Below are 56,431 nucleotides of genomic sequence, written 5' to 3' on the forward strand. Positions count from 1 at the left end.
GCATTGCATTCCAGCCTGGGCAACAGAGCAAGACCCCCATCTCAAAAAAAAAAAAAAGTTGTGGATGATGGAATATTTATTCTTTCTCTTTACCCCATCCAAGATGGCTTTGGTGTTGAAGAACTGGAAAACAGTTATCTTTAACACAATTCCAAGACAGAACTCAGAGGCCCAATACAGTGCAAAGTTCTAGAAAGATAGCTGAAGGCTGGTCATCTCTTCCCGCTGCACCTGGCTCATCCTACTAGGAGGTCTTGTCCCGGCTCTGTCCTACCTTGGGGCAGCCTGGGGATGCTACCAAACTTCAGTGGGCCTTAGCTTCCTTATCTACAAAGCAGAGATAGGTCCAGGGTCTCTTATCTGGAGCCAAGGAGGTCAGATATGTTCAGAGTCAGATGCAAATATCCCACAAAGCATCTTACCCAGTGGGCTTTGGGCAGCGCCCCTTCATTAAACATTTGAAGATTCTGCAGTGGGATGAAGGCATCCATAGTCTCAGGATAGTTCAAGCCACATTGTTCTGTCAAATTTGTGTGTGCCAACTTTAGGGAAAAACTAAGTTTTCAGATTTTTTGCATTTCAGGGATTTTGGAGAAGTGATTGTGAACCTGTAGTTTCTCACATGATTAATAAAAAGGTTGGTAGAACAGACACAGTGTTCATTGCAACTACCATTATTACAAGTATAATCTTCCTTCCATCCTCTTGGGAAGAGGAGGGAAGGAGGAGACTAGAAAAGGGATTACTCATTTTCCTTGAGGCAGAAACTGGGGATAGGGAGGAGTGGTATCAAACGGTAACAAAGAGAGCCTGGGGTTTCCCAAGATCTTGTGTGAGACCCAAGGCTTGGAGGCATGGGAACTTCCAAAGAATCGGAGTTGAGGTCTGAGCACATGTCTTAGGTGCCACCATCATGGCTCACAACTCAAGGCAGCAGGCAATGGGCAAAGACTCACAAGGCAAGCTCCCAGAGAATACAAGCTAGTCCTCAATAAAATGAAAAAAAAAAATTCCAAAATAGAGAGCATGCCAGGTTCCTAATGCTCTTTGTCATCAACTTCACTTCTGCTTTGTAATTTTAAGTAGGAAAGATGGAAACTTTGGCAAGCAAGGGATGTCCTTGCAGAGTGGCTGATTTTCTTCCTTCTCAGCCTTAGGTGCCCCCAAGCAACAAGAGGCAGAGTGTTTTCCCTTTGGCAAAATCCTTTCCTGTTGGGCAACAACAACAGAAATCAAAAATAAAAATCAGCCACAGTGCCTGGGGGATTTCATCAGCCCTGAGATTATGGGTCAGAAGTCAAAGCCAACTTCCAGGAAGACTGAGTCCCCTCCCCAAGGTCTCTCTCTTAGCCCCCACAAACCCATCCTAAAACTCCCTAGGAGCTCACATCTACACAAGGTGTCTGGGTCAAAACCCCTAAAGGCTTCCTGAATATTCCCAAATCATCCCATATTCTTAGTCAAGGGTAGATCCTAGAATGGGAAGAAATATTTCCTGGAACCCCTGGCAGGGAAGGCAGCACGTTCTGTGCCCTCCCCGATTTGGTAATTCTTTGTCTCTCGCTGGGCCTGTCACCACCACTCGCTGGGTCTGTTTACTTATTGCTGGAAAAAGCAACGTGACCTCAGTTAAAGTCTGCAAGACACTCGTTTCCAGATAAGCACAGCATGTCATTAGCAGCACTGTGATTTTTCCCACCGCGGCCCTAACATCCCGCCTTTCCCAGCTATTTTGGGTCGGGCTGCCCAGTCATCCCACAAGGGCAGAGATTGGTATTGCAAACTTTGAATTCTGTTCCCAAGGGTAGCGACCGGCCGGCTCCGATGGTGACGTCCCACTGCCAAGGGGTGGGAGTGGGGAGAGTCTCCACAGAGCTTCGGAGAAGCTGCTAAGATGGAAAAGTGGAAACTTGGCAGACAGATCCAGCCTCCCTGGCCACTGGCCCATGCTCATGGCTCCTGGATGGCGCTGCCACGTTCTGAGCAGCTTGGGACAGGTGGAGATCAGGACTGGCAGCTGCAAGGACACACCAGGTGAATAGGTTTCTTTATGGTCCTCACACCTGCAGAAAACCAGGAGGGTAAGGGCGTTCCCTCTTCCAGGAAGCCATGCCTTTCCACAGAAGTCTCCCCTGAGGCCATGTACACGTGTGCCTTGCAACTGTATCAAGCCATTTAATGTCCCTATGCCTCAGTTTCCTCACCTCTGAATATTTACTCTCCTGTTTTGGCAATGAATGCTTTCAGTTACATGGAGACAGGCATATACTGATCGACTAGGCAATATTTTACTTGATAAATAAGATGGGAGGGCCCCCTGGTGGACTCCCCAGTTCCAAGCACTTAACTATGAAATGAGTGAGTAAATGCGTGTCAACATATGAATGAATGATTCAATAAAGAATGTCTTGTCCTTTATGCAGAGCCACAGAAACTAAAGAGAATTTCCAAAAGGAGTCTATGGTGAAGTCTCTGATGATGCAAAGAAGACAAGGAGAATGAAAATCCAGTGAAAGCCTGGTTGTATTTGTTGACCTTAAGAAAAGTGATTTGATGGCACAGCCTCTCTGGAAGGGAGGGTGTGTTCGCTCACAGAATGCAAATACCCTTTGACCCAGTAATCTTTCTTCTAGGAGTTTCTCCTACAGATAAACTTAGAAGGGTGCTCAAATAAGTAAGTTCAAGGGTATCCTCTGAAGCATTGCTGTAGTATAAAAAAAGCACAGATGTCCTCAAAGGACATCATTAGGGGCCTGGTAAAATAAATTCCACACAGTGGAACACCGTGTAGCTCTTTAGAGAATAAACAGCTCTCTATATGTGATCTGGAACAATCTCCAAGCTATATTGTGAAGTGAAAATTACAAACCCTTACTGAAAAGCATTAAAGAAAATCCAAAGAAATGGAAAAGCAAAGCGTGGTCTTAGATAGAAGACTCAATATCATTAAAAAAAAAAAAAAACTCAGTTCTCGCTCAATTAAGCTATAGATTCCAAGCAATTCCATTCAAAATCCCAGAAGGTTGAAGGTGGGTGAGGTAGGAGGGGACTTGTCCTACATCATAGGAAGGCTTATTATAAAGACATAATAATGAAGATACTGGTATTGGAACAGACGTGATCAAGTATATTAGTTCAACATGATAGAAGGCCCACCCGACAAAGACCCATGTGTGTATGAAAACTTGATCTATGACAAAATTGGCATTGCACGTATATCAATGGGGATGGGATGGATCAATTCCTAAAAACACACAAAGATGATGGGGAATCCACAGAAAAAGAAACGTAAACGGCCAAAAAGTGTAAGAGAAGACATACAACCTCACAGTAATCAGGCAAGGAGAAGACACTGATTACCATCAGATTGGCAAAATTAAGCCATCTGATGACGTCTGTGGAGCTGTTACTGGAAAGGGTCCCGAACCAGACCCCAAGAGAGGGTTCTTAGATCTTGAGCAAAAAGAATTTGGGATAAGTCCGCAGAGTAAAATACAAGCAAGTTTATCAAGAGAGTAAAGGAGGCCGGACGCAGTGGCTCACGCCTGTAATGCCAACACTTCGGAAGGCCGAGACAGGCGGACCACCTGAGATCAGTTCAAGACCACCCTGGCCAACATGGTGAACCCCCATCTCTACTAAAAATATAATTACCCCTATTTACCCCTATTCCTGCCTCACCTCCCAGGAATACAGCCCAGCAGGTCTCAGCCTTATTTTACCCAGCCCCTATTCAAGTAGCATGCCTGTAATCCCAGCTACTCAGAAGGCTGTGGCATGAGAATCACTTGAACATGGGAGATGGCGGTTGCAGAGAGCCAAGATTGCGCCATTGCACTCCAACCTGGGCAATAGAGCAACACTGTGCCAAAAAAAAAAAAGAAAGAAAGAAAAGAAAAGAAAAATGGCTATTCCATAGGCAGAGCACCCCCAAAGGCTGCTGGTTGGCTATTTTTATGGTTATGTCTTGATCATATGCTAAACAAGGGGTGGATTATTCATGAGCTTTCTGGGAAAGGGACAAGAATTTCTTGTAATTGAGGGTTTCTCCCCATCATAGGCCATACAGGGTAACTTCCAGACGTTCCCATGGCCTTTGTAAACTGCCATGGTGCTGGTGGGAATGTTTTTTTAGCATGCTAATGTATTATAATTAGCATATAATGAGCAGTTGGGACAACTAGAGGTCACTTTTGTCGCCATCTTGGTTTTGGCAGGTTTTGGCCAGCCTTTATACTGCATCCTGTTATATGAGCAGGGTCATTGTGGCCTGTATCTTGTGACCTCCTATCTCATCTCAGATCCCAGGAGGTTAAAATGCCTTAACCTCCCAGGAATGTGGCCCAGCAGGTCTCAGCATCATTTTACCCAGCCCCTATTCAAGTTAAAGTTGCTCTGCTTCCAATGCCTCTGACGTATTTCCCCCCTCCTTTTTATAAGAGGACCATTAATCCTAAGGGTTGTAGAGGTAGGAAGATTCCCCTTCTGCAGCTTCTTCAGGCTAAATAGGGGTAATGATATTCTCATCTAACTATTAAGGTCTTTTGTATTCAGGGTAGAGAGGAACTCAGAAAGCATCAGCATAGTGACGGCCATTCATAACTCTGAGTTCCAACAAAAGGTGATATCTGGAAGACTGGCAAATGTTCAATTTAAGAAAATGGTGAGTAAGCTTATTCTGCATTCCTGCACAACGAGTACAACAGGAATATATTCCACGATAGTAAAGCAAAATAAGTAAAATTATCTGATATGGTTTGCATCTGTGTCCCCACCAAATCTCATGTCCGATTATAGTCCCCAAAATTGGAGGTAGGGCCTGATGGGAGGTGACTGGATCACGGGGGCAGTTTCTCATGAATGGTTTGGCCCCATCCCCCTTGGTCATGATACTGGATGAGTTCTCGTGAGATCTGGTTGTTTAAAAGTGTATGGTACCTCCTCGCTCTCTCTCTTCCTCCTGCTCCTGTCATGTAAGAGGCCTCTCCCCCTTTGCCTTAAGCCATGACTAAAAGCTCCCTGAGGCCTCCCCAGAAGCAGATGCTGCCATGCTTCCTGTACAGCCAGCAGAACTGTGAGCCATTAAATCTTGTTGCTTTATAAATTACCCAGTCTTGGGTATTTCTCTATAGCAGTGTGAGAATGGATTAATACTTTATCCCAAATAAATTAAATAAGGCATTCCATCAACTGGGCAACTGTCGGAACTAAGCTGATACAGGGTTGCTAACAGATTCCAATATGTGCCCTAAATTAGAATACTGATCCAGATATTTCTTATGTTACCCATCCCTATTATTTGTTCTGAGCCATGGCCAGAGATCACTGGTTGGTTCACAGAAATAAGCAGGGTCAGTCTAGACTGCAGAAAAAAAAAAAACAATGGATGAGACTAGAATCTAATAACAGGTGTACCATAGTTTTTGAAACATAATTTTTCTCTCTCCAGTCCCCATTTTTATTAAAAACAAATAATGGTAGGACTTATTTGTTTGAAAAATAAGCCTTAGTCTTATTATACTTGGCATGATCATTTGCATGAAGTGCAGCAAGAATAATTATTCACCATATAGGCTCTTTTTACAAAAAATTGGCTTTGATGGAATCTTGTTCCATAAGGAATCTTATATTTGACTTTTTAAAGCCTTGCCCAGCCATGGGTTTATGCCTTCAAATACCTGTATGAGTTAGGTAAATTTCTCTCCTCTCAAAGTCCCAATATAACTTAGGGCTCCTGAACCTGTCACAAAGTGACATTCTTTACTTACCACATGGCAGGAACCCTGTACAGGGACTGCATAGACAAGGTATAAAGCCAGTTTTTCCAAGGGCCTTTTATTAGCTCTATAAGTCAACTTTGATTCCTTAAGGCAGTTTTTTTTTTATATTTGAAAGCACGCCATTCCATTCAAAGCCTTAGTAAAAACCAATTTCTCCAATTGTGTCCTGTTACAAAAGAAAACAGATCCTTACTGCACTTATGCAAATAACTATTAATATATAGCCATAAGTTAAGAATACTCACAAATAGTTTTCAATTTTTGGAGAAATCAGGTAGAGAGAAAGAAATATGCTCCAAATTTTGTTTACAGGAGTGTATTTTACTCAACTGTTAAAAGCTGGAAAGAGCTCAAAAGAAAAGTTTGGCCGGGCACGGTGGCTCACGCCTGTAATCCCAGCACTTTGGGAGGCCAAGGCGGGCAGATCAAGAGGTAAGGAGCTCAAGACCATCCTCACTAACACGGTGAAACCCTGTCTCTACTAAAAATACAAAAAATTAGCCAGGTGTGGTGGCGGGCTCCTGTAGTCCCAGCTACTTGGGAGGCTGAGGCAGGAGAATGGCATGAACCCGGGAGGCGGAGCTTGCAATGAGCCGAGATCGCGCCACTGCACTCCAGCCTGGGTGACAGAGCGAGACTCCATCTCAAAATAAAAAAAATAAAAAATAAAAAAGTTGCTCGACTTGGAAAACAAAACAGAAAGGAACAGCAATATTTTATGCAAAAAGTCGTAAAAAGATTATTTCAGTCTTTCATTAGTCTATACAATTAATTTCTGTTTTGCTCAATATTTAAGAACACATTAGCTTTCCAAAAGAGTCTTGGAAGCTTTTTTTTCCTCTCTATTTTAATGGTACACTCTCCAAAGTTATCAGACACTCACATTTAAGAGTAATTGTCAGCATCCTATAGCTGGTTATAAACCTTCTTTTGAAGAGGATTAAAACAAGACAATAATTGTCTCTGAATGACAAAAAAGTCTTAGGATAGCCACAGTCAAAGATGCAATTGACAAGGAAATTTCGTTACTTCTGTAGCATACAATTTTATGTAACAATTATAATTATTACTGATAACATACACTAAGTCACCAATAACATACACTAGGTCATTATAGGAATTTCCCATAATTTTAGAATGCATACCAATAATATATTTATACAAATATGGTCTAAAGAAAGCCAAACACCATTTCATACTTCATAATGCTTCCTGTATGATTTTAATATACCAAATAAGCCAAATAAGTCTCTTTTGGACTTTAGGGTTTTTACCATCTAAAAGGATTAATCAGGTCAGAAAAAGACATATTTAGAATCTGATTTTGGAAAGTTCGTCAAATATCAAAAGTTTAAAACACTTGATATTATAAAATAAAATTCCAGGTCACTGTAAGTCATTTATTTAGCCAAAATGTTAACTCAACAATTTAAAAAAGGCAAAAAGCTTTACTCATTGATAGAGGGAAGATTTAGCTCTTCAAACAATCTGTCTCTTTTCTTTCCCTTCTTTCTCCTGTAGTTTATTTAAAAGGTAAACAAAAATCTTTCATTATCTTTTAATATTACATGAAAATCTTGTTCAAGAGAGAAAGCCAAATTTCATCTTTGCATGAGTGTACTATTGATGTCAAATTCAATTCCTAGTAAAACTTTACAGACAAATTTTCCTAACTTCAATCATTTAGACCATAATGTAAGATTTTCATAAAGCTTTTATAACCCTTTACAATTTTTTTTGTTAAAGAGTAGACCAATGCTCTAAGAAAACCCTGTTGTGCTTTTATTCCAATGTTCAATTTATGGAAAAACCGAATAATACTCCTTTAACTTTAGCCAATATGTTAACACAGAGAATTGCTTTTACAAGATTAGACTTTCACAAACCTTCCACGACTTGCTTAGACCTTCCGCTTTCTCCTATGTAAGAACAACTCTTTAAACTTCCAAACCAGGCAAAAACAGCCTGCCTTCCCATGCCTTCTTATAATCTTTTACCAAACACACATTATACTTTCCTTACACACTGTGCATGTAAAAGTGTTCCTCCAGTAACCTCAGTTACATATGGTACAATGTTAACTCTTAGCAACTTTTATTTTTGGTGAAAAATTTGGTAAGTGATTTTATTTGTGTACCAGGTGTAGAGCTTGGGGCACCAGACAAATGTGCAGATAAGGTCTGACTCCTTCCAGCATAGCTAGGGGCATGGCTAACTCCATATGTTCCCAGGCCTTACATAGACGCTAATGGCTCCAAAGAAGGTAAATTGAACAATTATCAAAAGTCAGAGAAGTAGTTTAGTAAACCTAGTATCTGACCTGCCTAATTTAGACCAAATGTCTAAATTTCAAAGACATTTTTATTTTACCAATAATCTTTAAAACTGCCTTGCTTTTCCAAAGATGACTAAAGTCATGTGAACAAAAAGGCATTAACATTTTAATTTTTCTGGTGAAATATTTTATTTAAGTGCTTATTTTTATTTAAGCCAATTAAATAGAGCTCTTTTATATATTTTGGTTGTAAAACATGACTCACAGGGATGGTACAGACCAAGAGAAAATACCCCTACATGGTCACAAGTCAAGCTCCCAAGGACATAAAACAAGACGAGGGGGAATCCTCATCCAGTTTTTGTTTCAGTGACCTGAAGCAAAGTTGTCAACTGACCAGTTTGCTGGGCCAGCTTGAATAGTGGGCTTACAGGGGTCCTAGGGCCATGTTCTATCCTATGATACCCCTTTTATGACAGAATGACACAGAAAGCCAAATTCATAGCACAAAGTACACCAGATTCATCACAGCCTAAGACTAGCCTCACAAATCCTTTTTCCCATTCATCAAAACCTTGCAGAGGAGACAGTGATTTTTACCATTCACTCAACTGGTTTGCATAGAGAGAGAGAGACCAGAGGCCTGACTGGTAAGAAATTCTTACCCTTTTGCCAGCATGCCAGGTGTCTGGGATCCCTTTCCCTAAGCAGCCCTCATGACCCTGCTCACAGCACCATAACTGTGGGGGCCAAGCCACATCGCAAAGGATGTAGAAAGGATTTCATCGCAAAGGATTTCATCCCAAAGGATTTCATGGAATCATAGGAAAAGCCTCTCAATTCTGCAAGATGCTACACAACAAGTTGCATGGAGGAATCAAATCAACATTTTCCATTCTGGCCAGAACAAAGTGCACTTGACAAAACACAGACACTAGCCACCCCCCTCAGCACCCAATATCGACCTGGCAAGGCTCAAAACTTCCCCCATTGGCCCCTGTAGTGTTTAATCCATTCAAAGTGGGGGTGGAATGACTGCCAACCAGGAGTTTCAACAGGTGGTTTTTGGGCAAGATGGAAGAGTAGATCATTACCCAGAGTGACAGAGAGACAGAGAAGACAGACAAGGGAAAGGCGAGAACGAGAGAGAGGAAAGGGAAGGGAGAAGAGTGTTGCGTGTGGCGGGTTGCAGAGGTGAGGAGCTCACAGAAGCCAGAGAAAGACCCATCCATCACAGTGACACTGAATCAAAAGTTCAGACAGCTGCTTGTCAAGAAGGGATCTTTTCCAGCAGTCCCATCAGCTCTCAAGTTTTCCCCTTTGGGGGGAGGAAAAAAAGCTCCCCAGGTCCCATGATCCTGCACATGCCTAATCCTGTCACCCACAGCCATCAGCAAAGAGGGCATGGCAAATTAATCCAAATAGAATGGTGGTTAACATCCTGCAGTGCTGAATCCATTTTTAATCAAGAGGGCTCTTACTAAGAGTGGCCTCTAACCTTCTGAAGTTGAGCCTTGAACCCAAGTTTGAACAAGCATTCTTGTTCTTTACGAAGAGGGGCCTCTAACTCCCTGTGTCTTAGGAGGGACTCTAACTCTCCTAATTTGGGCCCCTGACCCAATTCCATCCATTACCCTGGATAAAATACCCCACCATGTACCCAAAGTTGGTCAACTGGTGCTGAAGTCTATTTCCTTTGGGTCAGAGGTCTCTCCAGTGTTGTCCCTTCATGGTTTCTCAGCAAGATGTTATCAGAAAGGGGTTCCAGTCCAGGCCCCAAGAGAGGGTTCTTGGATTCTCCACAAGAAAGAATCTGGGGCAAGTCCGCAGAGTACAGTGAAAGCAAGTTTATGAAGAAAGTAAAGCAATAAAAGAATGGCTACTCCATGGGCACAGCAGCCACAAGGGCTGCTGGTTGGCTATTTTTATGGTTATTTCTTGCTCATATGATAAACAAGGGGTGGATTATTCATGAGTTTTCTGGGAAAGGGGAGGGGATTTCCTTGGAACTGAGGGTTCTTCCCCGTTAGACCATCTAGGGTAACTTCCTGACGTTGCCATGGCATTTGTAAACCATCATGGTGCTGGTGGGAGTGTCTTTCAGCATGCTAATACATTATAATTAGTGTATAATTAGCAGCAAGGACAGCCAGAGGTCACTTTCATTGCCATCTTGGATTTGGAGGGTTTTGACCAGCTTCTTTACTGCATCTTGTTTCATCAGCAGGGTCTCTGTGACCCGTATCTTGTAACCTCCTATCTCATCCTGTGACTAAGAATGCCTAATTTCCTGGGAATGCAGCCCAGCAGGTCTCATTTACCCAGCCCTTATTCAAGATGGTGTTGCTCTGGTTCGAAGGCCTCTGAGAGAGCCACTGGATCTCTCATTCATTGCATACAGTTTTATTTCATTTTATAAAGGTTAAAATAGACAGAATTAAACAATATATTGTTTAGGGATACATACCTATGTGCTAAAATTATAAAGTAAGGCAACAGAATGATTAACACAACATTCAGTATTGTGGCTATCACCTCTTGGGGGTAGCAGGGAGTACAGAACAGGAAGAAGAACCTGGAGAGTTTTAAAGATACAGGAATAATGTGTTATTTCTTAAGCTGGAAGGCACATGTGGATCTTTTAGAAAATAAAAGATTCAAATATAATTGTCACATGCGTCCATGTGAAGAGATTCCACCAACGGGCTTTGTGTGAGCAACAAGACTATTTATTTCACCTGGGTGCAAGTGGGCTGAGTCCAAGAAAGGAGTCAGCAAAGAGTAGTGGGATTATCATTAGTTCTTATAGGTTTGGGATAGGTGGTGGAGTTAGGAGCAATTTTTTGTGGTCAGGGGGTGGATCTCACAAAGTACATTCTCAAGGGTGGGAAAAATATTACAAAGTACCTTCTTAAGGGTGAGGGAATATCACGAAGTACATTATCCTAAGGGTGGGGATTATCATAAGGTCAATTGATCAGTGAGGGTGGGGCAGGAACAGATCACAATGGTGGAATGTCATCTTTTGTGGTTCTTCAGTTGCTTCAGGCCATCTGGATGTATATGTGCAGGTCACAGGGGATATGATGGCTTAGCTTGGGCTCAGAGGCCTGACAATAATGAGTATTATGTGAGACATGGTTGGGACTCAGTTTAGCATGACAAGAAACATTAATGAATTCAAGAAAGGTTTGTCTCCTCTCCAAAATCAAAAACCAAAAGTGCATAACAGTGTGTTTAGCACATTTCTATTTAGTTAAAGGTAATTTAAGATACGTGTTTATGACTTGTTTGAATACCATATAACATCTAGTGATCGCCTCTGGGCAGGGAATACAGAACGGCAATGGGAGGCTTATTTTTCATTGCGCACCATTTATATAATTTGAATTCCTCCTCTTGTGTATCTGTTACTGAACGGAAGGTTTTGAGAGAGCTGGGGGAAGTAGCTGGTATCAAGCAGGAAAGCTGAAGGTGCAGATGGGCAGCGGGCTGGTGCACCCTTCTGCCAAGCTCTCCTGCCAGAGGCTCCACGGCCACCAGGCCTTTCTCAGAACTTTGGGATGGAGGAGGGCGGGGCCGGGGAAGCCTTTTAACAGAGTGCCCTAAAATATCTCGGGGGCTAGGGCTACGGAGGGGAAAGCAGAAATCAGAGAGACCCTTGTTTGGCAGGTTTGTCAATTACAGATTTTTTGCAGGGAAATACCCCACCGTCCCCACCCCAGGACACTACAGCCTTAGACCTCCCTGATCATGGCTTTGGAAACTGGTCAGCAGCACTCTGGAGGCGGCTGTTTTGAAGGGCCAAGGAGAGGGGCTGTCTGAGAATGAGGATGGCAGAAAGGGGCCCACGCTTTTCCGCCTCCCAAGACTACGAGGGTCGGGAGGCCCATGTAAGGGGGCCCTCGCTCGGAGAATGAGAACTTCCCTCCCCAGTAGCCTTCACCCCCCCACAATGCCTCCCACCCCAAAAGATCTGCTTGGCCCACGTTCCAGCGCAACGCGGTGGAAGACGGCCCTCATGTGCCAGTGCAGACCCTCGCGCCCCTCCAGTCTGCAGCCACCCGGCCGCTCCTCCAGCGCGCAGGCGCAGGACGCAAAAAAAAAAAAAAAAAAAAAAAACAAAAAAAACCGCAGCTCCCAGCAGCCCTCGCGCCGTCCGCGCGCAGCCGCAGAGCAGAGGCTGCCGGGAACGCTGGCCCAGAGACTGGGCGAGCGCGCGCGGGGCGGAAGTCGGCCGCCTTCCTACGTCCCGGCCCTTAGCCCAGCCAAGCCCAGCCAAGCCCCGCCGATCGCGGGCACCGGAGCCAGCCCCGCAGCGGGTGAGTGACTGCGCCCGCGGCCGCCGGCGCCCTGCCCCAGCCACGGGCCCGGGCCCCAGTCCCGGAGCCTGCCGCCGCCCTCCGACCCTGCCGCGTCCCGCCCCCTGACCCGTCAGGTCCCCTTCCCGTCCCACCCGTGCGGGATCTCTGCCCCCTGACTCGCAGACTGGGCTGGGACTCTGCCCTCTGACCTGTGGGAAAGTCCCCTTCTTCCGACAGGCGGTGGACACCACCCCCTCTGACTTTTGGGACACCTCATCCCTGGGACTAGCGTGGGGACCATTACCCTCTGGTTAGTGTGGGCACCTCTCCTCTCTAATTAGTGTGGGGACCATTGCCCTCTGATTAGTGTGGGCACCTCCCCCCTCTGATTATATGACTCCTCCCTGCTCTGATTAGTGTGGGACACCCCCCTTCTAATTAGTTTGGGGACCATCCCCCTCTGATTACTGTGGGACACCTCCCCGCTCTGATTAGTGTGGGGACCATCCCCCTCTGATTCATGTGGGACACCTCCCCCTCTGGTTAGTGTGGGGACCATCCCCCTCTGATTAGTGTGGGACGCCTCCCCGTTCTGGCTAGAGTGGGGGCACCCCTCCTGGGAATGACCCCCTCCCACCACCTTCTGACTTCAGATACCCCTCCTCTGGTCTATGCAGGGTCTCCTTGGACTGATAAGGGAATTTTCTCCCTCTGACTGGCACTTGGTCACACCTGTAACAGGCCAACCTTCCCCACCCCATCCCAGTCCTTGCTCTCCCTGCCCTCATCCAATTTGGAGCCTTCCTCCAGGCATACAGCTCACTCTCATCTTCCTGCATGCAAATGATTCGCCCTCCCCACCATACCTGTCTCACACCCCTACTGTCATCCGGTCTGGATTCTCTCATCCTTGGAGACTGGTACCTCCTTGCCAGTCCATGTTGCCTGGTGCCTTTGCTTCTGCCTCCGAATGGTCTTTCCCTTGCCCTCTGTGTACCCTAGGCTTGGCACAGAGCACCTGTGACCACTCTTCCATCAGCAGACACATCTCTCTCCCAAACACCTTTCCCCCTTAGTGACCCCTGGAAAAGCCGTCTCTTAGTGTCCCAGCTCCATTTCTCATTTTCTTCTTGAGGTTGTATGCCCTATGGCCTTTCCTACCACATTTTCAACAAAGCAGAGGTTTGGAAATGTGAGGCTCTTGGTGTCAAGTGAATCTGGCTAGCTCTCCAGTGTAAGGGCCCTAACTTGAAACAAGTGTCAGGTCGTAGAAGGCTCCTAAAAGGAAGCGGGTGCCGCAGCCCTTCAGGATCCGCTGTCTCCCAGCTCTTCCTCCCTCTCCCTCTGAGGAGCTTTGCTGAGAAAGGTCCCTCCAGGCCTGGACCACAGACCCTCCCTGCAGCCCCACCCCAGGCCTCTCAGCAGAACAGTCTGGCTGGAGCCTGCGGAACGGCAGTTGGGGCTCCTCCCAGGTGCTCCTCCCTGCTGGCCTCAGTGAGCCCTCTATCCTAGCACAGGCCCTGCTGAAAGGCACATTGAAGGAGCCAACCCTCTCCCCTCTGGACGTGGCAAGGGTTTCCTGTCGGGGCAGCCCCAGGCATCTTCACGGCCAGGACTCAGGTGAAGCGTGGATTTGTCCAGGCACTGTCATGAGGCCACCGCAGCAGAGTGGGGACCCAACTTCTAGTGTCACTTTTTCATGTCCAAATTAACGTGATCACAAAAGAGAATGACATGTCACAAGGTGGTAGAGGAAACCATCCACTCGCAGCGGGATAGGACCCCTGGACCCTGGGACACCTCGCTGGAGGGGCACATCTGAGGTTTGACGCTTCTGATTGCCAGAGGTCTCCTTTCTTCCCCTTAGGCTATAACCATATTTTCCTAGCCCATGGCAGCTTAGTAAATGTGTTGGTGTAAAAGCTCTTGGTACTCCAGAACGTTTTCACTCACCCGTCACTGTGCACCTGGTCTGCAGGACCCCCCTGAGCTGCAGAGTACGTGAGGAGACCCAGGGTGTGGTAGCAGCAGTTCTCCTGGCCCTGTGGGTGTTTTTACCCTGCCACCTGGATGTGACTTTCGAGGTGTGTGTGCCTGTGCAGGCTCCCCCAAGTACACATGGCCTGTCCTCGGAGTCTCGGTACTTTCTGGCAACTGTATAGGTAGATAGGTAGATGTATAAATGCTGTAGTGTTTTCTTTTTCAAAAACAGAAGATCTGAGACTTGGAACTATTGTCCAGGTCCTGAAATGGGTCAGTACTATCACAAGGAGGTCATTTTTCTATTGTTTGTTGAGTGGTACCAGGGATGCCAAGGACACACAGCATTCATTCTTTTCACTCAGTGCACTCTGAACTATCGAGATTTCCTGGAAAGCTCTTATGAAATGCCAATATCAAGGGAATTAAAAACTTTTATATTAATTTTTAAGAATGTTCATGTTGATTTTCCTTTTACTTTAATCAAGATGGTTAATTAGGAAAAAATCATCCTGGCAGTAGAGAAGTCTGTTTGCGGAGACGTTCTGTTTTTTCTTTTGGACCCTGCTCGTCTCTGTCATGCGTGCAGTGGTCATGTGGAGCGCCTGGTTCCCAGGCAGGACGCTGCTCCCCGCGTTCCTCTGGGATGGTTTTATGGGAAGTGAAGAAGGCGTTGAAGTCTTGCTTAAGACTTAAGACAGTGCGTGATGCCACCATGTGGGAGTGGGGCAGAGGTGAGACTGGGACCCCCCAGAATGGCTCTGAGGGTGTTGCTGGGTTGAGTGAAAGTCCTGGCGATGCAGCCTTTGTGTCCCAGGAGCCGAGCCCGGAGGAAAGCGTGAGGAGAGAAGGTGGCGGTAAGCAGGTGGGCTCGTGCGGGTGCCGCTGCGGTGTGGAAGGCAGCCCTGATCCAGGTCCATGGGGCGATGATCCCATCCCGTTATTTTCACACACTCTGGAAAAGGACACCTTCCCAGATGTGTGGTGCCATTTGGAATGTGCCTTTCAACTGAGAAGGTCGCTTTTTGGCTAAAATTCCTCCAGGTGTAACATCGATGATACAAATTAAGTGGACACAGCCTCTTTACAATGCAGTAACTGCAAACCGTAGAGGGTTCTGAAGCTGTGCGCCCACCCCATAGACAGTGACTGGTCCTGGCCCTTGGAAAAACCTGGAGGCTCTTTCCCCTCTTCCTCCTGTGATTGGTGGAGGAACAGCTCCCCAAGATGTCCACGTCCTACCTTCTGAGCCTGTGAATATGTTACATTACATGGCAAAGGGGAATTAAGGTTGCTGATCAGCCGGCCTTAAAGCAGTGAGATGATCCTGGATTTTCCCAGGGAGCCCAGTGTAATCACAGGGTCCTTACGAACAGAAGAGGGAAGCAGAAGAGCCAGAGGGAGATGATGGCCAAGAGGCTTGGGGAAGTGCAGTGGGCGGGCTTTGGAGGGGGAGGAGGGGCCACCAGGCAGGGAATGTGGGTGCCTCCAGAAGCTGGAAGAGGCATGAGAATGGAGCTGTGGCCCGTGTGAGGCTTCTGTCCCACAGGACGGTGCCTGCTGCCTGCCGTGTGCTGGATACTAGGGGCAGGGACAGGTGCAGAAGTCAGTCAGATCCTGAGCTTGACCTTTAAGGAGCGTGCTGTCTGTGGAGGAGGGATGGCCTAACCAGACTCCCTGTGACCTTATTCCTTCCTGGTTTCCTTGTATTGCCCACCCCCGAGGAGATTTGCCGTGGAATTTGCAGGTACAATAGTTAGCCTTGCAAGTGCCGAAGCAGGAATCAGGTAACGTTTTCAAGGAGTCTGGCCCATAGCAGGCATTAATAAGTGTTTCTTTGAGATGTGCCACCCGTGTTCTCTCAGGCGCTATTAGCACGAGTATGTGAAGGCCTTGGCTCCTGCCTTGGCCATGCTGAAGAGTCTGTAGGTCAGTGGGGTTTGCTCTTTACTGTGGCAGTGAACACAGTGGGCACTCTGAGGCCTGCCTGCCTGCTCTCTGGGTGTGGGAAGGGAAAGGAAGGTAGCTCTTCTCCAGAGATAAGGGGTTGGCGCACCTGCCACCTGCCTACCCGTCCCTTCCGAGGAGGTGGGGGCTAGGATGTGGCGGCCTCTTAACAGGATGATGTGGCTTCCTGCCCTGCCTGGATCCTGAAAGGGAGGAGCCTGGCAGCCCTCAGTAAACCTGCTGGTTCCGCCACCTGTCCTATTCCACTCCTGCAGGAAGCTGGAGAAACAAACCCTCTTGGCTGTCTGCTGTCCAGGGAGTCGCCTCTCCCTTCATTACAGCCTTGCGCAGAGTGCAGCGGCAGGCCTGGGGATGGCCTCGGGAGGTAGGTGGCCCCTGAGCCCTTCTCCTGGGAAAGGGCAGCAGCAGGGAGACGCCTCCTGGGTGTGCACAGAGAAAAGCACAGTTTCCCTAACTCCCCGCTCCCTAACTCCTCGCTGTTAAACTCCCCCCTCCCTAACTCCTTGCTCCGTAACTCCCCCCTCCCTAACTCCCCCCTCCCTAACTCCCTTCTCCCTAACTCCCTTCTCCCTAACTCCCCTCTCCCTAACTCCCTTCCCTAACTCCCCCCTCCCTAAATCCCCTCTCCCTAACCTCCCTCTCCCTAACTCCCCTCTCCCTGACCCCCCTCTCCCTAACTCCCATCTCCCTAGCTCCCCCCTCCCTAACTCCTTGCTCCATAACTCCCCCCCAGCTCCCCTCTCCCTAACTCCCCTCTCCTTAACTCCTCTCCCTAACTCCCCCCTCCCTAACTCCCCTCTCCCTAACTCCCCTCTCCCTAACTTCCCTCCCTAAGTCCCCCTTCCCTAACTCCCCCTTCCCTAACTCCCCTCTCCCTAACCCCCCTCTCCCTAGCTCCCCTCTGCCTAACTCCCTTCTCCCTAACCCCCTTCTCCCTAACCCCCCTCTCCCTAACCCCCCTCTCCCTAACTCGTCTCCCTAACTCCCCTCCCTAACTCCCCTCTCCCTAACTCCTCTCCCTAACTCCTCTCCCTAACTCCCCTCTCCCTAACTCCCCTCTCCCTATCTCCCCTCCCTAACCTCCTCTCCCTAACTCCTCTCCCTAACTCCCCTCTCCCTAACTCCCCTCTCCCTATCTCCCCTCCCTAACCTCCTCTCCCTAACTCCCCTCCCTAACTCCCCTCCCTAACCTCCCTCTCCCTAACTCCCCTCTCCCTAACCCCCCTCTCCCTAACTCCCCTCTCCCTAACTCCCCTCTCCCTAACTCCCCTCTCCCTAACTCCCCTCCCTAACTCCCCCCTCCCTAACTCATCTCCCTAACTCTCCTCTCCCTAACTCCCCTCCCTAACCTCCCTCTCCCTAACTCCCCTCTCCCTAACCCCCCTCTCCCTAACTCCCCTCTCCCTAACTCCCCTCTCCCTAACTCCCCTCCCTAACCTCCCTCTCCCTAACTCCCCTCTCCCTAACCCCCCTCTCCCTAACTCCCCTCCCTAACTCCCCCCTCCCTAACTCCTCTCCCTAACTCCGCTCTCCCTAACTCCCCTCTCCCTAACTCCCCTCCCTAACTCCCCCCTCCCTAAGCCCCCTCTCCCTAACTCCCCCCTCCCTAACTCCCCCCTCACTAACTCCCCTCTCCCTAACTCCCCTCTCCCTAACTCTCCTCTCCCTAACTCCCCTCCCTAACTCCCCCCTCCCTAAGCCCCCTCTCCCTAACTCCCCCCTCCCTAACTCCCCCCTCACTAACTCCCCTCTCCCTAACTCCCCTCTCCCTAACTCCCCTCCCTAACTCCCCCCTCCCTAAGCCCCCTCTCCCTAACTCCCCCCTCCCTAACTCCCCCCTCACTAACTCCCCTCTCCCTAACTCCCCTCTTCCTAACTCCCCTCCCCAATTCCCCCCTCCCTAACTCCCCCCCAACTCCCTACTCCCTAACTCCCCGCTCCCTAACTCCCAGCTCCCTCACTGGTGGCTCCCCTGCGCTCTGGGAGTGTCCTGTGGGATGGACAGATGCCTCCATGGTGCCTTGCGAGCCTTGGAGGTGGTATTCCTCCTGTGAGTGCTCCTGTGAGTCCTCCTGTGAGTGCTCCTGTGAGTGCTCTCCAGGCAGCAGCAGGGGTCCTGTCCCTGTAGGCCCCTGAGCCTGGGAGATAGCTGGTTTGCAGCCCCACTGAACAGGATAGCCTGGCTGGCCACAGAACCCATGACTTTGCTGTAGTTCCTGAGTCCTCTTGTTGCTGATTATCTAAAATCAAACCATTACTCTGCAGGCACTGGGTTTGTAAATCTTTTCACAATAAAGCGAGCATTTAAACTGCTTAAGCTTTGAGGGGTGTAGGGAGAAGCCTCACACGAGCCCCTTCTGGAAAGGACTTTGTCCATCTTGTGTCTTACCCTCGCCGGTTCATTTCTGTTGTTTCTGGCTGGCAACAAACAAAAGAGCCCCCCCACCCCCCACCCCCAAAAAAGAACCCAACTTTTTAAAGAACATGCAAACTCTTGCCTGCAGCAGGCTCCGGCAGCCAGGCACCCTGGCAGCCAGTGGTAGCTCATACACCAGCATGGGCTGTGGCAAAGGCATCTGATTTGAAATTTTTTTGCAAAATAAAATAATTCCTTGGGGTCCTGAAGGAGAGATGAAGCCCAAGGGAAGGTGTTCTGGTGCTGAAGTTAAAGGAATTTTCTGGAAGGTACACAGAGTTCTCTTGTCACTAGAAGCAGTCCCTTGTTTAACCAAAGGTGGCTGAGTCCCTGGCGTCTCTGCCCCTCTGTTAGCTCTGGGGAATCAGCATGACCTCGAGGTAACACTGACCACACGGGAGTGTTCAAAGCCTGTCTCCCCAACTGTGCCGAGCTCCTGGAGGAAAGGCCCCTGCCTCCGTCACACTGATTCCCCAGAGGGGCAGAGACGCCGGGACTCAGACGCCTCTGGTTCCATGTGGTCAGAGGACATGAGCCTCCCGGGTGGGGAGCATGTGCCACGGTGTAGACGCCAGGAGTCTGGAATAGGAAGGCGTGCGGTGTTGCACAGCGACGTGGGAGAGGTCCTGCTCCTGGGAGTGCAGGGGAAAAACCCGCTGAGGCTTTCTCTGCAGGCTGAGACGTTTGTCCTTTAGATGGAAGGTATTGGGATCCACTAGACTTGGAATCCAGACTTGCTTTTTGGAAAATTATTCTGTCAGTTTTGTGGAGGGTGATTTGAGATGGTCTTGACCAGGGATCTGTCGAGGGACAGGGAGTCGGTATTTTCAGCCTGCACAGTCTGTTGCGACCACTCAACGGTGCAGCCAGACTCAGCATGCCAAGGAGGAGTCCTAGCTGGCTTTAATCAGCCACATCTACACACCAGGACGCATCTACACAGCAGGCCGTGTCTACGCAGGCCGCATCTACACACCAGGCGGTGTCTACACACCAAGCCGCAACCACATACCAGGCCACACAGGCCGCATCTACACACTAGGCGGGAGACTGCATTTGGCCCACGGGTGGTAGTTTGCAACCCTCCCAGCAGGCAAGAGGGTACTTGTACAGTGAGTGAGAAGCAGTAGCAGTCAGCCCCTGTGCACAGTTCTCTAACCCCGTCAGCATGGCTCCGGGAAGTAAACTGAGGCCAAGGGAAGTCCCTTGGCTGAGCCCAGATGGTCTGTATCAGGGGTGTCCAATCTTTTGGCTTCCCTGGGCCACATTGGAAGAAGAATTGTCTTGGGCCACACATAAAATCCATTGATAGCTGATGAGCTTAACAAAAAATCTCATCTCATCATGTTTTAAGAAAGTTTACGAATTTGTGTTGGACCACATGTTGGACAAGCTTGGTCTAGATCATTAGACCAAGACTCTGAGAGTCATCAGGGTGAGATGGAACTGAAGCCGAGGCTGTGTGGATGGGGAAAAGGGAGCCGAGTCTCAAGCTGGGTGGGACACGTGGGGCTGGGGAGGGAGGAGGGTTAGGACGAATTGCTTCCTGGGATGGCTCCTGAGGGCCGGCAGTGCCGGAGCCAGGACAGGGAGTTCCTGAGGAGGACCTGGTTTGCGGTGCCTGTGGGTATCGGATGAGGAGGCTCAGAGACTGGGTCAGGCTAGAAAGGCGTGGGGGTCTTCACCTTAGAGGGCAGGCCCTGGGAGAGGTCAGTGGGCTGCCAGCACTGGGGGCCGAGAAGACCTGCCTGGGAGGAGGCCCACAGAGAGTGCCCCCCTGCCTCGAGGAGGGACACGGACAATGTGCTCACTGGGTTTGCCGCTGGTGAAGGCTTCAGGTGGCTGCTTCTGAGGATTAGCCAGAGGGAAGGAGAGGGTGTGGGTGTGGGTGCTCTTGTACCATGGTGGGCGAGGGGGCCTGGGCAGGGGTGGGAAGGGACAGAGGTGCCGGGGACTCAGGGAAGGGTTTTCCTTCATTAACAGATTCGCCATTTATTCAGCAGCAGTTGAGTGTCTGTGGGAGTGTGGGGTCTGGAGGTAAAATGGTGACAAGGTGGGCGACTTGGGGCAGCCTGTGGATGGAAGGGAGGAACCAGAAGAGCAGGTGCCCGGCGGCTGGGTGGACTGACCTGAGTGGCAGGTGTGGGCCCCACCCAGGGGCCTCGGCTGCTGAAGTTGGCCACAGAGTGGTCTCCTGGGAGAAGTGGGCCAGAGATTTGACAGGAATGGTGAAGGTGAGGACAGTGGCTCTCCGGAGTGCTGAGGGAGTTGAACAGGGAAGAACGTGGGGGTTCCAGGGGCTGGTGACGACGACACCTCACGATGTCTGACAGCAGTCTATGCAGGCACCGTTGTTCTATGCTGGCAAGCACCGTCTTCCCGGGCCTGCAGCTCAGATGTGGCAGCTGAGCAGCTCGATCTTTGGGGGGCTTGATCCAGGTTGTGGGTTCATAATATGCCTAAGGTGGGGCCCCCGGTAGAGTGCAGAGGGGCTGTTGAAGAAGTGGCTAATGGCTCACCTGGCATCTCTTTCCCTTCAGCCAATGCGTGCAGACTGTCTGCTCCCTGCCTGGCAGTGCGTCAGGTGCTGGGGCTGTGACAGTGGCCGGATCCCTGCCCCAGGAGCAGAAATAATCACCTAGCCAGGCAGGGACGGTGGGAGAGCCAGAGCGGCATGGGAGGGAGGGCGAGTGGGCAAGTCTTCCCAGGGAGCTGATGCCCCGTAGGAGAGACCGAGCTGCTGGTGCGAAGAGCAGGCCCGACTGTTCCAGGCAGGGGGAACTGCAGGCTCTGCCAGGGCCAGTGTGGTCAGGGGACAGAAGGAGGCGTACGTAGCCAGCCGGCAGGCAGAGGAGATGGTACAGTGTGAGGGCTGAGTGGGAGCAGAGTGGGTTCACTCCAGGACCTGAGGAAGCCGCTGAAGCTGGGAGTGTGCCATCTGATGGATGCTACTTCATGGCAGGTGGCGAGGGAGTGTCAGGGGATGTTGGTGGGGGGCAGCTGGCAGGGCAACTTCATGGCGGGGGGTATGGGAGTGTCAGGGGCGGAGAGGCAAGAGGGATGGAGGGAGGCAGCCGGCATGGCATGGTGAGGAAGGGCCATGGAAGAGGACAGAACCTGTCCACGGAGTCAATGCTGAGGAAGGAAAATGGAGGATGAGGCCAGTCAGGTTTTTCGTGGTGTCAGTGCCTTATGTTTTTATCGAAGTGTGTATTCACACAGAAAAGCACATCTCCCAGGATCCTGAGAGAGCTTGAACCAGACCACTGTGGACACGGTGGCCACCCGTCACCACTACCCTTCCCAAGGGGAGATGAGGAGCAAGTAGGCTTGAGGGAAAAGCTGCACAGGACTCGTGTCTTGAAATGTCTAAGACGCATGTCAGAAATGCAGGTAAGGGGGGGTGCGGGTACTCGCACCTATGATCCCAGCACTTTGGGAGGCTGAGGCAGGAGGATCACTTGAGCCCAGGAGTTCAAGACCGGCCTGGACAATATAACGAGGCCTCATCTCTATAAAAAAAATTAAAAATTAGCTGTGCCCCAGGTGCGGTGGCTCACGCCTGTAATCCTGGCACTTTGGGAGGCCAAGGCAGGTGGATCACCTGAGGTCAGGAGTTCGAGACCAGCCTGACCAACATGGAGAAACCGCATCTCTACTAAAAATACAAAATTAGACGGGCGTGGTGGTACATGCCTGTAATCCCAGCTACTAGGGAATCTGAGGCAGGAGAATCACTTGAACCCAGGAGGCGGAGGTTGCAGTGAGCCGCGATCGTGCCATTGCACTCCAGCCTAGGCAATAAGAGGAAAACTCTGTCTCCAAAAAAAAAAAAAAAAAAAAAAATCGCTGTGCGTGGTGGCACACGCCTGTAGTCCCAGCTACTTGGGAGGCTGAGGTGGGAGGATCGCTTGAGCCTCGGAGGTTGAGGCTGCAGTGAGCGTGATCACTGTTACCTGGGCAACAGAGCGAGGCCCTATCTCAAAAAAACAAAAAGAGAAATGTAGGCGGGATTGGCATAGCAGGTAAGATAGAGTAATTCGAGCTCAGTGGAGACTTCTTGGGCCTGGCTGGGGTTTTGAATTGAAGCCTTGGGGCTAGAAAAGGGGCAGGGAGGGGCAGGGCCTGGGTGCAGTCAGAGGAGGATGTCCAGCACTGGGAACTCCAGCCCTGCTGCCGGGAAGGCCCCGGTGATCAGCCCTGTGACCACCTCAGGGGGTCCTGAGAGGCCTGCCCCTTAAAGGGAGCATGGAGTCTTCCCTGCGGGCCTGGAGGAACTGCTGGCAGCCCCCCTGTGCTGTTAGGAGGATCACGCTGAGCAGCAGGCTCCACGCATGCGCCTTGTTCACTCCTTGAACCTCACCCCGGGGCTGAAACCTAAGACTGTCCGAAAGTTCCATGTGGAATTGTCACCCTGTTTTTGTTATCTTCTCAGCCAAGCAGCCTGCAGCGTGGAGAAAGGGGTGTCTCTGGTGGGGGTGTCTGTTGCTGGCTGCCGTGCACCAGGGCCTCATGGTCCACATATTTGGGGCCCAGAATTGCACAGAGCCACTGGAGTCCCCAAGCCCTTCCCAGGCGCCCTGGCAGGGAGGACAGCGTCTGCCCATAAAGGCATATGTTTGCTGCTTTGTTGTTTTCTCAAGGAGGACCCAGCCAGGGAAGCTTCTCAGGCCAGGATTCACTGAGTTATAGTTGGAGGGCAGAGATATGGAACCTCTGCCCAGGGCCAATGTTCTCGATCGGAGCACCGGGAGCCGTCTCCCCACGCCCCATTGTGGCACTTGGCGGCTGTCCAGAGACAGGCAGCTCTCACCAAGGCGGCGCAGATGTGGGCCTGGTGCTCCATGGCTGCACTGAGCCATCATGCTGTATGCCCGGGAAGTGGGCTTGGCGGCAGCAGTGAAGGGCTGCAGTTCCTGGCCGCCACCAGCACCCTGACCCTGGGGCTCTGCCACAGAGCCACGCCTGGGGTGGAGGGTGAGCTGGGAGAGGCCTGCAGCCGAGCCAGGCCCCGCAGTGAGCCGAGCAGTTCTTTGGCGCCAAGGCACAGACACGCTGGCCTCCAGGCAGTCAGGGCGGCCCAGACTCTGGTCCCTGCAGTCATTTGCATTAATAGAAAGGCGCCAGGGGACAGACACTGCCAAAAACAACAACAGATACGAAAAAGGAGTGTTTTTATTTGGTTTGGATGTGTTTGGTATTCCAATGCTTGCAGGAGCCTAACCCAGAGGAAGTGGAGACTCCTTTACTGCACATCTGTCTGCTCCAGGCCAGGCACTGTTCTAGGAGCAGGATACAGAGGTGGAGACAGAAACAAACAAACCGATAACTGTATACAATACTCTAACGTCAGGTGGGGACAAGGGCCAAGGACCCAGGGATGGAGGGTGATGTCTGCAGCAGGGCAGTCAGGGAGGGCTTCCTGGATGAGGTGGCATTTGAGTAAAATACAGACCTGTACCCTGTCTATGATCCTATCCCACTTCACCCCGTCAGCCTTCCCCTCCCACCTGACTCTCCTGCACTTCTCTCTTTAGAGGGACCACAGAGCACCAGCCTGCATGGAACTTCCTTCCTCACTCAGCTTCCCACGTTGCCAGCTGGGACAGGGGAGATGGAGTAATTTTGCTGTGGAAAGACTTCTCATCTTGCCAAATGAAAGTAAGCAAAGATACTGCTAGAGTCGGGGATTCATTAAGCCAAGGGAGTAAGAATGGCCACAAGGTAGTGAAATACTGTTTCTTCTGGAAAAGTCAGCCTCCAGCGCCTGCAGCTTCCGGAATTAAGATGTGAGTGTGCTTGCGGAGGCGCTGACTCCTCTCCTCCCTCCCTGGCTGTGCAGGTCCCGCCTGTCTGTCACGCTGATGCCCGTGCAGCTGTCTGAGCACCCGGAATGGAATGAGTCTATGCACTCCCTCCGGATCAGTGTGGGGGGCCTTCCTGTGCTGGCGTCCATGACCAAGGCCGCGGACCCCCGCTTCCGCCCCCGCTGGAAGGTGATCCTGACGTTCTTTGTGGGTGCCGCCATCCTCTGGCTGCTCTGCTCCCACCGCCCAGCCCCCGGCAGGCCCCCCACCCACAATGCGCACAACTGGAAGCTCAGCCAGGCGCCCGCCAACTGGTACAATGACACCTACCCCCTGTCTCCCCCACAAAGGACACCGGCTGGGATTCGGTACCGAATCGCAGTTATTGCAGACCTGGACACAGAGTCAAGGGCCCAAGAGGAAAACACCTGGTTCAGTTACCTGAAAAAGGGCTATCTGACCCTGTCAGACAGTGGGGACAAAGTGGCCGTGGAATGGGACAAAGACCATGGGGTCCTGGAGTCCCACCTGGCGGAGAAGGGGAGAGGCATGGAGCTGTCCGACCTGATTGTTTTCAATGGGAAGCTCTACTCCGTGGATGACCGGACGGGGGTCGTCTACCAGATCGAAGGCAGCAAAGCCGTGCCCTGGGTGATTCTGTCCGACGGCGACGGCACCGTGGAGAAAGGTAACTGGACCCTGAGGTTTTATGGAGGTGTGGGTGGGGAGTGGGAGCTCGGGGCCTGGCTGGCAAACACAGGCACATGGTAAAGAATTCACACACCTAGAAGCCAGGGATGTGGTGAGGGAGCACGTCTCCCTCTTGCTCTGACCTGCGGCCCCCTTACCCTTAGCCAGGAGCATAGCCTACTGTCACTTCACACTGAGCAGTTTCTAGGAGGAAGAGCTTATTGCTAGAGGCCTGCGGGAGACGTGGGGAATCTTTCCAAGATGTTTTCGGCTGTATCCGCTGCTGCTCTCAGAGCCTCTGGGAACACGCCCTTTTTACACCTTCAAAGGTTCTCAAGACCATGCTGGGACGTGCCCACCAGGAGCCTTGCCATGAAAGCCATGGGGTCAGATGGTTCTCACTCAAAACCCAGACTTTGGTTTCATGTTACTGAAGGGTAAACTGCTGCCCAGCCCTCCTCTCCCTGAACCCCAGCAGGGGGAGGGCGTGTGTGAGCTGTGCCAACCCCCCTGGAATGGAGCCTGATGCCAGCCTTTTTGTTCACCAGAAAGGAGGTGCTGCTTCCACAGGGCAGGGACAGGCTTTGGGGAGGCACGGTGGCCAGTGTCTTCCTCCAGAGAGGAGCTGGGGAGGCGCCAAGGACGCTGGCAGAGGAGCTGCCAGCTCCTCTGAGCTCCGTTTGTCTGAGCTGGCGGTGAATCCCCACCTTCTAGAAAGCTAAATGCCACCGCAGGCTTTCTGAGGTCAAGGAGGAACTGCACTAAACAACGGCCCACACAGTTCATGGCCGGCCAGGCCCTCCCCACACCCGGTGATAAAGTCTTCAGTGTTCGCCCAGGGCTGGGCAGGGGACGGACTTCACCTGAGGTATCAACTGAGGCGTTGGTCGCCTACTTCCTGCCTTGCACTTGTCAGGGTTTTAGGCAACCCTAGTGTAGTTCTGTCCTTCCCTTGGATAGGGAGGAAAGTGGGGTACAGGGAGCTCTGGGGTTGGGCTGTACTCAGGTCATCCGGGAGGGACGGAAGACCCTGGCGTGGAGAATGTCTCATCGCACAAGCGGCCCAGGAGACCGCAGGTCCCTCCAGTGCCCTGCAGAGAAGCTACTACAGTCTCGGGCAGTTCAGGGGGCACAGCTCCAGCTCTCAGGGGCAAGAAGCTGGCAAAATATGGGGAAAGCAAACAGAAGTTAGAACACCAGGGTGTAGGGATGATAAGAATACACAGTGGAACACAGGCTCCCACACAGCCTGAACTGTGGCAGCCTTCAAAGTTAGGCTTATTTTAAATAAATCAGTTTAAAAAAAGCAAAAACAGCTTCTGAACAAATCCATTGAAAGGAAGACTGGGGGCCCCAGCACCAAGCCTCTCTCCGGCCACTGGAGTTAGAGTGATGCTTGGTGAGACCTCAGGTGTGGCCAAGGGCAGCACCTGCACTCCCCTGGGACACACGTGCCCCTTCAGAGTGCTGTCACTTTTCAGCTTTTCTAGCCTTTAAGGATAATCCTAAGGTTGGGGTTACAGCTTGAGGAGCAGGGAGTTGGGGATCAGAGGAGACTTGAGAGTGGTCACTGAACCTTCAGGAGCTGAGGGGAGGGCAGCCGGCCGGCCCTGGGCGGGAGCCAGGTGCGGGCCAGGTAGGAGCCAGGTGCGGGGCCGGGCGGGAGCCTGGTGCAGGGTCTAAGGACAGGTGCGGGGCCGGGTGGGAGCTGGGTGCAGGGGTGCGGCGGGAGCTGGGTGCGGGGCCTAAGGACACTCTGCTTGGCCAGGCTTCAAGGCCGAATGGCTGGCAGTGAAGGACGAGCGTCTGTACGTGGGCGGCCTGGGCAAGGAGTGGACGACCACTACGGGTGACGTGGTGAACGAGAACCCGGAGTGGGTGAAGGTGGTGGGCTACAAGGGCAGCGTGGACCACGAGAACTGGGTGTCCAACTACAACGCCCTGCGGGCTGCCGCCGGCATCCGGCCGCCAGGTAAGAGACGCCTGCTCCAGCCCACAGTGTGGCTTCCACAGCCCAGTTGCTGGGAACCTGCTTCCTCCTGCATTTGCCTCCAAAACCTTTTTTTATTTTAGACATAGTCTTGCTCTGTCACCCCGGCTAGAGTGCAGTGGCACGATCTCAGCTCACTGCAACCTCCACCTCCTGGGTTCAAATGATTCTTCTGCCTCAGCCTCCCCAGTAGCTGGGACTACAGGTGTGCACCACCACGCCCAGCTAATTGTATTTTTAGTGGAGACAGGGTTTCACCATGTTGCCCAGGATGGTCTCGAACTCCTGACTTCGGGTGATCTGGTGATCCACCTGCCTCAGCCTCCCAAAGTGCTGGCATTACGGGTGCGAGCCACCACACCCAGCCTCCAAGGCCGTTTCTTGCTTGATTTTAGTGATTTTGGTTGCCTCTGATGGTGGCTTCCCTCAGGCCAGTGGATTCTGGCGGCAAATGAGCTGTTTTCTCTTTCCTGCCCCACTCGCCCTGGCAGCTGGCCTCCTAGCATCCCAGCCTGTGGCCCGGTTGTCTGCACTGGTGGGTCAGGCCCTGTCCCTACCCCTGGCGCTGGGCCGTGGTGTTCCACACCAACATAGGGCCGGCAGCACTTTGGCCTCCCCCTAGTCAGGATGGAGTAGGCCTTAGGTGCCTGAGGTTCAGGAGGAAGTGACTGAGTCTGTGCCTGGAGCCCCAGACGCTGTCTCCTATTCCTTGCAGCCTCAAGGCAGCCTCCCTGCCCGATGCCTCCCCACGTCCAATGGGGGTTTGTTCCCTTTCCTTGGGTTCCTCTGGATCAGCCCCGAGGAGGCTCCGATGAGCCCAAATCCCTGATGCAGCTCACAGGCAGCTCTCGGTGGAACGGGAGGAGGCTTCAAGGGAGGGGGTGCTGCAGGTTCCCTGCATGGGATAACCGAGAACACAGAACCTTCCAGAAGCCTGGAGAGCAGGGAGGGGCGGGTTGCTGTGAGCTGGTGGGCCCTGGTGGTCGCAGCCCCGTGCCTGCTACTGCGCACGGCCTGATGGTGTGGGGCTGGGCACACCAGGCCGCATGCGTGTCTGACCCGCGGTCACCCGGTTCCCAGGCTACCTCATCCATGAGTCTGCCTGCTGGAGTGACACGCTGCAGCGCTGGTTCTTCCTGCCGCGCCGCGCCAGCCAGGAGCGCTACAGCGAGAAGGACGACGAGCGCAAGGGCGCCAACCTGCTGCTGAGCGCCTCCCCTGACTTCGGCGACATCGCCGTGAGCCACGTCGGGGCGGTGGTCCCCACTCACGGCTTCTCGTCCTTCAAGTTCATCCCCAACACCGACGACCAGATCATTGTGGCCCTCAAGTCCGAGGAGGACAGCGGCAGAGTCGCCTCCTACATCATGGCCTTCACGCTGGACGGGCGCTTCCTCTTGCCGGAGACCAAGATCGGAAGCGTGAAATACGAAGGCATCGAATTCATTTAACTCAAAACGGAAACAGTGAGCAAGGCCATCAGGACTCAGCTTTTATAAAAACCAGAGGAGTGCACTTTTGTTTTGTTTTGTTCTTTTTGGAACTGTGCCTGGGTTGGAGGTCTGGACAGGGTCAGTCCCGGGTCCCGCAGGGGTGCGGGCACTGGACCCCCGGGCCCCACGGAGGCCACGGTCTGAACTGCTCTCCATGCTGCCATCTGGTGGTGAGATCGGTCACTTCAGGCATTGACTCAAGGCCTGCCGAACTGGCTGGGTCCTTTCTTCCATCCGACCTCGTTTCTTTTCTTTCCTATGTTCTTTTGTTCAGTAAATATCCCTAGAGCTCCTACCATATGTCAGGCCCTATGCCTCACCCTGAGAACGCAGTGAGCATGAGGTGTACCTGTTTGCTGGGAACCCCAGGTCACCCCCTTTTCTTCCTACTCTGTGCCTGGAGCATCATGTCCACCCCTGCAGATCCTTGGAAAAGAAAATGTTTACGTTGCAGGGTATTGCATGGTCACGAGTGAGGGCAGGCCCCTGGGGACACATCTGCCCACAGCTGCACAGGCCAGGGCGCAGGCACATCTGTTGGTTCTCAGGCCTCAGATAAAACCATCTCCGCATCGTATGGCCAGTGACCGCTTGCTCCCTTCAGGAAAATTCTGTGGCCGTGCAGCACTTTGAAGTTTTAATTATTAACCTGCTTTAATTAAAGCAGTTTCCTTTCTTATAAAGTGGAATCACCAAATCTTATCACACAGAGCAAAGCCCTGTAGTTATCCAGCCCGCTCCAGCAGTGGGGGAGATTGTAAGGAAGCAGTGGCAGTTGGTGAAGCAAGTGTCACATTTTGGCGTTCTTGGCCGATGGATACAAAGATAAAGAAAATGTTGCCTTTTTGTAGGAACTGTCAGAAATCCTCATGCCTTTCAAGACTTCTATGAATGACTTGAATTTTTTATTCCCTGCCTAGGGTCTGTGAACGAGGCCTGTCTCTTCCCTGGGGTTTCTTTCCATGGCCTTTATTTCTCCTCTTCCAGTGGGAGTTTTGCAGGCTCTTCTCCGTGGAAACTTCACGAGCGTTGGCTGGGCCTCGGCTTCGCTGGAGTGTACTCCAGGGTGAAGGCAGAGTGGGATTTGAGACCCAGGTTAGGCACGACCCAGGCTGAGAAGGGACGTTTCCATCATTCACAGTGCCCTCCCCACAGCACTACCTCACCCCGACCCCCACCCTCACTCCCACCCCCACCCCGCGATCGTCAGGGGTGCCACGGTGGGCTGGAGGGTGCCGGCTCTGGCTGTCCCTGTGCCGGTCCCTCACAAACCTCTCCCCCTTTGAAACTCAAGCACAGCTGCGAGGAGGGCAGCCAGGAGGGACCCCTCTCTCATGGTTGTCTCTTTCCCCCGCTATGTCATAGGTAGTGGAGGAAGCGAAGGAAGTGAACGCTGAATGTGACGCATTTCTGAAGAGCTCAGCTGTCACCGGGCATAGCCTGGAAGCCCCAAGTCTGTTCTGACTTTGCCTGGCTGTCTCCTTGACCCGCCTCCTAGATCATTGTCCTTGATGTCCAGGCTGGGTCATTTAAAATAGAGATGCAATCAGGAAGGTTGGGGGACTTGGGACTGGCTTAATTGAGACCTTGCTGATGTATTCATGTCAGCACCTGAGTCACAGCCCAGGTGCCCGGAAGCAGCCTCTTCACATAGGCAGTGATTTGCGATTACTTTAAAGCTCACCTTTTTTCTTCCCCTCTCTGTTCGCTGCTCTCAGCATAATGATTGTGTTCCTTCCCTATGGGATCCATCTGTTTTGTAAACAATAAAGCGTCTGAGGGAGTGTAGTTGTCTTCTGTCTCCCGGTCTGTGCTGACTGTTTGCGGAGGCCTGGCCACGAGAGCTCCTGCGCAGGATGCTGGGCATGTGCACGGGAGTCGCCCGCCAGGGCATCCCATCTGGAAACTGCGTCCTCCAGGCCGCCTTGTCCCACAGTCTCAAGGCGCTCCAAGAGCACGAGCGCTGTGGTCAGAAAGGTGGGGTCTGAAGCCACTGCAAGCCCAATCCTGGCTCTGTCCCCATCCAGCTGCATGTCCTTAGGCAAATGACCTAACTTTCCTGTGCTTCAGTGTCCTCGTCTGCAAAAGGACGCTCATCGCAGAGCTCATCCCGGGGCTGCAGTGAACGGTAAGTGACTGGGTACGCGCAAGGGGCTTAGAACATCACCTGACGTGTGCTGGGCACCCACGTGCCCGTTTTGTTGCTGCTCATCCCTGGGGAGCCATCTGGATGACTTGGTAAGGAGGCGCTCAGGTGAGAGGTCAGGGCTGAGCTGGTGTCTTTAGTGTGTCAGTGAGTCCACAGGAACAGAGGAGGTCGCTCCAAGTGACGCATGGAAGAATCCCCATCACTGAAACCACAGGCGCCAGGGAGGCAGGCACTGGCCAAGAAAGACCTCAACTGGAGACAGGACAGGGGCGGCCAGAGAGGGACAGAAAACCGGGAGAGCGGAATCAGAAAGGGCAATTGCACCCACATCAACCCCTTACCCTTCAGACCCACTCTCCTTCCCCACCTCCTCTGGGTCCCAGACCCAGTGAACCTCCTCAGTGCCCTCTGGGATGGCCCCTGGGGAGTCCCTGACTCTCTCTGGCACTCGCCTCTCAAGGCAGCCCCCTGGTGCCACTCCCAGTGTCTGGGCTGAGTCCCCTCCCCTGGTCTCTTCTGGCCTGGGAGTGTGACATGGGAGTGTGACAGCTCCACTGTTGGCAGCTCCAGATGCTACAGCGGCCCCTCATGCCGCCCGCACGCCCTGCTGTCTCATCCGTGGTAAATGGTCCCTTCACTGAAGCCTCCTTAGATGATCTTCATTCGGGTGCCGTCTTTTCCTGCTGGGAGCCTGACCAAGACAGCGCTGCAGTGAGGCGGCCTCTGCAGAAGGACCAGCGCAGCAGCGGGGTCCCCAGAGAGACTCCATGACTGAGCAACAAGGAGAACTGGGCGTTCTCGGCGAGGATCCACAGAAGAACAGTTCCAGAAAAAGCCAGGGCGCATCGGGCCGAGGCAGGTTGGGATAAGGAACCGCACGTAAGCTCTTGACCATCTGTTTAAGAAGCTGTGACATGCGGGACTCGTGGGGCAGTGACTGCCGGCTCCACACTCATGGGTACGGCACACAGCTCATCTGCAAATGGAAGACTCTCCAGCAACTGGACGAAAAACCGAGATTCAGTTTTTTTCATTCCACGTGTTAATCCTGTCTTCCAGTATACTTTTTTTCTTTTTTTTTTATTTTGGGGGGATGGAGTCTTGCTCTGTCTCCCAGGCTGAAGTGCAGGGACACGATCTTGGCTCACCGTAACCTCCGTCTCCCAGGTTCAAGCAATTCTTCTGCCTCAGCCTCCCAAGTAGCTGGGATTACAGGCGTGCGCCACCACGCCCGGCTAATTTTTGTATTTTTAGTAGAGATGGGGTTTCTCCATATTGGCCAGGCTGGTCTCAAACTCCTGATCTCAAGTGATCCATCCGCCTTGACCTCCCAAAGTGTTGGGATTACAGGCGTGAGCCACTGCACCCAGCCACAGTATGCTATTTTGTTTTATTTTATTTTATTTTATTTTATTTATTTATTTTTATTTATTTATTTATTTTTATTTTATTTGAGACGGAGTCTCGCTCTTTCGCCCAGGCCAGACTGCAGTGGCACTATCTCGGCTCACTGCAAGCTCCACCTCCCGGGTTCACGCCATTCTCCTGCCTCAGCCTCCCGAGTAGCTGGGACTACAGGCTCCCGCCACCGTGCCCGGCAAATTTTTTGTATTTTTAGTAGAGACGGGGTCTCACCATGTTAGCCAGGTTGGTCTCGATCTCCTGACCTCGTGATCTGCCCGCCTCGGCCTCCCAAAGTGCTGGGATTACAGGTGTGAGCCACCGCGCCCGGCCCACGGTACACTTTAAATTGATAAATCTCAAGGTAAGTTATCCCTTCATGCTGTTAAAAGAGTTAAAGCAAAAGTAAAATACCGTCACGCTGTGAAAACCCCTGGCCCAGATGGCTTCACTTTTGAATTGTACCAAACATGTAAGGGAGAAATAATACGAAAGCAACACAAAATCTTCCATGATTCTGGGAGTTGGGAAACTTTTCCAACTCATTTTATGAGGGCACCACTACACTGATACCAAAACCAGAAAAATACATTACAAAAAAAAAAAAAATACAGACCAGTATCCCTCATGAACATAGATGTAAAAATCCTGGCCAGGAGCAGTGGCTCACGCCTGTAATCCCAGCACTTTGGGAGGCTGAGGCGGGTAGATCACGAGGTCAGGAGATTGAGAGCATCCTGGCTAACACAGTGAAACCCCATCTCTACTAAAAAATACAAAAAAATTAGCCGGGCACGGTGGCGGGCACCTGTAGTCCCAGCTACTCGGGAGGCTGAGGCAGGAGAATGGCATGAACCCAGGAGGCAGAGCTTACAGTGAGCCGAGATCGCGCCACTGCACTCCAGCCTGGGTGACAGAGCGAGACTCCGTCTCAAAAAAAATAAATAAATAAAAATAAAAAAAAAAGAATCCTTAGCACAGATTAGCAAGCCAAATTCAGCAATAATCAAAAATTAGAATGTTACCAGAAAAGGGTCCGATTCAGGTCACCAAGAGAGGGTTCTTGGAGCTCACACAAGAAATAATTCTGGGCAAGTCCATAGAGTAAAATGACAGCAAGTTTATTAAGAAAGTAGGCCAGGTGCGGTGGCTCACGCCTGTAATCCCAACACTTTGGGAGGCTGAGGCAGGCAAATCACGAGATCAGGAGTTGGAGACCAGCCTGACCACATGGTGAAACCCCATCTCTACTAAAAATATAAAAATCAGCTGGGCGTGGCGGTGCATGCCTGTAATCCCAGCTACTCAGGAGGCTGAGGCAGGAGAATCGCTTGAACCTGGGAGATGGAGGTTACAGTGAGCCGAGATCGCGCCACTGCACTCCAGCCTGCGTGATGGAGCGAGACTCCATCTCAAAAAAAAAAAAAAAAAAAAAAAAAAGTAAAGGAACAAAGAATAGCAACTCTAAAGGCAGAGCAGCTCCAGGGCTGCTGACTGTCCCTTTTTATGGTTATTTCTTGAGGATATGCTAAACAAGGGGTGGATTATTCATGCCTCCCGTTTTTAGACCATAGAGGGTAACTTCCTCATGTTGCCATGGCATTTGTCATTGCTTGCAGGAGCGTAGCAGTGAGGACAGCCAGAGGTCACTCTCATCGCCGCTTGGTTTTGGTGGGTTTTAGCCGGCTTCTTTACTGCAGACTGTTTTGTTGTTGTTTGTTGTTGTTGTTGTTGTTGTTGTTGAGATGGAGTCTCATTCTGTTGCCCAGGCTGGAGTGCAGTGGCACAATCTCAGCGCACTGCATCCTCCGACTCCCAGGTTCAAGCGATTCTCCTGCCTCAGCCTCCCGAGTAGCTGGGATTACAGTCGTGTGCCACAACACCCTGCTAATTTGTACATTTTTAGTAGAGATGGGGTTTCACCATGTTGGCCAGGCTGGTCTCGAACTCCTGACTTCGCGATTCGCCCACCTCGGCCTCCCAAAGTGCTGGGATTACAGGTGTGAGCCACTGCGCCCGGCCAGCCTGTTTTATCAGCAAGGTATGACCTGTATCTTGTGCCAAACTTCTGTCTCCAGTGACTAAGAATGCCTTAACCTCCTGGGAATGCAGCCCAGCAGGTCTCAGCCGTATTTTACCCAGACCCGGTTCAAGATGGAGTGGCTCTGGTTCAAACGCCTCTGACAAGAATACTTCATGATAGGTGTGGTTTATTCTAGGAATACAGGGTTAGTTCAGTATTCTGAAATCAATCAATGAAATTCATACGAAGACTAAAAAGGGGCAGGGTGTGATGACTCATGCCTGTAATCCCAGCACTTTGGGAGGCTGAGGTGGGCAGATCATTTGAGGTCAGGAGTTTGAGACCAGCCTGGCCAGCATGGTGAAACCCCGTCTCTACTAAAAACACAAAAAATTAGCTGGGGGTGGTGGGGCGCGCCTATAGTCCCAGCTACTTGGGAGGCTGAGGCAGGAGAATCGCTTGAACGCGAGAGGTGGAGGTTGCAGTGAACTGACATCATGCCATTGCTCTCCAGCCTGGGCGATAGAGCGAGACTCCATCTCAAAAAAAAAAAAAAAGACTAAAAAGGGGGAAAAGCATGATAATCTCAAAAGATACAGAAAAAGCATTTGACAGAATCTAACAGCCATTCACCCAATCCAATTCTAAACAAAAAGCCAAAAAACCCGTTAGGGAACATCCTTAACCCGATGAAGGGCTCCGGTGAGAAATCCACAGCTAAGCTCCTACTTCACGGTCAGACACTGAATGCCTTCCCCCTAAGGAACAACGCCAAGAGTGTCTGCTTTCACCACTTTTTTCCCCACCATTTTTTCCTTTGAAATAAAATTTTGAACCACATAGAAGTTGCAAAAATACAGTAGGTCCTGTGAAAGGAAAATAAAAACCGCAATTCACCCTTCCAATAGGAAAAAACAGGAAGCTGAGAGCTGAGCCATGCAAGCAGCTGCCCTTCCTCTTGTTCCTAAGCAGAGAGCGACAGAGGAAAGGCTAAAGACCTCGGCAGGTAGCTACTGTGCTCACCTTATCTTATGGAAGTGCCAATTTACTGAGCACCAGATGAATACACGATTGACTGTTCCCCTGCCTGCTCGTCTTCTCTTGCAACCCGTGGCGGCAGCACTAGGACCGGACCCTCCCACTTCCCCCTCCAGCCTGCTTTTCCCCTTTAAATATGGAAGCCCTCAGTCACCTTTGGAGAAAGGCACAGACCACAGACTGTTTCAGTGATTCCGTGTTTTGTCACGTTTTGTTTTGCCTCCCTGGCCTTATCCTTGACCTTGGCAAAATTAATTGGTTGAGAACAGCCTCAGATACTTTTTGGTTTATATCCCCCCTATCTGTGGGGGATACATTCCAAGACCCGCAGTGGATGCCTGAAACCATAGATAATGTGGAATTTACTGTTCTACATTCATACCTGCGATAAAGCTTAATTCATAAATTAGGCACAGTAAGAGATTAACAGTAACATAGTAAATAGAACAATTAGAACAATAGTCTGAAATCAGAGTTATGTGCATGTGGTCTCTCTCTAAGTATCTTACTGTACTGTACTCGCCCTTGTGATGAAGAAGGGAAAGAGCAGGATGACACAATATTTCATCCCACTAGGAACAGTATGCAATTTAAAACTTATGAATTATTTCTGGAATCTTCCATTTAATATTTTCAGACCTCAGTTGACCGCGGGTAACTGAAACTGCGGTAAGCGAAACTGCAGATAAGCGGGGCCAGCAGTCGTGTTTCTGTGTAGCATTCATGTGGCTCCCTCCAACGTACTGATTACCTAAGTACAGTACATTTACCAAACCCAGGAAACTGACATTGCTCTCATCACTTTTATTCCTCATCCTATTGGTGCAAAAGAAAAAAAAAGGAAGTTATTCAGATTTGAAAAGAAGGAATAGAACTATCTTTATTCGCCAGTGACAAGCTTTGACTAGCTAGACAAGCCTAAGAAATCTTCAAAAAATAACTACGAGGCTAGGCATGGTGGCTCACGCCTTTAGTAATCCCAGCACTTTGGGAGGCTGAGGCAAGAGAATCACTTAAGCCCAGGAGTTCAAGACCAGCCTGAGCAACATAGCAAGACCCTGTCTCTACAAAAAAATGTAAAGATTAGCTGGATGTGGTCGCGCCTGCCTGTGGTCCCAGGTACATGGGAGGCTGAAGTGGGAGGATCACTTGAGCCCAGGAGGTTGGGGCTGCAGTTAGCAGTATTTGTACGACTGTACTCCAGCCTGGGTAACAGAGCGAGACTCTGTCTCAAAAACACCACGAAACTACACATACTAAATTTAATATATTAATATTTAATATATGTTAATATGTTAAATTTAATATATTAATATTTAATATATGTTAATATGTTAAATTTAATACATTAATATTTAACATATTATTTCCACATACAAAATTTAACTTTATTATAACTGCAGTGAACAACTAGAAATTGAAAAATTTTTAAACATTGTCAATTACAGTAGCACCAAAAATCAGGAAATAGTTACGTATAAGTCTAACAAAAGATGTGTGACATCTACATCCTGAAACTACAAAACACTGATGAAAGAAATCAGAGACTCAAAAGAACAAAACAGTATACGTCTTCATGGGTCTACAGACTTGATTTTGAAAAAGAAAAGCAAAGTTGAAGGACTTATACTATCTGGCTTCAAGACTTAATACAATGCTGTAAGTAATCAAAACAGTGTAGTATTGCCATAAGAAAAACAGACACCGATGAGTGAGACAGAAAAGGGTCCAGAAATAGACCCTTATGGATGTGGCCCATTGACTTTTGACAAAAGAGCCAGGGTAATTCACCTGAAATCCAAAAGACTGTCTTCCCACCATGGTGCTGGGACAACCCTGTGAACCCCGAAAATTTGAGACAGGCCTCAGTTAATTTACTTTATTTTATTTATTTATTTATTTATGTATTTATTTATTTATTTATTTATTTGGGACAGAATCTCCCTCCTGCCAGGCTGCAGTGCAGTGGTGTGATCTTGGCTCACTGCAACCTCTGCCTCCCAGGTTTAAGTGATTCTCCTGCCTCAGCCTTCCGAGTAGCTGGTATTACAGGTGTGCACCACCACACCCAGCTAATTTTTTATATTTTTGGTATTGATGGGGTTTCACCATGTTGGCCAGGCGGGTCTTGAACTCCTGACCTCAAGTGATCTGCCCTCCTCACCCTCCCAAAGTGCTGGGATTACAGGCGTGAGCCACCGCGCCCAGCCGGGCTCAGTTAATTTAGAGTTTATTTTGCCAAGGTTGAGGACATGGGCGCCCCTGACACAGCCTCAGGAGGGCCTGGCAGTGTGTGCCCAAGGTGGTCAGGGCACAGCTTGGTTTTATACATTTTAGGGAGATATAAGACATCAATCAACACATGTAAAATGAACATTGGTTCAGTCTGGAAAGGCAGGACAACTCCAAGTGGGGAGGGGGCTTCCAGGTCACAGGTAGATGAGAGACAAATGGTAGCATTCTTTTTTTTTCTTTTGACGGAGTCTCTCTCTGTCGCCCAGGCTGGAGTGCAGTGGCACAATCTTGGCTCACTGCAACCTCTGCCTGCCAGGTTCACACCATTCTCCTGCCTTAAAGTTGAAGTCATTTGTTCCCATAGAGAACAGAGTTGTGAAAGGAAAATATCTTGGGCCCCAAAATCACCAGCTAAAGGGAAAAGTCAAGCTGGGACTGATTAGGGCCATCCTGCCTCCCATTCTATTCAGTCACCCTCTGCTCACCAGGCGTGGTGGCTCACACCTATAATCCCAGCACTTTGGGGGGCGGAGGTGGGTGGATCACAAGGTCAGGAGATCGAGAACATCCTGGCCAACATGGTGAAACCCCGTCTCTACTTAAAAAAATACAAAAAATTAGCCGGCATGGTGGCGGGCGCCTGTAGTCCCAGCTACTCGGGAGGCTGAGGCAGGAGAATGGCTTGAACCCAGGAGGCAGAGCTTGCAGTGAGCCGAGATCGCACCATTGCACTCCAGCCTGGGCGACAGAACGAGACTCTGTCTCAAAAAAAAGAAAAAAAAAAAAAGATAATGAAAAGCAAGTTTTTCATTAAAAATAAAAGTGCAAATCATATATCTGCTACAGGAACAGAATATATATAAAGAACTTACACAACAAACAAGCCAGTTTTCAAACGTGCGTAAGATTTGAACAGACGCTTTGCCAAAGAGGATGTGTGAATGACAGAGAAGCATAAAGATGCTCGACATCATTCGTCTTTTTTTTGAGACGGAGTTTCACTCTTGTTGCCCAGGCTGGAGTGCAATGGCACGATCTCGGCTCACTGCAACCTCTGCCTCCCAGGTTCTAGTGATTCTCCTGCCTCAGCCTACCAAGTAGCTGGGATTACAGGCATGCGCCACCACGCCCGGCTAATTTTTTTTGTATTTTTTAATTGAGATGGGGTTTCTCCATGTTGATCAGGCTGGTCTCAAACTCCTGACCTCAGGTGATCTGCCCACCTCAGCTTCCCAAAGTGCTGGGATTACAGGCGTGAGCCACAGCACCTGGCCTATCATTCGTCATTATAACCACAATGAAACTTCACTACATGCCCACCAGAATGGATGAAATTTAAAGACTGACAATACCAAGTATTGGTGACGATTTAAACCACTGGAACATGAAGAAATTACTAGCAAGAATGCAAAATGTTTCAGCAACTTAGGAAAACAGTTTCTTTTCTTTTTTTTTTTTTTTTTTGAGACGGCATCGCGCTCTGTCGCCCAGGCTGGAGTATAGTGGTGCGATCTCGGCTCACTGCAACCTCTGCCTCCTGGGTTCAAGCGATTCTCCTGCCTCAGCCTCCCGAATAGCTGGGATTACAGGCGCCTATCACCATGTTTGGCTAATTTTTGTATTTTTTTTGTAGAGATGGGGTTTCACCATCTTGACCAGGCTGGTCTTGAACTCCTGACCTCGTGATCTACCCACCTCAGCCTCCCGAAGTGCTGGGTAGTGTCTTAAAAAGGTAAACATATATCTACCATATGACCCAGTAATCCTGCTCCTAGGTATTTACACAAAATAAATACTTATGTTCACACAAAGACTGGTATCCAAATGTTTCCAGCAGCTTTATGCATAATAGTGGAAGATGGAATGACCCAAATGTCCATCAGTGCAAACATCTATTAACAGTGGTGTTCTGTCCATACAGTGGGCCGCCACCCAGCAAAACCAGGAGCCAGTTACTGATTGTTGAGATAGCATGGATGGATCTCAGAAGCACTGTGGTAAGTAAAAGAAACCACATGCAAAATATTAAATACTGTATGATTCCATTTAGAGGGAATTCTAGGGTCCAGGAGTGGTGCCTCACGCCTGTAATCCCAGCACTTTGGGAGGCAGAGGCAGGCAGATCACCTGAGTTCAGGAGTTCGAGGCCAGCCTGGCCAATGTGGAGAAACCCCTTCTCTACTAAAAATACAAAAATTAACTGGGCGTGGTGGTGGGCGCACCTGTAATCCCAGCTACTCGGGAGGCCGAGGCAGGAGAATCGCTTGAACCTGAGAGGCAGAGATTGCAGTGAGCCGAGATTGTTCCACTGCACTCCAGCCTGGGCAATGGAGGGAGACTGTGTCTTAAAAAAGAAGACAAAATAGAGGGAATTCTAGGAAAGGCAACCAGCAGTGGCAGAAGCTGAGAGGTGGTTGCTGGGAAGGGGCTGGGGGGAGGGGTGGCTGCAGAGGGGCATAAGAGAATTCTTAGGGGTGATTGAAACGCCCTAGGTAATGATTGTTGTCATGATACCATCACTACACATTTGCCAAAACTTTGCACGTAAATTATATGCCAAGAAAGCCAATTTTTAAAAAGAAGGAAAGGATGGGTTTGAAACCCCAGTTCTTCCCCTACCAGCTGCACAACTTCAGCCAATTACGTTGCCTCATTGAGCCTCTGTTTTCTCATCTATAACAGGGAATATAAGAGCAGCTGCTTCCCATCATGGCTGGAAGTATTAAATGCGTTCATTTGTGGCAAGGCTTATAGTAATGCCTGGCGAAATCCATATTAGCTATTATAGGGAGCGTTCCTCAATTTGCAGAGAGGTTTGGGGTAGAGGCACAAAAGATGACCTTACAGGCCAGTTAACCGTTCTCATCTCTGAAACGCCCCGCACTTTCCCTACCATGTCTTGGGAGCGGCTTCCTGATGACAGCAGTTCTGTCCACACAAATCTGAGGCTTTCACCCAGCTGTCTTCTCAGAACCGAGCCGCTGCCCCTTCCCCTGCCTGTCCCCTGCCAGCGCTTCCCACCACCCCATGGTCATCGCACACCGGAAAGGCCTTGTGAGCCCCAGGGGAGCAGATATTGATGCTCCGATTCCACGAGGAGGCCTCTGGGTCTTCCATTTTACCTGCCTGGGTGGCTTAGGACTTTCCCCGGCTCCGGGGCTAAAGATTCGGCACCTGAGTTTTAAAACCTTTCCCAGCACTTCCCAGAGATGCCCTCCCGTCCTCTGCACTCCTGTCCTTCCCTGGCCACTTGGGCAGAAGTCATTAGCACTGCTGAGAAGGGATGACGCTGGGGTTTCTGTGCACTCAGGCCCCCAATCCGGATGAGATTTTTTTAAACTCCCCACAGCCAGTTCTATTTCCAGCTGCACCTGCCCCTGGATCTTCACAGTTCCTCTGGAGGTGATTAGGCAAACCGTGCAGCTGCCTAAAACCTCACACCTTGAAGGAAATAGTCATTGAATGTCTGACCTCTGGGCTGGCTGTCTCGGACTCTAAGCTGCCAGGAAACCAGGGCCTTCCACCCGGTGGGACTGCCTGGGGGCTTTTAAATGCCCCTGCCTGTCCCCTACTCCCAGAGATGGTGACTTCCTGGGTCTAGGCATTAGGAGTTTGTAAAACTCCCTGATGATTCTTCTCTCCAGCCCAGGCTGAGAACCACTGGTCAGAGGCCTGGGCACATCCCAGGGTTCATCCAGAACCATGGGGTGCAAGTGACAGAAACAAGAGTGGCTGCTGATTGCCTCACTGAGCGGTGAAGCCCAGCCTTGACCATGGATTAGGCCAGCTGGACCCAGGAGCTCAGGCCAGAGGATGCCTGCTTCCCTCTGCTCTGCCCCACCAGCCCCAGCAGCCTGGGCCCACATCCTCTCAGTCAGAAGCTGGCTCTCACCGGCTGGCTGGGCTCACAGCCCCACCCTGAAACCAGCAGTGTGGCCTGGGGCCCCCGCAGGGCTCAGACAGCCAGGCCTTGGGTGGTTGAAGGCCAAGAGCTGGGGGCCCTCTGGGAACCACACAGCCAGGAATGGGAGGGGGTGCTCCCTAAGGGACAGTTGAGGTTCTGGCTTTCGGTGGGAGGAAAGGGAATGGGTATGAGCTGGACAGAGCCATTATGTCACCCAGAGAGGCTCTGTCCCCCGCCCCGCTGAGGGGGAGACAGTAGGAGAGTGGCCACAGGTCCAGCAGTGGCGAGCACAGGCTCTGGGGTCAGGTGTTGGAGCGGGGTCCAGCTCCTCCACTGGCCAGCTGCATACCTGGTTCTCAGTGCCTCCCTCCCCTGGGGACAGGGGACAGTGCCATGCGACCTTGTGGGGCACAGGCCCTCTGTGTGGTCAGCATGCCAAGAGCACAGAGAGGGTGGATTTGCACATGAGCAGCCACCTGTGTGGCGTTCACCCAGCCAGCAATGTGCCAGACCCAGGAAAAGACTCGGAGCGCTCTGTCAGAGTCCACAGCCACACCACCAGGTGCAGACTGTCTGGGCCCAGAGCCTCTGCTTCTTCCCCTCCCGTCCCCCAAACGCCAGCCCCTGACCAGCCTGGCGGTGTTTCCAACTGAGTGTGGCTGTTAGTCCTCTTGCAGGCCTTGCTCCAGCCAGACTCCCACCTTGGGCCTCTGCCAGCCCGGCACTGATAGCCACAGGCAGAGCTGAGACAAAAGAGAGGGGCCCCGGGGAGTATCAGCAGCAGCCAATCCCAGAAGACATCTATGTCAGGTGGTTTCTGGAAATCGAAAGTGGACTCTTTTCTGAAGCATTTCCTGGGACCAGCCTGACCACGCTCCACACTGGGAGAGGCTTCTGGGTCGAAGGACCAGTCTGCAGAGGGATCCTGTGGCTGGAAGCGAGGAGGCTCCGCACAGCCATCGCAGCTGCCCCAGCCAGGTAAGCTCCTGCCTCTGGCTCTCAGGTGGGCACCGCTCTCTCTCGCTCTCTCCCTCTCTCTATTTATTTTTTTTTTTTGAGACAGGGTCTCACTCTGTCACCCAGGCTGGAGTACAGTGATGCAATGTCCGCTCACTGCAGCCTCCGTCTCCTGGGTTCAAACGATTCTCCTGCCTCAGCCTCCCAAGTAGCTGGGATTACAGGCGCGTGCCACCACGCCCAGCTAATTTTTGTATTTTTAGTAGAGACGGGGTTTCGCCATGTTGGCCAGGCTGGTCTCAAACTCCTGACCTCTGGTGATCCACCTGCCTTGGCCTCTTAAGTGTGGGGATTACAGGTGTGAGCCACCGCGCCCAGCCAGGGCATCCCTCTCTCTACACAGGCAAGTGGGGGTCATGCCTCCCTGTTTGCACATAGGCCTGGAGCTGGGGATCCAGGGCTCCTGAGCCCAGCAACAATCATTGCTGCTCCCAGGCCCACAGGGCCTCTGTGTACAGTTGGGCAGATTACTCACTGCACAAGGACACCAGCCAAAGGGCATGTGGGTTAGCATTCAGCTTGGCCCTCTCTCAGACCTGTGCATTTGGCCTAGGCCTGCACCCGCTCCAAGGAAGAGCACCTTTTTTTCTGATTTGCACGAAGGGGCCAACACAGGCAGCCGGGTCTCAAGTGTATGAAGGAATCAGGCAAAAATAGCCACTGCCACCCAAAGGGCAGCAACACCACCTGCCAGGTGCTTCGTTGCCCCCCCACCTTTTTTTTTTTTTTTTTGAGACAGAGTCTTGCTCTGTCACGCAGGCTGGAGTGCAGCAGCTCACTACAATCTCTGCCTGCTGGATTCAAGCGATTCTGTTGCCTCAGCCTCCTGAGTGGCTGGGACTACAGGTGCACACCACCATGCCCAGCTTATTATTATTATTTTGTATTTTTAGTAGAGCCAGGGTTTCACCATATTGGCCAGGCTGGTCTTGAACTCCTGACCTCAAGTGATCCACCTGCCCCAGCCTCCCAAAGTTCTGGGATTACAGGTGTGAGCCATCGCGCCTGGCCAGTTGGCCATTTTTCTAAGGCCCTGAGTTACTCTCCCAGGACGGACAAACCTAGTGGCTGCAGCAGAGTGAAGTGGCTGGGGGCAGAAGTGGAGAGGGCGTCCACCCATACCGGCGTGCCTGGGACTGAGGGGTTTCCCAGGACACAGGGAAACTTCAGTGCTAAAACCAGCACAGTCCCCAGCACACAGGACAGGCGGTCACACCCTGGCCCCTTTAGCCATCTACTGACATTGACACACGGAGGAGAGGTGGGCTCCCCCAAGCAGACCCCCTGCCTGTGGCTCACTGACTGTGGACGTGGAGCCCGTTTGCCTCTCTGGGTGTCAGCTCATTCACTTGCAAGGTGTAACTAAGGTGGTTCTCAGGGTCACAGTAAGGCCTCCAGTGGTGCCTGGGGAGCCCCGACAATGGGTGGCTGCACAGTGCCAGCGAGCGCGAGTCCCAGAGCAAAGCTGCTCACCAGCCAGTGCACCCAGCTCCCAGGGCGCTTGTTCATGCAGACTCCCATGCAGAGGGGCTAGGGCGAGGCCAGCCATGACTGCACTTCCGACAAGCTCTGGGGATGCCATTGCAGCCGTCCACCAGGCCCCCTCTGAGCAGCCTCAAGGTCACCAGGCCCAGACTCCCAGCCGGTGCCCACAGCAGTGCCACCCAGAGGCCTGCCCCAGGCTTGCCGAACTGAGGGGACAGTGTCAGGTATCACAGTATTCTTACCAAGCCAGAGAAACCATAACTGTCTCTCCATTGGCAGGGTGTGGGGGAGGGAGGCAGATGAAGACAAAAGCGTGGAAATTACACGGAGGCAAGAACACCAGGCCAGAAGGTGGAGACCCGGACCTCCCCAGCCCTGGCCTGAGTGTCAGTGTCTTGGGGATACTTCAGCATTTCCTCCCTGTTCTTCCCCCAGCCTGGCCCACCCTGGGCTGCAGCCCTGACCCTTTTCACCTATCTTCCCCATCGGAACACCACAGAGCCCCGATATATCTCCCTGCCACTTATCTCTGTCACCCCTGGCCCAGATTCTGTGGCCTCTCCTGACGAGTCCCCTCCCATCCACTCTCCAGGCTGCAGCCTCGTCTCTGCCTGCTAAGACCCTCTGGGACAGTCCCTGCAGGGGTCTTGCCTGAAGCTTAAGGTCCAGATCTTAACCAGGCTCACCCGGCCTCCCGACCTGGGCCCGCGCCCGTGGCCTCCTCCGTCTCCACCCTCCCCGCCCATGCCCGTGTGGCAGCCTTGCCCAGGGCCTGGTTTTTTGAGATGAGCTCACTTGCCTCTAGTCACCAATTCTTGCTGCCCTTACTGCCAGGGGGTGCCCCCAGCCCACCCCTTCATCTAGCCAAGTCTTACACATCCTTCCAGGACCACACTGCAGACCAGGTGAGGGGCCCCCGTGGGGGCATCCACAGCACCCGTCACACTTACCGGGACCATAGTGGGCTCTGCAGGAAAGGGACCCCGCCTGCCACACAGCCCAGGTTGGGCTGAAGGGTGAATGGGCAGGCCAGTCCCCGGGCCTCGGGCCATCTGGCTCCCGTGCCTCACCCCGCCGCTTCTGTCTGCTGCAGGATCTGGGCATCCAGGCACGGCCATGACCCCTCCGAGGCTCTTCTGGGTGTGGCTGCTGGTTGCAGGGACCCAAGGTGAGCTGAGCCCCTGGGAAATGCCAAAAGCAGGAGTGTGGAAGGCTGCTGCGCCCTGGGGCTGCTCAGAGCGTCAAGGAGATGTTCTGCCTGGGGCCCGGGGCCCAGCGGTTAGCCAGGTCTTCTCTCCTGCTTGAAGCACCAGGTATCCCCAGTGATGATGACTTGGACGTTCCCGGGGGCTCACCTGGGTTCAGGTGAGATGCAGGTTATAGAGAGGACACTAGGGAATCCTCCATTCCGTCCAGAGGGAACCAGAGGAGCTGATCAAACCAGCAGTCACAGGGGCCGTTGTGAGGTCAATGGCCTTGGACGCAGGTCAATCTTCCAGAGGGTCCTGGCTGCTTTTCCTCACATTCTTTACACTGTGAGCCCCTGGAAGCTCATGCTCATCCTGGGGGCCCCATGGAAGCCAGATGTACCCCCGACTGGATTCAGGCACCCAGCTCCTGCCCGGCTCTGTCAGCTCCTGTAGGGGCTGGAGTGTCCGTGGACTGAGTCCCAGAAGGGGGGGAATCCCGTTATCTGCCCTGGAAACATTCTGCCTGTGCTCCCAGGGGTCCCTAGGCCTGCTGCCCCCATAGGCCAGCACCCCCAAACTGCAGACACCCTCTGCAGGGTGGGTCAGCACGGGGCCTCCGTTCCCCTCCGATCCTTCCCTCAGGGTCTTGCCACCTCCACTCCCAGTGCTGGAGAACTCGGGGCTTCTCTGCCCCTGTTCTGTCTATGGAGTGAAGGGCTGAGACCCCTAAAACAAGGAAAGGCGAGTTTGGCCTCCTTGCGGGGTAGGGGTGGCTGTATGTATCTTCCACTCCTCCCTCATGGAGGTGCCCCTCATGGAGAGGCCGGGGGACCCTGAAGCCCTGAAATACAAGCTCAGCAGGGGAGACCCAGGACAGCATATGGGGCCTGGAGGTGTGGGTGGTGGGTGCTGCAGGCCCCAGCCTCGCCCTCGCTGGTCTCTGCCTGCAGGCGTGAACGATGGTGACATGCGGCTGGCCGATGGGGGCGCCACCAACCAGGGCCGCGTGGAGATCTTCTACAGAGGCCAGTGGGGCACTGTGTGTGACAACCTGTGGGACCTGACTGATGCCAGCGTCGTCTGCCGGGCCCTGGGCTTCGAGAACGCCACCCAGGCTCTGGGCAGAGCTGCCTTCGGGCAAGGTAGGGCCTGCTGTCCCCTTCCACCGAGGCTGAGGCCCACAGCACAGCCAGCTCCCAGGAGGGGCAAATCCCCTAAGACGAGACAGTCAGGTTTCAAAGACATGCAAATTGGATTCCTATTAATTTAGGAAGAGCAAACACTTTTTTTTTTTTTTGAGATGGAGTCTCGCTCTGTCGCCCAGGCTGGAGTGCAGTGGCACAATCTCGGCTCACTGCAACCTCCACCTCCTGAGTTCAAGTGATTCTCCTGTCTCAGCCTTCTGAGTAGCTGGGATTACAGGTACCTGCCACCATGCCTGGCTGATTTTTGTATTTTTTAGTAGAGACGGAGTTTCGCCATGTTGGCCAGGCTGGTCTTTAAACTTCCGGTGTCAAGTGATCCGCCCGCCTCAGCCTCCCAAAGTGCTGGGATTACCACACCCGGCCTAGGAGCAAATGCTTTCGATGGTGCTGAAGGCCTGCGGATCAAGTTCTGATGGGACTGCTCCACCCACGCTTGGCCGGTGATGGTGGCGGGTGCTTGGGCAGGTTCAAGAGCTCGGCTGGGCTCGTTCCCTCCGGCCCAGAAACTCCACTCCAGGGAGTTTATCCCCTTGAAACAATTTCCCCTCAAAAGAAAAGTCTGCAGGAAGATTTCCACTGACACAGCAGTTGCGATTCTGGAAAAAAAAGAAACAATCCATAAACTATTTAGCAGCAGGGATAGTCACACAATTACAGTATGTGAACCTGACGTTGCAGGGATAGTCACGCAATTACAGTATGTGAACCTGACGTTGCAGGGATAGTCACACAATTACAGTATGTGAACCTGACGTTGCAGGGATAGTCACACAATTACAGTATGTGAACCTGATGTTGCAGGGATAGTCACACAATTACTATACATGAATGTGATGTCGCTGAAGCAGCCGGTAAGCTTCATAAGCATGAAGGCTAAGTTTATGGCCTGACATTGCAATCACAAATCCAGCCCATGCTGGAATATCCACCGTGGTTCGCTGGTGAAGGACCTGTAAGCAGATGGACCCACACGGCCGGGGCGGGGAACAAAGGGCTGAGTCGCGCTGTGGGACTCTCGGGTGCAGTCGTCACGCCCCCAGCCCTGCCGTCTGCTGTGTCCACAGGATCAGGCCCCATCATGCTGGACGAGGTCCAGTGCATGGGAACCGAGGCCTCACTGGCCGACTGCAAGTCCCTGGGCTGGCTGAAGAGCAACTGCAGGCACGAGAGAGACGCTGGTGTGGTCTGCACCAACGGTGAGCGGGGGTGCACCTCCCTGCGGAGGCCCCAGTGTGCCCTGGGGTCCCGTGGCCCCTGCCCCTCCCAGCACCACCCCCCCACACACATGAAGCACACAAAGGTTCCTTCCACTACCGCCTGCCCGCTCCACATGGAGAGGCCTAGACGTCCCAAGAGCCCACCAGCTCCCAGTCCCACAGTCCCAGACTCCTCCCCAGCCCCTTCTGGAGAAACACCCAGAACCACCAAGTCTCCTTGCAGAACCCGAGTGTGGGGCAGTGAGCCACAGTTTCAGTGAGCACGACACCTGGCTCCAGCCTGACCTGAAATGCCAGCGTCCGCTCAGAAACACACTTCACAGCACGCGACAGGCTCAAGCCCGTCCTGGCGGAGGGAGTCTCGGCTACTCGCAGCCTCAGCCTGCTTCCCCCAACCTGGCCCAGTTTGGAGGGAACCCAGGCTGCTCTGCGGGTTGGAGCCTCTGGATCTGAGTTTCTTGTTTTTCTTTCATGCCGAGGTGGCTCTTCCTGGGCTTGCACGTGACAACCTGGGCATTTCCTGCCCACCGCCCTTTGCCAGGAGTTGGAGGCCCCTAAGGCAGGACGGGTCGAATCCCAGGGAGCCCCTGTGCCCACATGGGATGGACAAGTGGCTGGAGCTGAGCCTGGACTCACAGTGGGGGAAGCCCAGGAGACGCCATGGGGCTGTCGGGGGCCAGGGGAGGCGGCGGGGAGCACACGGGGCGGTGGGCGCACGGCCAAAGCTCCTGGGGCAGGAGAGCTGTGGTAAGGCGTGCAGGTGGGAGGGAGCTGGGGGTCCTGCGGTGGCTCAGGTTTTAGGAGGCCCAGGGCAAGCCCACCTGGTTGAAAGGTCACAGTTACTTCAAAACTACTATATTTGTGGCAAAGAAAAACCTATGGGATTTCATTTTGAGTTAGGCTTTGAGAGGGGCTCAAAGAAGGGGAGAGGGTGCACCACACTGACCCCCAACCCGGGAGCCTCCCATGACTTCTGCAGGCCTTGTCCCCCACAGGAGGCTGCTCGAGGACCCCCGGAGTTCTAAAATGGGGTTGCCACAGGACCCTAACTTTTCAGGCCATCTAAGCAGGCAGTGGTATTGGTGTTAGTGGTGATTGGTGACCAAGGCTGGGGAGTGGAGGCTACGGAGTCAGTACCACCAAGTCTCCATGCGGAGCTGCTGCCTGAGTCGGGGGAGCAGCACAGAGCAGAGGGCCTAAAGCGGGGGCCTGGACAGGCTTGGCTGTCCTAGGACAGGTCCTAGCTGCTCTTGTTCCCCAGGGCTGGAAGGGGCGGGGCCTCAGGGCCCAGGAATCCGACACTTCCGGTCTCTCTTGTCCCTCGTCTTCCCAGGAGCCTTCCAGAGTGAATGAGGCAGCCACAAATCCCTCACTTTCAGATGAAGACACTGACCCCAGAGAGTGGCAGCGCCCCAGCTCCTAACGCAGCCCACTTCCCTCCCGCCCCTTCTTAGAAACCAGGAGCACCCACACCCTGGACCTCTCCAGGGAGCTCTCGGAGGCCCTTGGCCAGATCTTTGACAGCCAGCGGGGCTGCGACCTGTCCATCAGCGTGAATGTGCAGGGCGAGGACGCCCTGGGCTTCTGTGGCCACACGGTCATCCTGACTGCCAACCTGGAGGCCCAGGCCCTGTGGAAGGAGCCGGGCAGCAATGTCACCATGAGTGTGGATGCTGAGTGTGTACCCATGGTCAGGGACCTTCTCAGGTGAGCCGTCTCGTCCTCAGGCTCTGGGGCCACCAGGGGCGTTGTCCTCCTCCCCTCTTCAAAAGCACACCCACACACACGCACACCTGCACACACTCATGCATGCACATGTACACACGCAGTCACACGTGCACTCGTGCAGTTGCACACACACGCATGCTCACTCCCACACCGTGTGCACTCAGGTGGCTGTGTTGGACAGGTGGGCCCAGGGCTCCCCTGCTGTCCTGTGGGGCCAGCATCTGCTCTCCCTCTTTCTCCCCAGGTACTTCTACTCCCGAAGGATCGACATCACCCTGTCGTCAGTCAAGTGCTTCCACAAGCTGGCCTCTGCCTATGGGGCCAGGCAGCTGCAGGGCTACTGCGCAAGCCTCTTTGCCATCCTCCTCCCCCAGGACCCCTCGTTCCAGACGCCCCTGGACCTGTATGCCTATGCAGTGGCCACAGGGGACGCCCTGCTGGAGAAGCTCTGCCTGCAGTTCCTGGCCTGGAACTTCGAGGCCTTGACGCAGGCCGAGGCCTGGCCCGGCGTCCCCACAGACCTGCTCCAACTGCTGCTGCCCAGGAGCGACCTGGCGGTGCCCAGCGAGCTGGCCCTACTGAAGGCCGTGGACACCTGGAGCTGGGGGGAGCGCGCCTCCCATGAGGAGGTGGAGGGCTTGGTGGAGAAGATCCGCTTCCCCATGATGCTCCCTGAGGAGCTCTTTGAGCTGCAGTTCAACCTGTCCCTGTACTGGAGCCACGAGGCCCTGTTCCAGAAGAAGACTCTGCAGGCCCTGGAATTCCACACTGTGCCCTACCAGTTGCTGGCCCGGTACAAAGGCCTGAACCTCACCGAGGATACCTACAAGCCCCGGATTTACACTTCGCCCACCTGGAGTGCCTCTGTGACAGACAGTTCCTGGAGTGCACGGAAGTCACAACTGGTCTCTCAGTCCAGACGGGGGCCTTTGGTCAAATATTCTTCTAATTACTTCCAAGCCCCCTCTGACTACAGATACTACCCCTACCAGTCCTTCCAGACTCCACAACACCCCAGCTTCCTCTTCCAGGACAAGAGGGTGTCCTGGTCCCTGGTCTACCTCCCCACCATCCAGAGCTGCTGGAACTACGGCTTCTCCTGCTCCTCGGAAGAGCTCCCTGTCCTGGGCCTCACCAAGTCTGGCGGCTCAGATCGCACCATCGCCTACGAAAACAAAGCCCTGATGCTCTGCGAAGGGCTCTTCGTGGCAGACGTCACCGATTTCGAGGGCTGGAAGGCTGCGATTCCCAGTGCCCTGGACACCAACAGCTCCAAGAGCACCTCCTCCTTCCCCTGCCCGGCAGGGCACTTCAACGGCTTCCGCACGGTCATCCGCCCCTTCTACCTGACCAACTCCTCAGGTGTGGACTAGACGGCGTGGCCCAAGGGTGGTGAGAACCGGAGAACCCCAGGACGCCCTCACTGCAGGCTCCCCTCCTTGCCTTCCTTCCTCTCTGCAATGACCTTCAACAACCGGCCACCAGATGTCGCCCTACTCACCTGAGCGCTCAGCTTCAAGAAATTACTGGAAGGCTTCCACTAGGGTCCACCAGGAGTTCTCCCACCACCTCACCAGTTTCCAGGTGGTAAGCACCAGGACGCCCTCGAGGTTGCTCTGGGATCCCCCCACAGCCCCTGGTCAGTCTGCCCTTGTCACTGGTCTGAGGTCATTAAAATTACATTGAGGTTGCTACATTTGTTTGTACAGAAAGTGTTGTTGGGTCCATATCGTGTTTAGACATCAGGTGTGCCAGGCTCTGGGGGACAGGTCATGAGGCAGAGTCCCTGTCCTTGTGAAGCTACAGGCTAGCGGGGAAGACAGGGAACAGGAAGCACACCTCCCAGCCCGGAGCAATGACACAGTGGGACACGAGCAGGAGGGTGTGTGCCACTGCATGCGTGCACGTGGGTGTGTGATTGCATGTGCATAGGCGTGTGTGTGCTCATGAAAGTCTGGCTGTGACAGGTGCCCTCACCCCTTATCTGGGTGGGTGTGCTTTTAAAATTTTATTTATTTCTTTTTGAGACAGAATCTTGTTCTGTTGCCCAGGCTGGAGCTTAGTGGTGCGATCTTGGCTCACTGCAACCTCCACCTCCCGGTTTCAAGTGCTTCTCCCGCCTCAGCCTCCTGAGTAGCTGGGACTACAGGCACCTGCCATCATACCTGGCTAACTTTTGTATTTTTGTAGAGACAGGGTTTCACCATGTGGGCCAGGCTGGTCTTGAACTCTTGACCTCAGGTGATCCACCCACCTCAGCCTCCCAAAGTGCTGGGATTACAGGCGTAAGCCACCGTGCCTGGCCTATGGGTGGGTGTGCTTTTGCCAGCACTACCTCCTGCTCACGTCCGATGGGAAGGAGAGGGTGCTGAGGTGGCAAGGTGAGGGCTGCACCTCCGGCGGGGCGATCGGGTCTCTGGAAGACGTGACCGGGCTGGGTCATGGAGAGCAGCAGACAGCAGACTGTGGAAGCTGGGAGGAGGGAGAACGAACAGCAGGAGTTAGGAAACTTCGCTCTGGAAATCCTGGTCTACAGGGACAGGGGACAGAGATTCTCATCTCAGCCTTGTAAGAGTGAAGAATTGGAAACAACGTCAATACCCACCAACAGGTGCTTGACTACAAATAAAAGGCACCTCCCCTGGGCTGAGTGAGGCGGGGAGAGGTGCACTGGAAGATCCTGGGAACCACAGAGTCTCAGGGGAGGCTGGGGGACCCACTGCATGCCGGGGGGACATCCGTGACAATGCCACAGCAGGTTCTGGGCACAGAACGTTGCTCACCACCAACAGGAATTCAAAACTGCCCCTCCTTCTCCATGGCCTGTTGCAGGCACAGAGTCCCCAGGGAGGCACCTGCTGGGCCGAGCTCAGGCTGGCACCTGCCGCTGTGCCAGGGTCTGGGAGGACAAGAGTGTTGCCTCTGGAACAGGAGGTGGCACAGGAGCTCCCCTAATGGGAGGGAGGTTCAGGTGCTGAACAACCAAGATGGCAGCAGACGCCCCACCCACCCTCTCCCCACAGGTGCTACAAGGAACAAAAGCAGGCTCACAAAACCTCCTGCCTGTGAAGGCAGCTGCTCCCCCCACAACCCCACCTCCAGATCCTGCGTCCAGCCCAGGTCCACCATCCTGGCAGGACATCCCCTCCTCCTCCATATGTTTTTTGTTTGTTTTGAGACAGTATCTTACTCTGTCGCCCAGGCTGGAGTGCAGTGGCACGATCTTGGCTCACTGCACACTCTGCTTCCTGGGCCCAAGTGATTCTCCCGCCTCAGCCTCTGGGACTACAAAGTACTTGGGACTATAGATGTGCGCCAGCAGGCCTGGCTAATTTTTTTTTTCTTTTTTTGTATTTTTAGTAGAGTCGGGGTTTTGCCGTGTTGCCCAGGCTGGTCTCGAACTCCTGGGCTCAAGCAATTTGCTCGCCTTAGCCTCCCAGAGTTCTGGGATTGCAGGGATGAGCCACTCTGCCCGGCCTATCTCCTCCACCTCTATTTTGATCCTATTGACATTTTAGCAACCGAGGGGCCACATCGCCATGGACCACCGCCAAGACCACTGTTGGGGACAAACCACAATGAGATCAGGAGGAAGAAGGAAAAGCGATGTCACAGTAGAGGCATGGCAGACATGGCAAAGACCAGAATCACAGCCTCCATTTCTCGAGTCAGTCCCAGGACCACAGCAGCTCTCTTCTCTCCCGCTCCGTGCTCCCTGGCATCTCAGGGCCAGGGAAGGTAAATGGAGTCTTCCTTCCAGGGAACTCTGAGCCCCGTGGGTCCTGCCTGCAAGGGAGGCTGTAGCCCTGTGTGGGGCTGGGAGATGCAGGAGTTTGAGAAGTCACTGGAGTTCTTCCGTGCTGCTTGCAGTTTTGAGCGGCAGCCCTGTTCCCCCAGGACAGTCAGGACCAACCATCCCAGCCTCTGAAACACTCCTCCCTTCTTCACCTGTTCACCCACAGGCACCGTGGTCCCAGAGGCGAATCCCCATCTTCACTGCCAATTTGAAGGAACGTGGAGACGTCTCATCGTGGAAACGTTCCTCTCTTGGGTGCAAAACCCCTATGTTGGCTGGGTGTGGTGGCTCACACCTGTAATCCCAGCACTTTGGGAGGCCAAGGAGGACGGATCACGAGGTCAAGAGATCGAGACCATCCTGGCCAACATGGTGAAACCCCCCCCCTCCAATACAAAAATTAGCTGGCGTGATGACACGCACCTGTAATCCCAGCTACTCAAGAGGCTGAGGCAGGAGAATTGCTTGAACCCGGGAGGTGGAGGTTGCAGTGAACCGAAATCACGCCACTGCATTCCAGCCTGGTGACAGAGCAAGACTCTGTCTCAAAAACAAAACAAAACAAAACAAAACAAAAAAACAGAACCCAGGTTTCAGGACTAGAAGCAGAACCTTTGCACTAGGTGATGGGTGCCCTGCTCAGGGCCCCATGGCTCACACCTGTGCATTCTGAACAAGGAGAAATGCAGATGGGCTCCTTGAGCTGGTGCGTCCACAGGTGGAGGGCAGCATTTTCTCGTCTACAGGGAGGGAGTAAAGGATGATTTAGGGGATCTGGAGGCAGGGACTTCCGGGGCTGTCTCATCTGCCGCCCAGCACATCCGCAGAGCCAGGCTCTTGCACTTTTCCCTTCACTGGCTTCCTGAGCCTGAGGTTTCATCCCAGCCTTCCCGTTTCCTGAGCCCTTGAATGTGTGATGGGTGACACATGTGACCATGAGCCAGCGGCCTGACTGCAGCTCCTGAGTCACCTGCATGTCTGTGGGTGGCCAACAGGGCGGGAAAGGTGTTGAGTCAGTGAAGGGCTGGTGGCACTGAGGGCCGTGTAGGATGGGGGCATTCAGATCTAGAATAAGTGTCGATTCCTGGGGAGCAAGCGGCTGCCTCCTCCGATGGAAGGGGTCGGCTGCAAGCCACAGCCTTCAGGAAGCCGGAGCTCCCCATGGGCATCCAGGCGCCGAGCGAAGGCCCAGGAGCGCCAGGTCTGCTCCCATCAGCCTTGGTGACACAGCAGTGGTGAGCCCGTGCAAAGCCTCCCTCCCCACAGGCCACCTCTCAGCAGAGCAGGCCCCGGAGGCTGTAGAGGCGCAGAGTGACACCCTGTGACACCTGTCCCCACACCCCAGGGTAGGCGCCCAGCATGGGACTGCAGTGGGGCCTTTCAGGGAACAGTCAGGGGACAGAAGCATCCTCATCTCTGTGGCCATCCCAAGACGCCGGTCCCTGCTCCCTTCCCAAAGCTCACGGCTACTCATTCTTCCATCCTCCTCCCTCCAGCCCTGGCATCTCTGATCAAACCCTGAGCTGCTTCCACAGGTCACGTGGCCAAGGCCGGCTTCCCTCCATCCACACGGAAACTGAGATTGGCCACTCAGGGTTCTGCCCAAAGCGAGGTCCCCTTTCTGCTGGGCAACAGGCCACTCCCACCTGGAATTAGCCTGCAGTGCAATCTGAAACAGGCTTGCGTTTCTCCCACCTCCGTCACCGGTATTAGGGAATGCGCCATCAGGCCCTGGGGGAGGCCCCAGGTGCCCTGGGTGGAGGGTGGGGTGGCCTTGGCACAGATGCAAATCACCCATGTCTCCAGAGACTGCCCGCGCTCCTGAGGGCCACGTCCACCTGTGTCCTTCCAGCTCATGGAGGGCAGCTCATGACCCATGCTCGAATGTTTGGGCCAAAGCTGGTTGTGCTGGAAGGAGTGAATCTCGCTGCCAAAGAGGGCCCCGCTCAGCTCCAAACCGCTGGATGCTCCTGGGTGATCCTCCCGGCGGGCCTGCCGCAGGCCCCTCACGCCCATCAGCATAGCTTCCTGCATCTCAAGCCCCACATCCTGGCCTAACGGATCTTAAGGTCACAGGCAAGGCAGCCGCACCAGCAGACAGTGGCCTCGTGCTCTGACACCAGACTTGGGTCTCTAGTAAAGAGGCAGGAGCCACTCCCCAAGTAAGGCATGTGTCCCCTCAAACGTCCACAGAGCTCTAGCCAAGATTGGGCCCGTTTCTAAGGCACCAAGGGGCACACACATAGGGCACCCACTGGGGTTCACTTTGGTCCAGTGTGATGACTGTAGCATGATGGTTGGCAGGAAGCAGAATGAGACAGCCGGTGTACTCCTGAGGCAGGACACGTGCGTGTGCATGTGTGTGTGTGGACGCAGGAGAGACAGACCGAGATAGGGAGAGGGGGAGGGAGCTGCCGTCAGCCACTGCTGCATCCACGTGCGGGGTGTGCTCATTTACTCCAATCAGCCACATCTGAAACAGTGGCAGCGCCATCTTCATCTGGTGTAACTCACGAGAAGCTACTCAACAAGTCCTCGGGACAGCTGCCGAACCCCTGCCCTGGAGCTCAGTCGCCGGGTTCACGGCCAAGAGCCTCTTTGGGGAAGGCCAGGAAGCGGATTCTTGGTACTGTAAGTCCTTGTCATTTTATTACAGGGTCCTTTCTGTAAGAGATTTGACCACCCTTCCTTCCAAGGGGCTCTGGGTGATCCAGGAAATGGGTGAGAGGCTACGACTCTGTCGTGATTGCGCAAGGTGCCTGTGTTCACCAGCTCTGGAGCTTTTCTTTCTTTCTTTCTTTCTTTTTTTTGAGATGGAGTCTCACTCTGTCCCCCAGGCTGGAGTGCAGTGGCACAATTCAGCTCACTGCAAGCTCCACCTCCTGGATTCAAGCGACTCTCCTGCCTCAGCTTCCCGAGTAGCTGGGACTACCGGCACGCACCACCACGCCCGGCTAATTTTTTGTATTTTTAGTAGAGACGGTGTTTCACCATGTTGACCAGGCTGGTTTTGAACTCCTGACCTCAGGTGATCCACCCGCCTCAGCCTCCCAGAGTGTTTGGGATTACAGGCATAAGCCACCGCGCCCATCCCGAATCTTGAGCTTTTCTAACGCTACAGATCATGTGAGGGTTTTGCAAGCTGCCTGCCTGTTTTGGTCCTGTGCACCTCCTCCTTATGACCATCAGGAAGCATTTCAATTGCAGCATCTCCAGAGGGCCTCTCTGACCTACACAGAGCAGCCGCAGGGAATTTTCTAGGAGACTGGTTCCTCCTTCCCTGCACATTTCCCTGGGCGGGCTTTAGGGGAGGAGAGCTTCCTGGGTCTGTCCAGAGTCG

The 56,431-nt window shown here is 52.7% G+C and overlaps 2 protein-coding genes across 16 annotated transcripts; both read left to right on the forward strand.

The window, feature by feature from the left end:
- Window positions 1–12,190: 12,190 nt before the first annotated feature.
- Window positions 12,191–30,491, forward strand: CANT1 (calcium activated nucleotidase 1). 15 transcript variants are annotated; one of them, XR_008680246.2, is made up of 9 exons: window positions 12,228–12,377; window positions 16,562–16,671; window positions 21,946–22,116; window positions 23,939–24,076; window positions 24,261–24,384; window positions 24,566–25,218; window positions 26,989–27,192; window positions 28,291–29,798; window positions 30,069–30,491. XR_008680246.2 is itself a non-coding variant. In XM_055388757.2 (8 exons), exons 6-8 carry the CDS (start codon window positions 24,588–24,590, stop codon window positions 28,659–28,661), a joined length of 1,206 nt encoding a protein of 401 aa, XP_055244732.1. In that variant the 5' UTR covers window positions 12,228–12,377; window positions 16,562–16,671; window positions 21,946–22,116; window positions 23,939–24,076; window positions 24,261–24,384; window positions 24,566–24,587; the 3' UTR covers window positions 28,662–30,491. The 15 variants fall into 15 exon arrangements, 9 of the variants coding, with proteins under 9 accessions (XP_055244730.1, XP_063562116.1, XP_055244737.1 ...); XR_008680245.2 differs by lacking the exon at window positions 23,939–24,076; XM_055388757.2 differs by having other exon boundaries at window positions 28,291–30,491.
- Window positions 30,492–42,010: 11,519 nt separating this feature from the next.
- Window positions 42,011–50,989, forward strand: LGALS3BP (galectin 3 binding protein). Its single transcript, XM_055388764.2, has 6 exons — window positions 42,011–42,431; window positions 45,049–45,123; window positions 46,096–46,287; window positions 47,415–47,546; window positions 49,022–49,274; window positions 49,540–50,989. Exons 2-6 carry the CDS (start codon window positions 45,072–45,074, stop codon window positions 50,666–50,668), a joined length of 1,758 nt encoding a protein of 585 aa, XP_055244739.2. The 5' UTR covers window positions 42,011–42,431; window positions 45,049–45,071; the 3' UTR covers window positions 50,669–50,989.
- Window positions 50,990–56,431: the final 5,442 nt, after the last annotated feature.

This window comes from Gorilla gorilla, chromosome 4, assembly GCF_029281585.2.
Source record: "Gorilla gorilla gorilla isolate KB3781 chromosome 4, NHGRI_mGorGor1-v2.1_pri, whole genome shotgun sequence".
NCBI lineage: Eukaryota > Metazoa > Chordata > Mammalia > Primates > Hominidae > Gorilla > Gorilla gorilla.

Bases quoted from the DNA above. Each gene is read 5' to 3' on its own strand.
- CANT1 (XM_063706046.1), top strand. From the start codon at position 24,588: ATGCCCGTGCAGCTGTCTGAGCACCCGGAATGGAATGAGTCTATGCAC. The intron at 25,219-26,988 runs GTAACTGGACCC...CTGCTTGGCCAG, and splicing joins CGACGGCACCGTGGAGAAAG to GCTTCAAGGCCGAATGGCTG. The intron at 27,193-28,290 runs GTAAGAGACGCC...CCCGGTTCCCAG, and splicing joins CGCCGGCATCCGGCCGCCAG to GCTACCTCATCCATGAGTCT.
- LGALS3BP (XM_055388764.2), top strand. From the start codon at position 45,072: ATGACCCCTCCGAGGCTCTTCTGGGTGTGGCTGCTGGTTGCAGGGACC. The intron at 45,124-46,095 runs GTGAGCTGAGCC...CTCTGCCTGCAG, and splicing joins GCTGGTTGCAGGGACCCAAG to GCGTGAACGATGGTGACATG. The intron at 49,275-49,539 runs GTGAGCCGTCTC...CTTTCTCCCCAG, and splicing joins ATGGTCAGGGACCTTCTCAG to GTACTTCTACTCCCGAAGGA.